Source organism: Diabrotica virgifera, chromosome 6, assembly GCF_917563875.1.
Source record: "Diabrotica virgifera virgifera chromosome 6, PGI_DIABVI_V3a".
NCBI classification, from domain to species: domain Eukaryota; kingdom Metazoa; phylum Arthropoda; class Insecta; order Coleoptera; family Chrysomelidae; genus Diabrotica; species Diabrotica virgifera.
In genome coordinates this window covers 42155735-42227823 of record NC_065448.1, presented here as the reverse complement: position 1 = coordinate 42227823, position 72089 = coordinate 42155735, and the positions used below count along the sequence as shown (strand labels likewise).

Here is a 72089-nt window from a genome sequence, read left to right as displayed (position 1 = left end):
CAATTAATTTAAATCATACATTTAATTTTTCACAAGCGTCAATCCTACAGAGGGTAAAAAATGAACAGAAAAGGTTATTTATAGAAATGACACATATACAGAAAAATAAAAAATGTATAAATAGAAAATCAGATATAGACAAATTAAGTAACATTTATTGTTACATATTAGCATATCAACAAAAAAATTAGTACATCATAATCTGATTTTCTATCATATAATCCAACATTAAAATTTATATACATGCTTTAAAAAATGACTGGACTAATTGGGTTTGATGTTATTAATTTTTTTTTTTTTTTTTTTCATAGATCAATCTAATAAAAAATAAAAAATATGTTGTTACTAGTTTTACTTTCCTCCTATATAAAGTGTATACACTTTACATATTTCATGACATATTTCAAACATGACAACATAACTGAAGTTTTTAAAAATAATTTTTCATACCTATGTGCATAATTGTCCTTTTGGTAAAGTTTTAAAAATTTTTTCAATGTAATCTCATGACTAGTAAGTAATTAAGAAAATTGTAAGTACCTACATAATTTTTATATTTGTATATTTTTGTCAACAGATGTCTTGAAAAAGAATTAAAATAAATTCGAAAGCTTGACAGTAAGTCAAAGAGTTTTCTTTGTCTTGTGGGCCAAAATAGACTGCATCCTCAAGAATCACTGCTTGATATTTGAATATACAGTCAAGAATACCATAATCTTATATATATATATATATATATATATATATATATATATATATATATATATATAAGCAAGGATTATTAAGAGCAGCAAAAATACCAATAGAAAAATATACAAAGAACGTTGTTTACACAATCAATAAAATTTTCTAATATCGCAGTAACATATCATAGCGAAGAAGGCGTGAGTATAGATTTCTATAAAAATTTTCCAATAAAATATGAAAAGCGTAACTTGTAGTGTAATGAACCCAGTTCGTTGACCCAAACAAATCAATTTTGTTTTGGCAGTCATTCGTCTTTCTACGCATAGCAGGGTTATTGTCGACAGTAGTTTGCTATTTTTATTTTTGTATTTTATAATATATTTCGAGTGTCAATGGCACTTTAAAATAATGATAATGCCAGTAGATGGATGAGTCGGCCGGCCGGCGCACATTTAGAACTATAGCAGATATAAAATGATTCGCGATGTGTTGAAGCCGGTATGTATTTGAGTTACAAACGTCTTTGGAAGTCTACAAAAATAAATTATATTAGACGACAATTAGAGGGGTCTGTTCGCATTAGATTTGTGTATTTTTCTCCCATTTATACTACTTTATCATTCTGTTGAAACTTTGAAACGCAAGAGAATGCGGCGATTACCGCACCATTAGCTTTATGTCCCAGTACCATGTGCTAAAGCTACTACTAAAATTCATCCACAGCGGAACATATCATAAACTGGACATCTTCTTCTTCTTCCTCTAGCCATTCACGTCCACATCTGAACATAAGTCTCTTCAAGTGTTCCTTTCCATTGTTTTTTGTTGTACGCTACTTGTAGCCAATTTTTCCCGGCAGTTCGTTTCAGATCATCTGTCCATCGCATAGGAGGTCTGCCTCTGGGTCTTTTGTGTTCGTATGGTCTCCAGGCTCTAGGTTAGAATTGTTCTGTGCCATTTGTTAAGATCGCTCCTAGCTACATATCCAGCGTATTCCCATTTCAATTTTAGTGATTTTTATACCACATACCACAAATTTGCTTGAAACCCTTATAAACAAATTAATGTACAATTTGTTTAAGAAAATTATAACTTCAAACGGGTATAACTTTAAAACAAATGCAGCTAAAGTAATTTAATAGACTTTGTTTTAAGCCTATTAATTAATCTTTAAATTGAAACCTAAGGCTCATTTTGATGCGTAGAAGCCGAGTACCGATCGATAAAGCTTCGAAAAATACTTATTTTGCAATTTGCAATTTGCATTGTGCACTAATTTTACAATATTTTGAGTTCTAATTGTTGGATTTAAGTTTAGTAAACGATTTTTTCTTCATTTTTTATTATGGAACAAATTTTATTTGAAACATTTTTTTTAATCTTTTAGTTTATGAACGAGATCCTTATAAACAATTAAATTGTTTATAACAATTTTTTGACCACTCAGATCGAAATCCACCCTCGAAATTCGTAATAAGCAGCCAAAAATCCATAAGAAACCGTTAAGTTTGTCCATCAGAATTAAAAAGGACACGGTGATCCCTCTGGCGCCTAGACTATAACAGAAAAAACTCACGGAGATTCTATCAACAGATAAACAACTGTAGGAATTAAAACCTATATATGCATACAAAGATAAAGTTAGTTCTCTAATAATAATTAGTGAAACGACTGAATGGCAATCATGAAGATGCTATGGAGGCTTCCATGTTTAATGAATGAAACTGATCTGCAGCCACCCCTACCGAAGAAGAAATTAGAGAACCCATTTTAAAATTGAAAAATAACAAAGCCTCCGGTTCGGATATTTCGATTATAATATGTATACCTACAGAAAATATTTAACTAGTTGTAGTCATTGCGTATAAAACTTTCGATGGAAAAAATTCTTGACAAAATAATCCGAGAAAAATAGTTAGGTAGGTACTCACCTTAAAATAGCCTTATCCCCAAAGAAGAAATTTAAGTACCTGCAACAAAGATTGAATTAAGTTAATGTTTTTTATTTACACTTATACGATAGATCTTTAACATTTATTCCATTTTTATAGAAAAAGTCCCTTGACGAAAGAGAAGTATTAAAAATCTAGAATGTTCTAGATGTCATCGAAATATTTTCTTGTGGCATCTTAATTAACTAAACGTCAAATAAACTTAATTTTAGATTAAGGGGGTAGGCGCAAAATTTCGGCTACAATGTTTTTAATGCATTCATTTTTTTTAATCATGAGAAAGCTGGTAAGTATTTTTAAAAAATTTAAACGCACAATAAAAGATTACGTTATTACTAAGGGTCGAAAGCCCCTGAAAACTTCTATAATGTTTATGTTAATAAGTTACAGGGGTGAAAAAAAAAGAGATTATTTAGTGTGATTGTTAATTTTAAATATCTGCGTCTAAATTTTTCAAAAATATTTATTAGTTTTCTCAGGATTCAAAAAAACGAATGCATTTAATAACCACTAGAGTCGAAATTTTGCGCCTACGCTCTTAAAATTGTGGCTTATTCACGATTAAAGTAGAATATCAGAAATTATATGTAGCTCAAATATATGTAAATCAAGTGGTAGTACTAATTGAGTGTTTGAATAGTTCTGTCATTCACTTAAGAGTTGATAAAAAGTATTATAATATTGTTTGCAGTTTTGAATTAAACTTGTTTAACTTGTAGAGTTGATTGAGCTGAATGCTAAAGTAAGCTGACGGTAATCTGCCCCTACTGTGTGTGTGAATGGGTTGCCCCTTTACTTGGCTTGACAGCGACACAATATATAGAAAGGTCCCCGGTTCAAACTAGGGTGTTCCCTATTATTTCTATTTTTTTTTTATTTTTAGTTTACTTTAGTTAGCAATTTCATATTTTGTTAAGTTAATATAGTAAGAATTCATATTTTATTGTTAATATAATATTAGCTATATTAAAGTATATCTTTAGAAACATGTCTATATTTCGAAACATGTTTCATTAATTTTTTACAATTTTAAACATTTTCTTTGATTTATATGAGTTTAAAATCGATTACAAAATTCTTTCATAACGTAGGGATTGAAACAACAATACGGTTGAGTTCAGGGTTCTTTACCCGTGCGTCATAATTTAAAGCATACGAAATAAGTCGGAAATTTACTAAACCCAATAGCAAGTGACAGCAAGTAGCTACTGCTCCTATCACGGGTTATATTATAAAAGTTGACGTTATCAAATAAATAGAATGTCAAATGTAATTTTTGGTTTAAAATTTTGGTGCAGAATTACAGCGACATTTGAAGTAGCTTAATAAATTCTTTTAATATCATTAGTGATTAATAAATAAATAAACAATTTATAAAAAAATCAATATATTCAACATATTTTCTTTTTGTCATTGTATTCACTTTGGCGAAAACTTAAAAACAACCATTCCATAAATTGTGTGAATGAGGTTAGCTTTGTATGTTGTAAAAATTAATGGCAAAATAAAATACACTTACCATAAAATTTCAAACTCTAATATAAAATTAGTTGTGAAAACGACTGTTTGTGTAATATAAAAAACTTCAAAATGCAAAAATTTGACAAAAAACAGTAAAAAATTCAACAGACTGACAGCCACAAAAGTAAACAAACCAGAAACGTTACAAATTGTACTTAAAATTTGAAAACATCCCTAAGGATCTTTTTTTATACCTACATATCTCTTTTCAATGTACTGAGTCTAGTACTGAGTGTAGAGCGTTCATAAAAATAACATGTGTTTTTACTTAATAACAGGCGGCAGCTGGTTTGTCATTAGTTTCATGCGTGGAAGAGAATGATGCTAGATAAAAAGTATGTATTTTATATCGACAGGTATTAATCGCACGGGTACAGAATCGTGGACTCAACTGTATAGTTAATATTGTGTTATATATAGAACACAATAATAACTATACAGTTGAGTCCACGATTCTGTGTTGAGAGGGATATACAGGGTGTCCCGGAAAGATTCGTCATAAATTATACCACACATTTTGGGGTCAAAAACAGTTCGATTGAACCTAACTTACCTTTGTACAAATGTGCCCATAAAAAAAGTTACAGCCCTTTGAAGTAACAAAATAAAAATCATTTTTTTCAATATATCGAAAACTATTAGAGATTTTTTTATTGAAAATAGACATGTATCATTGTTATGGCAGGAACATCTTAAAACAAAATTATAGTGAAATTTGTCCACCCCATAAAAATTTTATGGGGGTTTTGTTCCCTTAAACCCTCCCAAACTTTTGTGTACGTTCCAATTAATTCAATATTGTGGTACCATTAGATAAACACAACGTTTTTAAAACTTTTTTGCCTCTTAGTATTTTTTCTATAATCGAGTTTTTATCGAGATGCGGCTTCTTTTTTAATATATTTACATAAATATTTTATGGTGGTTGTGTTCCTTTAAACCCCCCAAATGTTTGTGTACGTTCCAATGAAACTATTATTGTGGTACCATTAGTTAAACACAGTGGTTTTAAAACTTTTTTGCCTCTTAGTCTTTTTTTGATAAGTCACCTTTTATCGAGATGTTGCTTCTTTTTCAAAATATACCTAAAAATGTAAATTATAAATAAATTTTCAGATTATTAACAGGTCTCTATAATCGTACTTAATATACAAAAAATATGTGGTGAATTCGACAAATATTCAAAATATCTCGATAAACGCTGGCTTATCGAAAAAGTACTAAGAGGCCAAAAAGTTTTAAAAACATTGTGTTTAACTAAAGGTGCCACAATAATAATTTAATTGGAATGTTTGGGGGGGTTTAAGGGAACAAAACCCCCATAAAATTTTTATGGGGTGCACAAATTTAACTTTAATTTTTTTTTAAAATGAAGCTGCCACAAAAATGCCACATCTCCATTTTCAATAAAAAATCTTAAGAGTTTTCGATATATGAAAAAAAATCGATTTTTATTTTGTAACTTCAAAGGGCTGTAACTTTTTTTGTGTGCACTATTGTATATAGGTAAGTGAGGTTCAATCAACCTATTTTCGGCCCCAGAATCTGTGGTATAATTTATGAGCAATCTTTTCGGGACACCCCGTATAACAAAACTGTGGTATTATAAAAGTACTTTTTTTTATAAAAGTGCAATTTTTTAATATTGTTGCACTAAACTTATGTGTCAAATATTTTTCTCCATACCTCATATCCAATATGATCTAGTGACTAGGATACCTGGCTTTCACCCAGGAGGCTCAGGTTCGATTCCCGGCATCGGAAATCGTTTTTGTTTTTAAAATTGATATTTTGATTTTAAAATAATTGTTTTTATAATAGGGGAGTGCAATTAGAACGAAAAGATACAATGTTTCGGAAAAAATCAAACAAGGTTATATTTTTCTAAAACTTTTTTTGTTAGTTTATAAATATGTTAAAGTAAAAAGTTCTACTCACAAATTTCGCCGCTAATTGTTTATTAATTGTTTAAACAATAACAATTGTTTTGTATAAATAATGTTAAGAATATGGGTGAATTCAACATTTTATTTTGATAAAAAATGTTTTTATTTTAGTTTTGATTATGCTGAACCCGAATCTGACATTACACTTTGCAAATTCAAAATGGCGGATTTTTTCCTAAAAATCCTTAAAAAGTAGTTGTAAAATCCGATTTTTTTTATAAAACGTGTTTGTTTACATATATGCGGATATTTTTGAGAGGTTGCTGAACCTGAATCAAATTTTGATAATTTAAATTATAAAATGGCGGATAACTTAAAAAATATTTGTAAAATCATAATTTCTTTACAAAATGTATTTATTTCTACATATATTTATTTTTGAGAGCTTTGATAGACCTAACTTAAATATTAACATTATAATCTATAAAATGGCGGATCCAAAATGCGGATTTTCTAAAAAGAACATAAAAAAGAACATTTTTCTAAAACGTTTATTGTCTTTATTTTTAACAGGTTGTTGAATCTGAATTAAAGATTAAAAATTTAAATTTCAAAATGGCGGATCAAAAATGGCGGATATTTAAATAGAAAACAAGTAGAATCCAATCAAACAAATATGGAATTTCATTCTTAAAAAAAAAAGATAAACAAATAATTTTCACAATAATATTAAAAATTAAAATGTATTAGAAAGAGTATTTAAAAAAAATACAAATTTTCGATTAGAAGGATATAATTACATATTGGAACATAGTTTTTAATTCCAAACAACTTTTCTTTATAAAAATTTTCGATATTGTGAAATATAAAGGTACTTTACTCTTGAGTGAAATTCATATTTTTTGACATACCTCGTACAAAATTAACAAAATTTGATATTTGATGGTTGTATCTTATGTTATATATGATGTAGAGTATTTTATAAAGAATAACTTTTTTTCGTAAAACTGATATTAAAAAAGTTATCAATAGGTTCCAAGTTACGCAGACATACTGTATAAGAGCTAAAAAAAATTTTTTTTGATGTACATTTATTATTGTTGAAGCTTATTATTAAATGTATTTTAGGTAAGTTTTACAGAAAAAAGTTTTGATCACTCTGTATATACATTTTTCAGCTGGAAATTTTCGGTTTTTGTATTACATTTTTGTTATTTTTCAAAGTTTTCTCAAAAAGAAATTATTTATTTAATTTTTAAACTAAAATAATTCAGTGTTTTTTAAAGATTACATCCCAAGTTTAAAAAAAAATAGCAAACAAATTGTAGTAGATTTGTTCAAATTTGAGTAATACCGTCTTAAAGTGGTGGGAATTCTGTAAAACTACGAAGTTTTCAAAAATTACATTTTTTGAGACATCGTATTATTTGAATTAAATTTTTGAGATTTTTTTTGAATGAAACATCGTTTAGTAAGATGATTGAGAGGTAAGTTGTGCAAATTTGATAGTTTTATAAGTAAAATTGTATTAGTTACACATGTTTAAATAATTTTTAAACAAAATTCATGTAAGGCTCAATTTTCGCCCACACTGTACTTATGTCCATATATTTTATTTCTTTTTATTACAACCATAAGATAGCTTATTTCATCTTATTTCATGTCCAATTTGTAAAATTTCTTTTGAACCATTAGTTAAAGAATTACATTAAACGAACTCAACCGTGCACTTCTTACAACGCTAGTTTCCAGTGCGCCAATGTGTGTGAGAAGGGTGACTTTAGCGGTATAAATAAAAAATTACAGAAGCTAGAGGTTTAACTGTAGAAAAATCTTTATATAAGGTTTTTTTTTGTAAAATTTTCTGAATTTTTCAATGGTCAAGTCAGTTTTTTTTCTAAAAATTATATTTTCGGAGTTATTTAAAAAAACATCTAACTTCGCTGTTCATTTGTTTAATAAAAAATGAAGCACCCACTTCTCGAGTAGAACTTTTTGATATGTTGTTTATTAAACATTTCTTAAGAGGAAACAGTAGCGATCAACAGGTAGCGAAAACGCGTTCCAAGATTGCGGCTGTAATTTTGAATATTTTTTCGAGATATTTGGCACACGTATTCGTAATATAATAAAGAATGGCGGTACAGAGCCCAATTTGAAAAATATATTAAAATGTGGAAATTACTCTGTAATTAAATACAATATCAAAAAAACGAGCCTGTACCGCCATTAAGAAGAACAAAAAAATACACTTTTTTCAAATAAACGTTTTTATCCGATGCCTAGATTTTGTGTCATTTTGGAACTACTAAAATTTTTTATTTCATTAGTAGTTCAAAAATGACACAAAATCTAGGCATCTGATAAAAAAGTTTATTTGAAGAAAGTGTATTTTTTTGTTCTTCCTAATGGCGGTACAGGCTCGTTTTTTTAATATTGTATTTAATTACAGAGTAATTTCCACATATTAATATATTTTTCAAATTGGGCTCTGTACCGCCATTCTTTATTATATTACAAATACGTGTGCCAAATATCTCGAAAAGATATTCAAAATTACAGCCGCAATCTTGGAACGCGTTTTGGCTACCTGTTGATCGCTACTGTATCACCATGAAATTACAAAAAGTTTTATCTTGTTTGATTTTTTCCGAAGTGATAATCTAAATGCACTCCCCTATAATACTTTTTTATATTGTGTCTTATAAATAAAAAAATGTGGTATTATAAAAAGTTATTTTTTATAAAAGTGTAACTATTTCATACAATTTTCAATACTTTAACCATTACATAAAGAATTTGAATTGCACTAAAATACATTCCACAAATTCTTATCCAAAAATTCATCTGTAGTTGTTTTAAAATCCACGTCTATTTTTTCTCACCATCAAAATTTCTTTCAAACATAGGTATTAAAGATGGGAAATTAATGCATGTTTTACTTTTCGAAAGTATAAACAATTCTAGTCCACTCGGTATAGGTATGCGATGCGTATGGATCTAAGAATAAGAATGTATTTTTATCATATAGTAGGTACAATAAAAGTTTTAGTGAAAATAAAAATAAAGATAAAAATGGGGTCAACGACATAAAAAATATATATGAACGGTTACAGATTACAAAATACTACTAAAAATATTCTGATTCATGTCTGTTTAGTGATAGGTTCAAAAAATATTTAGACCGGTAAATGACCGTTTTGGAGTGCAATTTTCCTCGTCACAGCGAATTTGCGTGAACATTTGAATTTAGGTTTCTTTAACCCTATACTTAACTTTTGAATTTGAATCCAGAGTTGCTTTTACTTGGGGGGTGAAAGCCGCCTTTTCTCAGGGGTGGTTTAAAATAAGTCCGGAAATGGAGAAATTAATTAATTCTAAGCAGCTTTTGTTCTATAGAGTTTTTTCACTAAGTCAACACTTTTCCAGTTATTTTCGAGTGAAAATGTTTATTTTCCAACAAAAAAAAACACATTTAACAACTCAAATAACTCAAATAGTAAGTTTTTTATTTAAAAAATATATTCTTATCAAAAATATAGCTTATAAAAAAACTAAAAAAATGGTGTATGTATGAAGTCTGTAGACCTAGCCGAAGCAGAGTTGTTTTCTCATGAAAAATAGGTTCTTATTCGTCAAATTCCAAATCGAATATTTCAACATGAAATAACTAAAAAAATTAAGCGCTTTTCTGGGAAAACTCATCAAAACTGTTTTAAATAGTTAAAAAAACTCTCTTTTTGTTTTTTAAAAAGTTTTTAGCATGAAAAGTAAACAAGTTACGCTCAAAATAAAGTTGGTTCCTTCTTTTTTTTTGATAATAAACATAGTGAAAATCTCCTCCTAATTAGCATCTCCTCTCCTCCTAATATAATGAAATTAATCATTACCGCTTTACAATTTACTTTATTGTATTGTTTATTAGATATATTATACAGAGGTTCAAAATTATGGAATAAATTAGTTTTTTCGAGAATATACCATTCTGGAGAAAAATCCCGAGACATGTTGATTTTTATTTTTAAATTATGCTTTTTTGACATATCATTTGCATAATAGTGACGTCGTCCATTTGGGCATGATGACGTAATCAATAATTTTTTAAATGGGAATATGGGTCGCGTTGTAGCTCATGTGAAAGGATATTTAATTCCGTATTCAGTAATATAAAGTTTAACATCATTATTTGTAGAGGGTGGCCAAAAAATGATTTTTTAATTAAATTATTTGATGCAAAAAGAAGAATGTATGTGATTTATTCAACTCAAAATACAGTTTACTACTGTCAGAAAATAGAAAAAAATGTTTATTTGACAGATACACATTGTTTTTTCTTTAATTAAATGTTCAAGGCGGGTGGCTGTTTGACATTTAATTTAAGCGAAAAGCAATGTTTATTTATCAAATAAACATTTTTTTTTATTTTCCGACAGCAATCAAATGATCAAATAAATAGTTAACTCAATTTTGAGTTAAATAAATTACATACATTCTTCCGTTTGCGTCAATTATTTAATTAAAAAATTTTTTCCACCATGTATAAATAATGATATTAGTGTTTATATTACAGGGAATTGAATAATCTTTCAAATGAGCTACCACACGACCCCTATTCGTATTTTAAAAAATCATCAATTACATCATCACGCCCAAATGGATAACAATGTCATATATGTCAAAAAATCATAATTTAAAAATAAAAATCGATCTGTCTCGGAATTTTTCTCCAAGGTAGCTTATTCTCAAAAAATGAATTTATTCCGTAATTTTGAACCTCATAATATGTATAATCTGTAAGTTTCACCGGTTCAAAGTGTTAATTTCTAAAAGGGTAGTAGTTGAAAGGGCTTGAACGAGCCAATAATCACGAATGTATGCAAACTTTGAACAGCCATATCTTAACAAATTTTTGTCTTACAGAAAAACAAAATCAATGTTGTCCAAAATATTTAGAAAAGCATAACGTACATTTTTTACTCTTCGAGATTTTTGGTATCAGAAATACTTTGTAAGTTATTTTGAAATAAAGTACTTTTTCATTTTTTATAAGCCACACTTTTGCTAAGAATATTTTTTTTGATAAAATACTTACTTTTTGAGTTACATATTTGCAAAATTCCGATTATGTTGGGGTGCATTATTTATGCTGCATTACTCGAGCACATCAGAAAATCACATGGGCAAAAACCGTGTACTCTGTAAATGTACCCCTACCACAGTGGTCGGCAAACTTTTTATCCAAAGAGCCAAATATGAAGATTACAATTTAAAAAAAATTGGGAGCCAAATCTGCTTGTTCAGCAAAATTTCATTACACTAAATAAAGCTAAAGGGTCTAGTCGGTTAAGATAGTGAAAAATGCTCCCAGCGATATTCCAAAAAATCCACATGTTCTACATCAAAAAGTATTCGACCAAAAAAAATTTTAACCCCTGGCCCCATCCATAACCTTCCAAAAAATTAAAACGTGTTTTTTCGTTTTTTAGCAATATCTTCGTTTCTAATCATCGTAGAAACTTCTGTTTTTTTTCGTTTTGTAAGGTTTAATTTACTGCAACCCTGTATTTTTACAACATTTTTGGCGCAAAACCCATTTTTTTTATGTTGATATGTATAGAACCGACAAGTGAAAGAACAGCAAACGTGAGCTTTTTCAGCTCATCACAAGAATCAGGAATACTATTTCAAGCGTTAAAAATGATCATGTCTTCTTTCTCCAGGTGATACAAAGCAGACCACTTGTGTTGTGAACTGTGAACATTTTTTTCTTCTCCGATATTTCCAATTCAACACAAAGACGTTCGAATTTTGTGCGCCATACCTCCTTGTTGAAGTTATACTTCTTTACCGGCGATAGAGGGTGAATTTTTATATGGTAAAACCTAGCGACCGGGCGCATGCGCATTATAACTTTGTTCTGATTGGATGTTCAAATGACATGTCAAAAATTATCCAATATGGCAGCTGTAGCATAGCTGTGGTTTGGACGGTTTTTGGTTATGTCGTTGATTGATAAATATAGAGTGGTTGTTATACTGCCTTTTTAAATAGTTTTCATATTATATTCTTGGACTTAACATGCTTGTTGCATGTCATTGTGGAAGCCCAAACTGTGTGAGTGCGATTATTACTGTCAATGATTACTGGTAAGTGTTTTAAAAATAAGTTGATAAAATTTGGTTCCTACATTTGAACATAGCCACTTTACACATTGCAAGTAATTGCGAAATTTATAGCACAAGTTCTTGCACCAAGAACTTCTGCAATCAGTTGCAACTTGCAACTAGATTTCTGCAATAAAATGATTACAGGGTACAAGTAATTGCATAAGCTGACATGAAATAGACAGAAACTTTGACCTAACCATAAATTTTAGGTTATGTTGTTTTTATAAATTAAATGTGATTTTTTAAGTATAGTTATCAGATATTAGATTAAAAAGGTTAGATTATTGAGAAAATTATAATATGTGTTATATATAACAATTGCAGAAAAAATTGCATGAACATGTTCTATTTAGCTGCAACTTCTTGCAGCAGAACTGCAGACTGTCTCCTTATATGCAATAAACCATTAGCTCATGTGATACTCCAGCTACAATTTGCTTAATCCATATTTTATAACTTTTCCTCAGCTTTTCGCTTTCATGTATCACATTGTTGTTAGCATTAATGGTTCTGATTTAAGTCGAGCTGCAATGCCACTTTTTTTGAATAGCGTAGTTAACCATATATTATCTGGTGAAGTATCCAAAAATGTTTCTTACGAACTTGGTGTCAGTGTTCTGCTAACTGCAAATTATATTCATATTTACCAGTTTTATGTGGACTCATTTAACTTTTCTCTATTGTTTGAGAATAGTCCGTCCGCTACAACTTTTCCCATGCGCTACGATTCATTTTCAATCAAATTAAGTTAAAACAGAAAGTGGAACGTATGCTGATGTGTGTAGTATATAGTATACAGTATACAAAATGTATATACACATCGACGTTCGTTTCAATTTATGTTTTGATTTAGTTTGATTGAAAATGATTCATACCGTATGGGAAAAGTTATAGCGGACGGACTATATCTGCATAAGTATGCTCTACAAACTCTACATAAATCACTCTGTTTATAATGATCAGCTATTGCCCAAAAATTATTAAATGAATTGAGTCATTCTTTTTTTATATAATTTTGATTTACATTTAATGTTACATTTATCGTTACATCGAGGTCCCAATTCTCTCATTTATGTTAATTTTACAGTTTTTCTAGTGTATTCTTGGTCAGAGTTCCTCAGTTTCTTCAAAATATTAATTTTGGAAACACTTGGATCTCTTTGTCTCTCCCTTCCAAGATTTTTCTTCTTTGGAAATTTTCCTTAGCAGACGTATCTAATAATAAAACTAATGCCTTTGATGCAGGAAGGGGTTTCCGCTGTTGATGCTTCTTGAACATGTAATCCACTGTGAACATCAGATATAACAGTGGAAGTTAGTTCACTCGTAAATTATATAGATGTTACAATGTGTTTATAAAAATATTCATCAATAATAGAAATTTATAGTATTGTAACATTGGTTACAAAGTTTTTTCCACCGAGTGATTCAAAATTTGCACTTACAATGAGGTTATTTTATTAAAAAACTTTATATTTAGGTACAGCTGGTTCCAAAAAAAACTGATACGACTCTTAAGCGTATTTTGTAGAAAATTGAGCAGTGTACTTTCTTCTTCTTCTTTTTGTTTTTGGTCTCGCTGCAAGGCAATTACCAGCACGATTTATAGGCGATCTTGATGTAGTCTGGCTCTAAGCCATATCAAAATCGCTGACTATGTTCTTGTAAAAAGCTTTTGATGAGGCGTGATATAATAAATATGAGTTTAATTATATTTAGTTTATTATATTTTGAAGGATAAATACTTATTATTTACATACTGTCATTGTCACTGCCAAATCTTAAAATGTGTCAGATAACTTCAACCTCAAAAAATGACTGTTTAATTGTTTATTTTATTATTTGTCTGTCATAATAAAAATAATATAATGTAAGATCAATCATACACTGCTCAAAATGACCAAATCTTACTAAGAGTCGTATCAGTTTTTTTAGGAACCAGCAACTAAAAACCCTTTCTAACCACAATTCGCCATGCTTAGCCGTTACGTCCAAATCGAATGTACATAAGATAGGATAAAAGTTTTTAGATCAAAATGAAAGTTGTCCTTTATAGAAATCATTTAAGCAATAGTTGAAAAACATTATAAGTGGAGTTACAATGTTATTCATATCAGGTGTAGTTGTGATCTAAAATTTAAATTGGATTAATTTTTTTTGTAGGCTATACAGATAAATCAAAAAGTAAACATAGAGGACAATGATGCATTAGAGACTGGCATATTTATCATCTCATACAGACAACACCGCAGGAGAGTTTTTTTATATTTGAACAATTCAGCTTCGCTTCAAAGAAAGTTGGACGCCTTGAAAAAAAATTTAAACTCACCGTTTGGACGGAAGATATTGAAAATGCTATAAAGTAGGGATAATATACGGGATTTGTATATACTTTTGTAAATAATATATTGTATGATATTTTAAAAGAAAATAATGAGTACCACCAGTGTTACTACAAATGGCTAGTGAATTTAGTAAGTAATTTTGCCAATTTTGTAAAGTTGGCAAGAAAATAATTACTAAATAGTTGGTAATTTTGCCAATTTTCGCAAAATTGGGCAAAAACAAAAAAAATATCTACTAAAAACACTAGCCAGTTGTGTCTGAGTTTAGCGAACCGACTATAACTCTTGTTAAATTAAGGTTGAGTTTACACTTTTGACTTGCCTACAGATTTAAAAATATTTTTGTCATAATATACAGTATGTCCCTGTAAGTTGGAACCATAATATGGAAAACTTTTTTATTATTCATTTTACGAAAAATAGTTGTTCTACATAAAAGGTTCGGCAATATCTAGAATCTCTGATTCAACCATCAGATAGTAAATTTTTATGGGTATTACACAGGGTATGTCAAAAAATATGAATTTCACTCAAGAGAAAAGTAGCTTTATTTTTACAATATTGAACATTGTTATTATGAACAGTTAATTGGAATTAGAACTATATTCTAATATGCAATTACATCCTTCTAATTGAAAAAGAAATTAAAAATTTTTCTCGGCATATATCATCAACATTATTTTCTGTTATTTCAATTATGATTACTTTTGTTATTAATTTTACGAAAGAAAAGTTATAGAATGTTCTGCATGATCTAAAACCTAAAATATAACCATCTTATATAAAATATTATCGACTTTGTATGAGGTATATAAAAAAACTGTTTTTTATGACGACAAAGAAGTATAACTTCTTACGTGCGTACACAAGTACACACACTCTTTTTCTTAAATCCGCAAATTGTATTTCAAAGCTATTAATGCCAATTTCAAAAGGAGAAAATTTCAACTCGGTTATCGTAGCATTAAGAGGATTTTTGACAAATTCCAAAGGGTGTAAGTTTGGTAAAAGCTAATTTATCAGAATAAGATGTAGAGGTACCTAATGTTTTTCCAAAGTTTTTTTTCAATAAAAATATTATTGCTCTTTCCGTGGATATTTCTGCCAGAGCCGCACCTAAGGAACCAAAGAGCCGTATGCGGCTCCGGAACCGCACTTTGCCGACCACTGCCCTATCATAACGTGGACTATTAATACAGAAGCGTGCGTTGAGGGCAGTCCGTAAAAAAATCTATCCTGAGAAAAAACTCGAGGCGCATCAGATTAAGACAAGTCAAGTTAAGTAGCTGAAGAACAGTGTATATTTCAAAAATCACCCGTGTTGAGCTGGCCCCCCCCACTTGCAAAAATTAAAAAACAAATAGCCCTGATTTATGAGCTATTTATGAGCTCTCATATTCCGCAAACTAAAAATTTTAAGCTCGTTCCACTGAGCAGGAATTTAATACCCTAGTGTACTACTTAAAAATAGGAATATTGAATCGGTTTTTGCGGCAGAATTACGAGCTATTTATGAGCTCTTGAAATTATATAGTTTCGATTTTTGAGCTCATCCCCTTCACCCCCAAACAACCCTTTAATTGATTTAACTTAAGAGAAAGATGCTGAGAAAACTTAAAATATATCGTATTGCGAATATAATTCCTATAGCTTATATACTCTAAGAATAAACTATTAAATCAAGAGCATTTCGATTATTGAGCTACAACCCCTTCGCCAGAAAACCACCCTATCTTCCCGGCTTAAGAGAAAGTTGTATTTAAAATGCGTTAAACTAATTATTTGGCGACTACATATCATTTAATAATTTATAAGCTTCCAAATTACGCGCATTTAGATCAGTAAATTGCAATTTATTTTGTATAGTGCAGTCACTGAAGGTAAAAATCAACGATTACCTTCAATTTCGGTGAACCAATTTCGGTGAAAATTGGTCAGTGGTTAGAGGATACGTCAAGAAACAAAGGTGACATGGTACCACCTTGCGCCTTTACCCTGAGGGTGGATACCGCCCCTTCTCGGGGGTGAAAATTATTTTATAAAAAATAAATGCACAAATCAATAAAAGAACAAATTAAAAGCAAAATTTATTATATAAAGTTAATAAAATAAGTCAATACTTTTTAAGTTATTAAAGATCAAAAATTTTAATTATTTGTGAAAAAAATGCATGTTTTGAAAAGGTTTTTTGTAAATCACTGAAAAACTTTAAGTTTTCACAAAAAAGTTAATAGTAGTTTAATTCGTATAGCTTATATTCTAAGAATAAACTCTTAAATCACGCATCTTTCGATTATAGAGCTACAACCCCTTCGCAAGAAAACGACCCCATATTCCCGGCTTAAGAGAGAGTTGTTCTTAAAATAATTTAAATTAATTATTTGGCGACTACATATCGTTTAATAATTTATGAGCTTGCAAAATATACGCATCTCAATTATTGAATTGCCTTTTCTTTCTATAGTGTAGTCACTGAAGGTAAAAATCAACTAGTACCTTCGATTTCGGTAAATCTCCATTCATTTTCACGAAAATTGGTGAGCGGATTTTGATACTATCAACTTTTTCTGCATCTTATTTTTCATAGGTATTTCTAAGTACTTTGACAAGTATTTAGTACCTAAGTGTTATAAAATGCATCTCTTTCCCGTTATTTAAACTTGAACCCTTAGATTTTAACAGTCGCGGAAAAAAATATACATTTAATTACCAATAACTTACTTTAAATTAACATTAAAGGGTTTTTCAAGTAAGCAATTTATTATATTTTTTATTAGCTTCAATTTTAGTGATGAAAACTTTTTTGTAAAAACTTACAGTTTTTGAGTCATTTATGAAAAATCGCTCTAAAGCATGCATTTTCTTTCCAAAAATTAAAATATTTGATCTTTAATAACTCAAAAAGTATTGATTTATTTTAATCACATTATATAACAAATTTTGCTTACAATTTGTCCCTCTCTCGATTTGTGGGGTTATTTTTAATAAAGTAATTTTCACTCCCGAGAAGGGGTGACATATACCCCAGGCTAAAACCCCAAGTTGTTATTGTCAATTCGTGAAAATAAATGGAGATTTACCGAAATCGAAGGTACTAGTTGATTTTTACCTTCAGTGACTGCATTATAGAAAGAAAATGGCAGTTCAATAATTGAGATGCGTATATTTTGCAAGCTCATAAATTATTAAACGATATGTAGTCGCCAAATAATTAATTTAAATTATTTTAAGAACAGCTCTCTCTTAAGCCGGGAATATGGGGTCGTTTTCTTGCGAAGGGGTTGTAGCTCTATTATAGAAAGACGCGTGATTTAAGAGTTTATTCTTAGAATATAAGCTATACGAATTAAACTACTATTAACTTTTTTGTAAAAACTTAAAGTTTTTCAGTGATTTACAAAAAACCTTTTCAAAACATGCATTTTTTTCACAAATAATTAAAATCTTTGATCTTTAATAACTTAAAAAGTATTGACTTATTTTATTAACTTTATATAATAAATTTTGCTTTTAATTTGTTCTTTTATTGGTTTGTGCATTTATTTTTTATAAAATAATTTTCACCCCCGAGAAGGGGCGGTATCCACCCTCAGGGTAAAGGCGCAAGGTGGTACCATGTCACCTTTGTTTCTTGACGTATCCTCTAACTACTGACCAATTTTCGTGAAAATCGATGAAGGTTCACCGAAATTGAAGGTAATCGTTGATTTTTACCTTCAGTGACTGCACTATACAAAATAAATTGCAATCTACTGATCTAAATGCGCGTAATTTGGAAGCTTATAAATTATTAAATGATATGTAGTCGCCAAATAATTAGTTTAATGCATTTTAAGTACAACTTTCTCTTAAGCCGGGAAGATAGGGTGGTTTTCTTGCGAAGGGGTTGTAGCTCAATAATCGAAATGCTCTTGATTTAATAGTTTATTCTTAGAGTATATAAGCTATATGAATTATATCCGCAATACGATATATTTTAAGTTTTCTCAGCATCTTTCTCTTAAGTTAAATCAATTAAAGGGTTGTTTGGGGGTGAAGGGGATGAGCTCAAAAATCGAAACTATATAATTTCAAGAGCTCATAAATAGCTCGTAATTCTGCCGCAAAAACCGATTCAATATTCCTATTTTTAAGTAGTGGGGGGGCTGACTCAGCCCCCCCCACTAGGGTATTAAATTCCTGCTCAGTGGAACGAGCTCAAAATTTTTAGTTTGCGGAATATGAGAGCTCATAAATAGCTCATAAATCAGGGCTATTTGTTTTTTAATTTTTGCAAGTGGGGGGGGGGGGGCAGCTCAACACGGGTTCAAAGGCAGCTCAACACGGGTTCAAAAATCTGACGATTTGAGCGGGTCCTAAGGAAATGGGCGAGTCACAAAGTTTCACAAAAAAGCGAGTATTTTGCGAAATGAACATCAGATCGAAAAACTAAAAAATATGTGTTCAATATTTTTCAAAAATCTATCGAATGACACCAAACACGACCTTTAAACTCTTAAATAGGAACTCCCATTTTTTATTGCAGATTTGGATTCCTTACTTAAAAATAAATAACATTTATTCGAGACTTTCTTTGAATTATGGATAGATGGCGCTATAATCTCAAAAAGCAATTTTTGAAAATTTGTGCCCGCTCGTAACCCCACTAAAATGGAACTTAACTTATTTTGGTTTTAGTTAGGACCTAATCTTCAAAACCCAGTAGGTCCCCATGACGTTTAGTAACTGCAAATTTAGCATCGAAGGCTTTCCTACTAATAAAAACGTGATTTTTTGTTGAAAAATGAACATTTTCACTCGTAAATAACACAAAAAGTATTGGCTTAGTGAAAAAACTCTATAGAACAACAGTTGCTTAGAATTAGTCAGATTATCCATTCACAGACTTATTTTGAACGTATGTTTTTTCACCCCCGAGAGGGGGTAGCTATCACCACCAAGTAAAAGCAACCATGGACTCAAGTCCAAAAGTGAAGTAGAGGGTAAAAGGAACCTGAATTTACATTTTCAAGTAAATCCGTCGTGACCAGGAAAATTACACTCCAAAACAGTCATTTACTGGTCTACAAGTCTGTTGTCTGTAATGATAGGTTTAAAAAATATTAGCAAATTATGAATTTTTGTAGCCGTGATATCGCTTCGCGTGGGATTAAACATTGGATATTACAAATTTTTGAGTGATTTTTACTTTATTTAAAAACATTGCGGGTCGTTGAACTGATAACGAAATTATTTAACGGTCTAAGGTACCACCTGTCTTTATTGCCGAGACATGTGTTTATAAAACGTCAGGTGTATCAAGGACGTGATAAATGTTATCTACAGAATTTTATTCAACTTTTATTATTATGATTTGCACTCAATTTTATTTGTAGTAACTAATTCTTCTTCTTCAGGTGCCATCTCCGCTACGGAGGTTGGCAATCATCATAGCTATTTTAATTTTTGAGGCAGTAGCTCTAAATAGTTGTTTTGAGCTGCATCCAAACCATTCTCTCAGGTTCTTCAGCCATGAAATTCGTCTTCTTCCGATGCTTCTTCTGCCATCTATCTTTCCTTGCATTATGAGTCGCAGGATGCCATATTTCTCGCCCCACATCACATGTCCGAGGTACTGTAGTTTTCTTTTTTAAATAGTAAGTTCAACTTCCTTCTCTTTACCTATTATTCTCATTACTTCGTTGTTCGTAACTCTATCTACCTAGGAAACCCTCATAATTAGGAATTAATGTAAATCGTTTAAATAGATCGTATAGTATGCCGTGAAAATTGTTATTTAAATCAAGTTTTCTTTTTCAAAATTAATTTTTGTCACGATTTCGAGAGGTTGGTAGGTATTTACTCCTGTATAACATTATAAACACGCAATCTTAGCAACCAATGTTACATGCTGTGGCTTGGGCTAAAAGAGCCAATGTAAATTTTTTGCTTTTTGTAACGTTTTTTTTAATTTAATATTCTCAAAACAAAACGCAAAAATTTATATTGGCCCCTCTAGCATCAAGCCACAGTATGTGGCTTGGTGCCAAAATGGCCAAAGTCAATTTTTTGCTATTTTGTACAGTTTTTTTTAACTCAATATTGACAAAACAAAACAGCAAAAAATTGACATTGGCACTTTTATCATCAAGACACATACTGTTTTTGCGTTTTGTTGCATCAATTTTTTGCGTTTTGTTTTGTCCATATTGAATTAGTAACTGCACTCTTCAAGAGTCTAGTTACTACCTATATCAGTGGGGGCTAATTGTTCCACAATAAATGACACTTCAGTCGTCTAACTATAAATCCACACTTGAGATGACAATTTTATTATTAAGGTTTCGACTAGTGGTCTCGGTCTCAGGTGTATGTAAATCTCAGGTGTATATGGTGCACTACGTGGTTGTTTGGATTGTCCCATCAAAAAGGTGGACAAGATAACCCAATACAAAACAAAAACTACAAAGACTTGGTGTCAGCGCTAATAAATAATGTAAAATATTGCTTTGCCAGGAAGTTTTACAAATTGAAAAAAGCTGGTACCTAACGACAAAGGTACTCGAATGGGTATTTTGGACTTTCCATAGAGCAAGTTCAATTCATTTCCATTTCCTTCTTTTAATCGTGATTGCTATTTTTTCTTGTTTTGTTTTTCTTTGTAGTTCTATAAATTACAGCAAAGTACAAGTTAGTATTTTTAATACTCGCCCCAAAAGAGATTAAGGAACAAAAATGGATTTATGAACTGAAATTCCACTTTAAATAGACGAAAGATATTAAAAAACATTCCCACTTCTGTACCTTGAAGTGAAAGTTGATATGACAGGAATCAGAAGTCAAGAGTTGCTGAAGGACACCGCACACATCTTATGGAAAATATAATGTCACTCAAATGAAATAAAATTTACATGAATAGATGCGTCCTGAAATTTCAATAATTTGATACCATTGCGCCAACTCTGAATTTTGCTTAATTAGGGCGTTAATTGTAATTAAAGTTTATCGAAATCGCATTTTGAAGTCCATAAAACTTGCATTCATAAATAATAGGTTTGTTCTAGCAAAACAGTCAAACTAGTCAGAAACCGTCAGCAAACCGTTGGTCAGTGAGAGAACATAATACAGTCACCAGAACAAACCTAAGGTTTGTTCTAGCATCAGTTTCAAACGGTTTGAAACCATCAGCGAATAGTGGACTAGCGCGAGTAGAGGGGATAGCACTGGTGACTGTATTATGTTCTCTCACTGACCAACTGTTTGCTGACGGTTTCTGACTAGTTTGACTGTTTGCTAGAACAAACTTAATAAGTATTAGTCTAGTCTAGTGGTTATTGAATACAGTCTATTCAACACTAGCTTAAGCCGATTAGAGGCGGTACAACTAACCAAATTCTACCTACTTTATTATCAATAATAATAGTAAAAGATAAGAGTAAGCATCTGCCTTAATCCATCAGAAAGATTTATGGAGTAAGCGGATCACAAGATCGTTTTTCTCTCTTTGACACACGTACATTCCTATTCGATTTTTGATTTATTTTTATCAATTTACGCTCTTGTTAATCAAATTACAGAGTTGGCGCAATGGTATCAAATTATTGAAATTTCAGGACGCATCTATTTATGTAAATTTTATTTCATTTGAGTGACATTATATTTTCCAGAAGATGTGTGCGGTGTCCTTTATTTGGCTTTTGTACTTAACACATTTTATTTTGTGCCACCCGTGTTATAAATTTCTGTAAAACTTTGATTACTTCTCTCGGTTGCGAAAGGATTATATCTACCTACTAATACATTTATTTTATACCTTTTTTTTTCAATAACAAGTTGTTACACTTTTATTGAACTGCAAAATGTAATATTTCTAGAATCATAATACCTTAATCGAATATTAAATAAAAGCAATTCTTAATAAAACTTAAATAATACACAAAGATAAAATTAAAATAGTTGGTAACCAAAATTATTTTGAAAATTAGATAATAGTATGTCAGGATGGCCGAGCGGTCTAAGGCGCCAGACTCAAGGTTTACCTTGCCCGTTTCAACGGGTTGCGAGCGTTCTGGTCCACTCTGTGGGCGTGGGTTCGAATCCCACTTCTGACATTACTTTTTTCATTTTGTAGTACATTATTTGAAAATAAATTAATTGATTAAAAACGAAAATTAGCGTCTTACATCATGACATCCATCGTCTTCTGGAAATCACTTTGCGAACTACCGGTTAGCTTATTTTTCTCTTAAAACGACTACTTAAAAAGCGCTTTTCTGGATACTTTAATAGGTAAATAGGGAATTAAATTTAAAAAAGTAAGCTTTTTGCATAGTTTAAGAGGTAAAAAGGGAATTAAATATAAAAAAGTAGTGTCAGAAGTGGGATTCGAACCCACGCCCACGACACTCATGTGAATTGCAGAACTCGCTATCGCTCATTCTGCAAACTTTCACATGCGTGCCTTAACCTTTAACTACCCGCGCATCAAGTCATAACATAACTACACGCGTGGCGTACTTTGTACGCCACAAGAAAATACACTTAAAAACAGCGGATTTGATTAATTTAAAAAAAAAATACACTTAGTTGTTTGTTATAAACCTTATTCGGCATCAGTGAATACTTGGAGTTCCTTTTCAGTAAGCCAATTGGGATTTATAACAGGAATCATGGAATAACTGGATTCCATGATAAATAAAATTACTAATAAAAAATTTTTTTAAATGTGATTTTTTACAGGAGAAAAAGTATTGTTTATAAAGATAAATATAAATATATTTTGTGCCATAATGACTAAAAAACAATTAAAATATGTACTTATATTACGACTTATAGTAATATAATTCTGGGGTATATTGTCCACCACCGGAAACAACAAATAATAAAATGTAAATTACGATCTTTCCGAACGCCGATGATAACGAAACTAAAACCAAATTGTAAAGCACATTCCAGTTATAGGTTAGAGAGATAAACAAGGTCAAAAATTAAATTTTTAAATATATTTCCAGTAGAATTCTTATATCTGGCGTACAAAGTACGCCAGCGCGTGTAGTTAAAGGTTAAACGTGTACTTTTAACACTTATATCATAAATAACTATTTTGGCAGTCAAAAGTATGTGAAAAGTGCCTTAAAGCTCACCATTTCAACCCTTTTTTAAAAAAATTCCTACAGACCCCCTCCCCAAAAGTTCATAGCCCCCCCAAAAATCGGTCCTGGATCCGCCCTTGAGTGCAATATTCCTATAATAAATTAATATTGAATTAAATATTAAGTAAAACCAATTCTTAGTAATTAAATAATCCACAAGTTCAATTACAACAGAATGTTGTTTAGCATAATTATTTTGAAAATAAGAAAATAGTACGTCAGGATGGCCTAGCGGTTTAAAGTGGAGGCAACAACGTCGCCAACACATCGTACAGCACCTACCCTTGCTCATATTGCCACTCTGAAGCAAAGTAAATAATTTTTGTATAACACTGTATAGTACGTAACAAAATATTTTATAAGACCTTAATCTTAAGCTTACTACGAAGTCATTTGTATTTGAATGGCGTGGTTAAGTTTTCGGCCCAGGTAGAAATTAATACATTTTAATCTATTGTATTTTAATTATTATACCTGCTATTCAGTATGTCCACCTCTTGAAATTTAACGATAATACTCAAATACAAATAACTTTGTAAAAGGAAGATACGGTTTTATAAAATATTTTGAAACGGACTATACAAGGATTGCATTAAATTCATGTGGCAACAACGACGCGACGCACCGCCCCTCCCTTCGCACATCACCGCTACGAATGCCAAGCCACTTGCATCTCCGGTCTCCGGACAACTCATTTCATTTTTGGGATCCTAACTACAAACTTTTATAGACGATACCGGTTCCTAGCTGTACGCGATACGAATGGATTATTATTAATTTATGGATATCTTAAAACATAATTTCATCTATTAAAATACATCAAAATTTTAATAAGTTTATGATAAAAAATATGTTATACAATTAGGTAAAGTTCATCCCAAGTCCCAAACTCTTCTTTCAGTGCATTATAATTTGTAGAATTCTGTCTATCGTGATTATTATACATAGACAACAGAAAAGTATTTATTCATTGACGGATAGCTGCATACTTTCACAATGTCAAGGGGTAAAATTACAATTGTCATTCTAGGTTAGTATATTTCGACATTTTATCGTTGACGCACTGAATGAAGGGTTTGGGATCAACTATATAAATATGTATTAAAAACTTGTGATTCAATACTTAGTCTAGGCGCCAGAGGGGTCACCGTGTCCTTTTCAATTCTGATGGACAAACTCAACGGTTTCTTATGGATTTTTGGTTTCTGATTACGAATTTCGAGGGTGGATTTCGATCCGAGTGGTCAAAAAATTGTTATAAACAATTTAATTGTTTATAAGGCTCTGGCTCATAAACTAAAAGAGATAAAATAAAAAAAATAAATAAAATTTGTTCCTTAATAAGAAATGAAGAAAAAACGTTTACTTAACTTAAATCCAACAATTAGAACTCACGATATTGTAAAATTAGTGCCCAATGCAAATTGCAAAATAAGTATTTTTCGAAGCTTTATCGATCGTAACCCGGCTTCTACGCATGCAAATGAGCCTTAGAAGGTCTCATTTCAAAGCTTAATTAACAGGCTTCCAAACAAAGTTTGTTAAATTACTTTATCTTCATTTATTTTAAAGTTATATCCGTTTGAAATTATAATTTTCTTAAAAAAATTGTACATTAATTTGTTTATAAGGGTTTCAAGCAAATTTGAACTACAGTAGGAAAAATGAAAGAATACCCATGAACGAACATATAAAACACGCTGTATTTTCCTGTCACCGTGTCACCCAAAAAATTGGCCAGCGCAAGTACATGTAATAATTATTATTACATGTACTTGCGCTGGGCAATTTTCTTTGTGACACGGTGACAGGAAAATACAGCGTGTTTTATATGTTCGTTCATGGGTATTCTTTCATTTTTCCGACTGTATAAACATTTATATTTAATTAACAGTAATGATAGAAGAACCCAAAAGGAACAATTTAAGCTTATGAAAATGTTGGATTTATATACAGGAGAAGCAGTAGTATAAGTACCTGTTGACAAAAACAAGAGAGATGTACAATAATGTACAAACTAAACACAAGGCTATAAAACTACTTAGTCACACCATGAAAATATGGGAGAGAGTAATTAATAGATGGATAGGTACGTGAAGAAACCGAAATATCCGATAACCAATTTGGCTTTATGCAGAGCAGATCAACAACATATATGCAATCTTCATTATAAGGCAATTGATGGAAAAATATAGAAATAAAGAAACAAACGCTCATATGGTATTCACTGATCTTGAGAAAGCATATGATAGAGCACCTTGAAAGATTCTGTGGTGGGCATTTGATAAGAAAGGAGTCCCTGGTGAATATGTAAAGATTATGAGAGATATGTATGAGGAAGTAACGACTAGTGTTAGGACAGGTGTGGGATCGACTGATAAATTTCATGTAAAAGTAGGATTGCACTAAGACTCGATGCTTAGTCCTTATTTATTCTCATTAGTTTTGCACTAGATAACAGCGAAACTACATGGTAACATTCCTGGTGCTTAATGTATGCTGATGATGTAGTGCTAATAGGAAATAGTGAAAGAGACTTAGAACAAAAGCCGAAACAGTGGAGACAAGCTCTGGAGGAAAAAGGTTTAAAACTTATTAGGACAAAAACAGAGTATTTGGAAATGTTAATTTAAAGATGGAGTTACTACAAATAAAATGGTATCTTTGGATGGTGAAATTATTGTAAAAAGCAATAGTTTTAAGTACCTAATGTGCGTCCCACCTTGACTTTACCGTACAGGTTCTTATGACCAACAGTGATGCCAAATTTTATCAGAAACATATTTTAAGCAAACATACTTTTTTCCATAGGATAACTATTAATAACTAAGGATTTAATATTATTGACATTTTGTGGCTGTCAGGGGTTCTAAAACATTTTTTTTTTCGAAAAATACCTTTATGTGAACAAAATAAAAATAATTTTGTATAAAACATTTATATAATAATGTATTTAAGCGCATAAATATGTTAAACCTTAATAAAAACGTAGGTACCTACAGAAATCATTAAAATATATTTAAACTATATATTTTAGCTTCTTTCTATAAACCCGTCTTCCTCACTTTCACTGCCACTGTCGTAGGGTGTAAACACATTAAAATGACATTAATTTCATCTTCGAAATCAGTCATAATAACAATAAACTGAAATATTTATTTAAATAACAAATTCCTGTCGCTAGGGGGGGTACAACGGCCTCCTTAATTCAGATGGACTTACCCAAGTTTTTTTTTTATATATTTTGACCCGTAGAATACGAATTTTTTGGGTAACAGTTGATTCGGATGTCGATAAGATTGTTATAGACAAAGAACTTGAGGAATTACATAACAGCGATTTCTCGCAAAACAAAACAAATTTTTGTATTTTTTGGGTCATTTTAAGCAAAAAATATTCCTACAAGTTTTTTCGTAGAATGCATAGTTTTCGAGATAAATGCGGTCGAACTTTCAAAAAATCGAAAAATTGCAATTTTTGAACCCGAATAACTTTTGATTAAAAAATAAAGTAGCAATTCTGCTTACCGCATTTGAAAGTTTAAGTCAAATTGTATCGGTTTTGATTATTTGCATTACTAAAAATTAATTTTTTTATTGTTAAACTAATCTATAGACACATAGTGTTTCCCGTGCCTAATACATGTGTTTTAACGCATGCTACGTATAAATTGCCTCGCTTGCACTCATAGCTACTCTACCTACTCGTTCGATTTTAAATGAGAAATCATTTAGTATAAGAGCTGTGAGACATTTTTGAGTAGGTATTTTAGGCAACCTGAAAATTTTTCAGGTGACTCTTCTATGATAGCCTAATACAAAAATGCCGGTCTGGCTGGAGGGTAGCGGTTATTTTCCCCAAAAATCCCCCCCAAATTTAAAAAAAGAGTAAAAATTTTTTTACAAAAAAATATCATTGATATGACTTGAAAGTAAATTTAAATATTCAAATATAAAGAAAATAAACAGACAAGGCGATTTGAGGGCGATTTTAACTCTGCAAGATACTTGCATGGGCGCCCCAGGATTATTTTCAGGGGGTGCATCTGAACTTCAGAAGATTTCATCTGAATCTGTACATACTATTAATGAGTATAAAATATACAATTATACATGCATACCTATGTACATTCCTTCCGGACAGGGAGGTGCAATTGTTATTTTGGCAGGGTATTTTTTAATTTTAAATATAAATATTCTAAAAAAGACACGTTTTTTTTTTGGTGACATTATCCAATTGCCATGTGATCAAACAAATTACGCGTGCATATAAATGAAACCACTATAGGTAAGCAGCAGTGTGAGAAAGAGCTTATACCGATAGCTGTTTGCGTCCTCTGTTGTAGCTGAGCGAGTCCGTTCGCTCGAGAAAAATCACATAACCTGGCGATATCCATGTTGTTGTTTCTCGAAACGTTAGAGTAATTATTATATATTATAGTTTTTCAAGTAACTTTTTCTTAATTAAAGAAAAATAATACGTACTATACAATAGATTTTGCAAATATGATAGAAAAAGACAAATTTATTATTATAAATATATAGGTAGAAAAGTATAAAACTATAAACTAAATTAATTCTGTGTCCGAATCTTGTACTTCTTCTTCAAATTTCTAATCGGAGCTTAAATGTTCATTCTCATCTTCTTCGTCAGACTCTCCTCGAGACTCAGATTCCTCTTCTACATGATCTGTAAATACTTGTAATATGTATTTAGAATTAATTAAAAATAATCTGTGATTAATTAATTAAGTTGCTACGTATTCTCTGTCCTTTTATACAGAGTCGAAGCCTGGACAATCACGGGCGCATCTGAAGAAAGACTTGCCATTGTTGAGATGTGGTGTTATCGAATAATGTAAAAAATATCATGCACACAACACTTAACACACAGGGAAACATTAAGAAAGATGAAAAAGGCAAAATAAGAAATACTCAACACTATGAAGGAAAGAAAAATGAGCTAAAATAAATATACATTCTCTTCTTCTTCATCAGACTCCCCTCGATACTTAGATTCTTCTACCTGATCTGTAAATAGTTGTAATATGTATTTAGAATTAATGAAAAATTAATTAGTGGTTAATTGATTGAGTTGCTACGTATTCTTACTTATATAACCAATGCTTAATACTTTTCCTTATATAACCAATCACATCACGTTTTTTATTTCTTAGTATATGACCAAAGTAGCTCATGTTTCTTTCCTTCATAGTGTTGAGTATTTCTTTTGCCTTTTTCATCTTTCTTAATGTTTCCGTGTTTGTTACGTATTCGATAACTCCACATCTCAACAACGGTAAGTCTTTCTTCAGATGAGCATGTGATTGTCCAGGCTTCGACTCCGTATAAAAGGACGGAGAATACGTAGCAACTAAACTAATTAATGATACAACTATTTACAGATCATGTAGAAGAGGAATCTGAGTCTCGAGGGGAGTCTGACGAAGAGGAAGATAATGAATATTAAGGCTCAGATGAGGAGTTTGAAGAAGAAGTACAAGACTCGGCCACAGAAATAATTTAGTTTATAGTTTTATACTTTTCTACCTATATATTTATAATAATAAATTTGTCTTTTTCTATCATATTTGAAAAGTCTATTGTAAAATACGTATTATTTTTCTTTAATTAAGAAAAAGTTACTTAAAAAACTATAATATATAATAATTACTCTAACGTTTCGAGAAACAACAACATGGATATGGCCAGGTTATGTGATTTTTCTCCTGCGAACGGACTCGCTCAGCTACAACAGAGGACGCAAACAGCTATCGGTATACGATCTTTCTCACACTGCTGCTGACCTATAGCGCTTTTCATTTATATTCACGCGTAATTTTTTTGATCACCTGACAATTGGAAAATTTCACCAAAAAAAAACCTGTCTTTTTTAGAATATTTATTTTTATTATTAAAAAATACCCTGTCAAATAACAATTGCACCTCCCTGTCCGGAAGGAATGTACATACATAGCTATGCATGTATAGTTGTATATTATATACTTCTTAATAGTATGTACAGATTCAGATGAAATCTTCTGAAGCAGATGCATCCCCTGAAAATAATCCTGGGGCGCCCATGCAAGTATCTTGCAGAGTTAAAATCGCCCTTAAATCGCATGGCCTGTTTATTTTCTTTATATTTGAATATATAAATTTACTTTAAAGTCACGTCAATGATATTTTTTGTAATAACAATTTTTACCCTTTTGTTTAAATTTGGGGGGATTTTTGGGGAAAATAACCGCTACCCTCCAGCCAGACCGGCATTTTTGTATTAGGCTATCATGGAATAGTCAGCTGAAAAATTTTCAGGTTGCCTAAAATACCTACTCAAAAATGTCTCACAGCTCTTGGACCAATTGAAAACATCACTCACATACTAGGTGTTTATACCTTTGTTTAACAATCAAATAATAAATTTTTAGCAATGCAAATAATCAAAACCGATATAATTTGACTTAAACTTTCAAATGCGGTAAGCAAGCAAGCAAGCAAGCATAGTGATTTAACCCAGCCTGAGAGACTTGCTCACCCCTAGAGAATGACATTCGGGTGATACAATTCATTGGGGCGAGGAGGATTAACTCCCGTAAGCAGGAATCACTCCACCCCGCTTCAATGCTCCAGACCATCCACTTACCCCCCGATAGCACTCTGATGCGCTATAGGGGCTCTCAATCAGCAAAGTGCTTATCATATGGAAGTCTTGGGTACACGGACTCCCATATGAAATCCTACCCCGATCAATGCAGGCCAGCGTGAGGCGCTCTATTCCCGCTATCTCTAGTGACTTATCTTCGATCTGTTTTGCTTGCTCGGGCGCCGAGTCCCCGCTCTGGGCTATGTCCAGTTCGGCGACTCGGCGCTCGAGGATGTGGGCCCCTCATGCCCTTTTTTGGGTTTTGTTACTAATATTTTTTTTTTGTGGCTTTCGCCTATTGTTAATATTTTATTGATTTTTTTAGTGGCTGAAGCCGATTTGAAGTTTTTTGTATATTTTTTTTTGAGGGATGTCTGAAAATTATAAAAATCAACATTAATAAATATAATGAGATGCCAAAGGTGAGCAAGTTGTCTTCTTTTGATAGAGCTACGATTATCTAGCCTTTATTATATATTTACTAATATTTGTTGTTTGGGTCTCCTATGTTTCCATCTATGGTACACATCATACCTTAATATCTCTTGCAAGATCCGGTTTGGGTGGTCTTCTAGCTCAGCAAATTTTGTTCTGGCTTTTTCCTCCATAATATCCAGTACTCTTATTTGTTTTAGGTCTCTAAATAAGAACCGTTCGGCGACGTATCTGGGCACGTTTGCAGCTTCTCTGAGGCAGTTGTTGTGTGCCGCTTGTATCTTCTTTTTGTTACTTTGACTTATGTGACCCCATGCAAGAGATGCGTATGTAATTATTGGCAGTATAATGCTATTTATCAGTCTTAATTTTGTTTTCATAGCTAATTTGCTTCTTCTTCCTGTGAGTCCTCTTATTGCCGATCTGGCCGCTGCTGAAATGCGGTAAGCAGAATTGCTACTTTATTTTTTAGTCAAAAGTTATTCGGGTTCAAAAATTACAATTTTTCGATTTTTTGAAAGTTCAACCGCGGTTATCTCGAAAACTATGCATTCTACGAAAAAACTTGTAGGAATATTTTTTGCTTAAAATGACCCAAAAAATACAAAAATATGTTTTGTTTTGCGAGAAATCGCTGTTATGTAATTCCTCAAGTTCTTTGTTTATAACAATCTTATAGACATCCGGATCAACTGTTACCCAAAAAATTCGTATTCTGCGGGTCAAAATATATAAAAAAAACTTGGGTAAGTTCATCTGAATTAAGGAGGCCGTTGTACCCCCCCTGGCGACAGGACTATATCACTCACAAAAAAAACAATGAAAATAATTGTTTTACTTGATTGTAACGGGTTAGTTTTAATTTAACATGTTTAGGGACCTACATTTTTAGGACCCTGGTAATGTCGGAATGAAAATTCTTTTGAAGAAAATCGGCACCGCCGCGCTAAATACTCCCATAAGGATTGTATTGCCGTATGTTCGTGTACTGTAAAGTCAAGGTGGGAGAGACATTAGGATCGGTATTACAGAGTAATAAAGAAATAGATGGAGATGAATGCAGTAGAATTAGGGCTGGATGGATGAAGTGGAAGGAAGCGAGTGGTGTGTTGTGTGACAGAAAAATTCCAATGAAGCTGAAGGGACAATTCTATAAGACCGGCTATGATGTACGGAACTAAATGTTAAGCAGTGAAAAAGAAAGAGGAACATCGAATGCATGTGGCGGAAATGAGAATGCTTAGATGGATGAGTGGAGTGACAAGAAAGGATAAAATCAGAAATGAGTATATTAGGGGAAGTCTAGGTGTGGCACCAATTGATGTCAAAATGAGAGAGCATAGGTCAAGATGGTATGGTCATGTTCAACGTCGAGACGCTAATCACCCAATACGAAGAATTGTTGAAGTTCAGATTCCTGGAAGGGGTAGGAGAGGAAGATCAAAGAAGACCTGGAGAGAGACGATTAGGCAGGACATGTTGGTAAAGGGGATTAATATTGATATGACCCAAGATAGAATTGTATGGAGAAATGCAATTAGGGAAGCCGATCCCGCATAGGGATAAGGCAAAGAGAATGATGATGATTGTATAATTTTTTCTTCTTCTTCTTCTTGTTCTTATAATAGGCCTTTTGGCCTGTTCTTACCGATTTTGAGCTTGTATTCGTAGCTGTGATGTTGACTGCCAGCTATCTCGCCACCTTTTAAAGCGCCTTCCTATTGGTCTCTTGCCTGTTGGCTTCGAATCCATGGCAGTGGAGGACGAGTATAACAATACCTATACACAAGAGAGGAAACAGCAAAGACCCTAGCAACTACCGTACCATCACCTTGCTGAGCACAACTCTTAAACTCTTAACAAAAATACTTGCCAATAAAATAAATGAAGAATACACAATTAGTGAGGAACAACAAGGTTTTCGGAAAAATATGTCCACAATAGACGCCATATTCATAGCCAGAAAAATTGCTGAGAAAGCACTGGAATATAATAAACCTACATTTATGTGCTTTATAGATCTGACTAAGACCGATTGTGTAAGATTGGAAGATTTGCTAAAGGAGAAAAATCAGCCCAACAAGATGATAAGGATAATTAAAGATATTAATACGAAGAACAAAATCAGAATAAAAGTCGAGAATGAACTAACATCGGAAGTAGAAATCAACTCGGGAATCAGACAAGGGGATAGCTTGAGCCCATTGCTTTTTAATTTAGTCATGGACAAAATCATAGAAAACATTAAAGGAACTGGAAGAGGATATAAGATGGCGGAAAAACAAATAAAAATCCTCTGTTATGCTGACGACGCAATCTTAATCTCCGATAACGAGGATAACCTACAGCGAATGGCGCAAACTTTCAATACAGTGGCGAAGAACTACAACATGAAAATATCAACAGCCAAGACAAAATCCCTGGTAGTGTCAGGGGAACCCATAAGATGCAAATTAGTAATTAACAACGAACTAATTGAACAAATCTCGGGATTCCAATATCTGGGAATCGAAATATGTAGTTATGGAGATGTTAAAGAGAGCATTCCGAAAGCAAGCAAATAAAGCCAATTACGTGTCAGGATGTCTGAGGGATGCCATCTGGAGAAACAAAGATATGAGGCTGGAAGGGAAAGTACGCATATACAAATCATGTGTAAGACCGACCATGACGTAGGTACGCGATAGAAACAAGATGTGACACAGCAGAAACCAAGAGGATACTGAGAACATCAGAAATGAGAACGCTGAGGTCAATAACTGGGAAAACACTGAGAGACAGAATACCGAACGACAGAATAAGAGATCTCTGTAACATACAAGATATAGTACGATGGGGAAGACAGAGACGACGAGAGTGGAATCAGCATGTGACGAGAATGAACAGCGAGAGAATAGTTTTTATTACGAGCTTATTAAAATTTTGATGCATTTGAGATAAAATTGTATGTTTTAAGGATACCCATAAATTAATAGGAATCCATTCGTGCCTCGTTCAGCTAGAAACTGGCACCGGCTATAAACGCTTGTAATCAGGACCCAAAAAATGAAACTAGTTGTCCGGAGATGCGAGTCTCCCTTCGCACATCGATCGGCCGATCGTGGGGTACCAACGGCTCGCCTCGCCTATTGAGGTTAGTATTTTCTGATCTTTGCACAGTGATTGTAATTCCAGAAATGGATAAACTGGATAAACACAAATTAATTAGTTGTGTGTTTATGCGCGAACCAATTTGGAACAAGGAAAACAAATTTCACACCCACAGTTTGGTTCTATCAAAACTGTGGCAAGAAGTGGCAACGGAATGTGGAACAACAGGTAAATGAAACAATAAAAATGTATAATAAATTAATTATATTTCGTATAGATTTTTTAATGACTACACAAATAAGTTTTAAAGTATTCTCCGACAACATTTTAGATTTACCGTGAAGATAGATTGATATTATAATTTTATACGATACGTGATATCCACAGAACGAAATAGTTGAGTTTGGCAGTGTTGCCATGTCCTTCTAATGTATACAATATAGTGCAAATAAAAGGGATAAATTAATTATTTGGTAACTCGGCGACTTTAAGAAAAAATCCCGAAACAGGTCGATATTTTGGCGTATATGTCATACTAGTGACGTCATCCATCTGGGCGTGATAACGTAATCGATAATTTTTTTAAATTAGAATAAGGATAGTGTGCTAACTCATTTGAAAGGCTATTCAATTCTCTATTCAGCAATATAAACATTTACATAATTATTTATACAGGGGGTCCAACAAATTTTTTAAAGTAAATTATTTGACAAAAAAAGAAGAATTTATGTAATTTATTTAATTCAAAGTACATTTTAATGCTGTCAGAAATCAGAAAAAATGTTTATTTCACAAATAAATATATGGCAAAGGAAACATCTTAATTTCTTTGTAGGTATTATATTATTGTAATAATTCGGTTCGGTTAGAATAAAAATAGAAAAAAATCTTTTATTTGTACTTTTAATATTTTATATTTCTAATAAGAGGCAGGTACTGACGCGACGGGAGCTGGCTTGAACATTGAATTTAATCAAAAAGCAATGTTTATTTGTGAAATATAAACATTTTTTTCATGTTTTCGGGCAACAGTAAAATGTATTTTGAATGAAATAAATTACATACATTATTCTTTTTTTTTGTCAAATAATTTAACTAAAATTCTTTTTTGACACCCTGTATAAATAATTGTGTACATGTTTATATTACTGAATAGAGAATCCAATAACCTTTCAAATGAGCTAGCACACGATCCCTATTCCCATTAAAAAAATCATCGATTACGTCGTCACACCCAGATGGAGAACGTCACTAGGATGATATATGCCAAAATATCATAATTTAAAAATAAAAATCGACCTGTTTCGGGATTTAAAGTCACCGTAATACGAAATAACGAATTTATTCCTTTCATTTGCACCATCATACTGTATGTTTCATGCTTCAACTGTACAGAAAAAGCTTACTTATATTAATTTAATTACTTATACTATTTTTTTTAATTTATATAAAATGTGAACGAATAAATATTTGTTGTTTGTTTTGATATTAATTGCATGTAATTATTAGAATTTTTTTTTGACAATTGACCTGATAGATTAGTGGATAGATTTGGCAATAGAGTCAGAACGTTTGAATTTGAGGTTGCCAGATTGTCAGATTTCTTTATTATTTTGGAATGAATGTACTTGAATACTGTTTTATTACTGTCAGTTAAAATTTTTAACATTAATATTTTTTTATATACAACCGTGTTAAAAAGGCAATTTTTAGCACTCCATACGAGCGTTAAAAATGATACTTTAAAGCGCTAGTGCTTTAAAATTTTTAAGGCACTGCAGTTCATATTGACCGTATAGACAATTTTGATGTAATGTCAAATAATATAAAAATGGAATGTCAGTCAAGTTCAAGTAAAAGTTTTTGTAAAAATTGTCCTGTAATTACGTTTGTAGAAAAAATATTGTGTGATATGCGTGTTAAAAAGTACATTTTTAAGGCACTCATGTGAATTGCATAACTCGCTTTCGCTCATTCTGCAAACTTTCACATGCGTGCCTTAACCCGCCAGTGGTCGCTATATGAGATTTTCTCTCACGGTTTCAGAAAATTGCGCACAACTTTTTTTCTGGGAAATTATACGCGCTGTAGTTCCTTCTAGTCTCCTATCTATCCTCCCTCGACAATCTAATAGACTCGTCCGCTAAGATAGTGACTCAGTTTACTTAGTATCACCATATTATTGAGTCAGTGCGCTTCATGTGAGAGATTCTCTCATCAAGAGACCACCGGCGTCACCAACTGTGTATAAAAATTAATTATATTTTTCCCCTTAAAACCTAAAATAATATCCTTTTATGATGTAATAAAAGGCGCCGTGGATGTGGTCGATGATATGAAAATCCTATATTCTGTTTCACGGGTTAGTTGTAGATGGTCACTTACCATATATTTTTCAATGTTAAAAATTGGCAGCCATCAATAGTCACATTTTATATAAAGATAATAATATTAAAATAGAAAAATGTCGTGTCTTTTTAAAGCAAATGGCTTTATCGTTGATGAAACCTGATCTTTTTTGTAAAATTTTGTAAACAAAGGCAAAAGTTGGATATGTGAGAGAAAATCTCACGCGCGACCACCCGCGTAACAACCTACATGGCGACCAATGCCGGGTTAAACGTGTACTTTTAACACTTATATCATAAATAACTATTTTATAAATAACTATTTTCGGTATTTTCCTATGGTATACAGGGTGTTTCATTAAGAATGTCCAATCTGCGAGTTGTAGATTCTAGACCTAAAGTTAAAAACTTCAAATATCTCGAAAGATAATGACTTTATCGTTACCAATAAACAGTATATTATTATCATAGAAAGTCTTGGAGAACCGAAAAATTGTGCTAGAATAATAATTACCCCAGTGGCGTAGAGTTTAGGAAGGGTCAACCATTCACTATCCATGTCGTACTCCTCTGGTAGTATAATAAGTATGGTAACGATAAGGATACGTCAAATAGTTTTAAAGTAGTGGGTAAAAATAGTTTATACATTTTTAAATAAAACACCCTATTACACGCGACATGCTCGACATGCTCTTTCTCGATTTATTCTAAGAACATGACAATATTGTGGCAATACTGCCAAACACTAAATTTTGTTATATTTGTGGTGATCTTCACATACCCTCAATTTAAATGTTGCCCGTTTTTTCGTATTCATTTTGCTTCATTCTTGAGCCTTCCAGGGGAACCTGTATATTTTCATTATCATTAAAGCCGGACTCAAACGACTCGTGTACTTGGCGAATAATCGTTACTTGCGTATATTTGCCATGTATTATGAGTGGATTACTCCTCCTTTCTCATAATCCTTAGTGCCCTTCAAGGCGTCGGAGTGAGTGGACTATTTTTTTATAGTACAGTTATTTGTCACTCGTTGGTTTTCTATTTGTTGTCGGTAAAAATGACCCGAATCAAAGGAATCACGATTATTCGTTCACTTGCCAAGCCAAGTACATACTTGGCAAGTGAATGACACTGAAATGAAGTGAACAAGTGAAGTGAAGTGGTGACAGCACCTAGAGACTTGCAGCTTTTTGCATTGTGTTCAGTATGATGTGAGAGTCATCAATAGAGAGGAGTGAGTCTACAATAGAAAAACGGGTGGAAATACATAATTTCATATCTAAGTGCATAAAATGCATCCAAAAGTGCCTAAACATGTCAAAGTAAGCATATTAACGGCCAGGTTTTGTTACTCTGGGGTTTTTGGAGTCGCTGAACACGACTACGCCATCATAATTGACTCCCGGAGCATCTGTGCGCAAGGTCACTGCTAAGACACGTCATCTGGAGTTTCGATGGTTATCGGTACTAAATTGATGCAAATAGATTATTGGGAGGTTTTTTGAGTCGTTGAACACTAATACGCCATCAGAATCGATCCCCAGAGCACCTGGTGCCCGGTGTCACTGCTAAGGCACGCCATCATCTGGAGCTTTGAGAGTTTTCGCATTAGATTGATGCAAATAGATTACTCGGAGGTTTTTGGGGGGTACTGAAAACGAATATGCCATCAGAACGACTTCCGGAGCACATAGTGTCTAGGATCACGTTATCTTGTGGAGTTCCGAGTGATTTCGGCATTAAATTAATGCAAACAGATTACACGGAGAATTTTTGGGGTTGCTGAACTCGAATACGCTATCAGAACCGACTCCGGAGCAGCTAGTGCCCACGGTCACTGCTAAGGAACGTTATCTTCTGAAGTTTCGAAGGATCTCAGCACCAAATGGATACAAATATATTAGTAGCCGGTTTTTGGGGTCGCTGAATACGAATACGACATCAATAGGACCTCCGGACCACCTGGTGCTTAAGGACTCTGTTAGTACATGTTATCTTCTGAAATTTGGAGTGTTTTTGGTCCCCAGGTGCACAGGGGTTCAGTTCTGATGGTGTATTCTTGTTCAGTAACCCCAAAAACCCCTGAGAAATCTGTTTGCATCAATTTAGTGCAGAAAACCCTCGAAACTTCAGATAACGTGCCTTGAGCAGTGGTCGGTTCTGATGGCGAACCGCCATCAGAATGAAAATGGAAATAAAATATTTCTTTTAACCTAGGTTCTAACTCGATTTTTCGTTGCATTTACATTGTAGTGCTTTGGTTAAGATGGCCCTGGAATTGCTCCATCCTTAATATGAACCTAAACTGACATTATAGGTAAATACACTTTTATATACGTACTCAATAGAAATCCGACTTCAATCGAAAGTCAAACAAATACTGACCTCTAAACGAATGTTATGCTTATACGGATCTGCATACGACGCCTGAAGACGTCATGCACACTATTCAGTAGTAACGGTATGACGTTCTTGGACGTCATCAGCATGCAAAGGGTTAATATATTACACTGGTCAACATGAATTTTGAGTCTTAGTTCTGTACCTCTGATTTTAATTACTCATACCTAACTAAAGAAATAGTCCAGTCGGGTTAGAAGAATAACAGGCCTAACCTTGCATTAGGAGCTGCCCCAAATTTTATTTTTTTAATCTTTAGGGGGGGGGTCAATAGCAGTGTAAATTTAAAATCTCGACTGAATTATGCCATTGCGTTAGCCGCCATCTTGATTTTAAACGAGAACCGTTTTTGCTCAATATCTCCGCCATTTTCAACTTTTCGACAAAAAGTATAATAGCTAACATTGTTGAAAATGTAATTTTCTATCATTTCTATTGTTACAATTTTTTCGTGCCATCGATATTTTCCGAGTTATAGCGGAAAATAGTGACAGATATATATAAATAGAGCATAATTATTGAATTATCTCGTTTATTGTTAGTTTTGCGACGAAAATGTTTCTCTCTATAGAAAGAATTGAATTCTACACAATTTTAGTTTGTTTCATTTTTTTTGCTAAAGTTAATATTTAAGGTAGTATGTATGCGATAATGGCGCGAGCGTAAAATAATGTTTCTGTACAATTTCTGTTTAACAATTTTTTTCACGCGGTTGATATTTTCCGAGTTAAGTGGGAAAATAGTAAAAAGTGGTGGTGGGAGCATAATTACTGAATTGAATCTTTTTTCCGAGCTGCCCCAAATGTTATAATTCTATCCTTTAGGGAAGATCAATAGTAGTGTAAATTTAAAATCTCGACTGAATTCCGCGTTTGCATTAGCCGCCATATTGATTTTAAAGGAGAACCGTTGTTGCTAAATATCTCCGCCATTTTCAACTTTTCGACAAAAACGGTAGGAACAAAAATTGTTGGAAACGCAATTTCCTACAATTTCTTTTCCACAATTTTTTGTATGCGATCAATATTCTCCGAGTTAACGAGGAAAATAGTGGAAGCGGAGGGGAAGCATAATTATTGAATTGTCTCATTTATTATTAACTTTACGACATAATTGTACATAAACAAAAATAAAGAGAATTATATTTTATAAAATTTTCTAAACTTCCAATGAAACACCAACCAAACTAAGTACATAAAAGACATAAATAATAACTTATATGCATTAAGTTCACTTAATTTTATTAACTAGCAGGTTTTATTGGTTGAATTTGTCTGTCGATAATTAAGTTTCATGTCAGCTAACATATTTTAATTCAACAATTTTTTTTTTAATTTTGGACCCCGTTGGGGGGAATTTTCCCATTCCCCCTCTTAGACCCGCCACTGGTTCTCTCGAAAAATTGTAGTAAATCGTAATTGCAGTAATTTCAGTAATTACGCTTTTTGTGGAAAAGTTGAAAATGGGGAAGATATTGAAGAAAAACAATTGCTTTAAAATCAATCGGGTTTTACGCTCGCGCCTTTACCGCATACGTACTACCTTAAGTATTGATTTTATCAAAAAAATGAAAAAAATCAAAATTATACAAAATTGAATTCTCTTCATTTTTGTATAGATTAAAATTTGTAGTAAAAGTAATAATAAACGAGATAATTCAATAAATCAATAATTATGCTTTAACTGTCACTGTTTTTCCCCATAACTCGGAAAATATGGACCGCACGAAAAAAAAATTATAATAAACGAAATTATAGAAAATTGCCTTTTCAACAATATCAGTTTGTATATTTTTTGTCGAAAAGTTGAAAATGCGGAGATATTGAGCAAAAACGGTTCTCGTTTAAAATCAAGATGGCGGCTAACGCAACGGTCAAATTCAGTCGAGATTTTAAATTTATACTACTATTGACCCCCCCCCCAAAGATTAGAAAAATAAAATTTGGGGGCCGCTCCTAATGCAAGGTCAAATGGTATCCCGACTGGACTAAAAGAAAAAATATTTTTATCTAATAAAGTTTACTTTTGTACTTACCAGAACTAAATTTCAAATTTTATGAAAAAGCTCTATTTTTTAATTTAAATTATTTTTAAAAGTAAACAAATGTTGAATTATATATTTTTATTAACTTATTAACTAATTATAAAAGGCGGCATATTTATATAAAACCCATAAATATAAAAAACAATACAAATAAAACTTTAAAACACGAACAGTTTTGGTATTTCTATTGTGTAAACAGGGACTTTCTCGTAGGAGCGTCCAAACGTAGTTACCATTATGTTCTCATTATATTCTTTCTGATACCGTTGATCGAAGTTCATTACATCTTGGTAAAGGATTTCCATCTGCTCTTGTGTATATTCACCCAAGTTGTCTTTAAACTGATCCGAGTGAGCATGTAGCATATGCACTTTTAAGAGACATCCTGCAACCCATGACTTTGAAGCTGTCAAGCATATTAGAAATAAGCTCTTTGTAATTGTCAGGCTATGATAGTTTCGGAAAAATTGTTTTATGATCTCATTTAAAGCATGATGGGGATCCACATTTGAAACTCGTTCCGATGAGGCCATCAGTGCTGCTGGTAATAAAGTACATCGGCTTTACTATCCCATAAGCAAAGGTAATATGGATATTTTTAGTGTATACCAGAAAACCAACCATGTTGAAATCCCTTATCATTGGCCAGACGTACTCTTCATATTTTAAAACTTGAAGCACCATTTTATTAACGCTCTCTTAATTTTCTTTGAGCATTACAGAATGAGCCAGAGGAAAAGATGGAAATCTATTTCCATTGTGAAGAGCTGTTTAAAGCTTCTAGTAGAGCTGTTAAACAAAATTTTTTGGCTCCCACTTTAATGAATTCGTCACAAATATAGCAAAAAGAGTCCACATCAATTTTACACTTTTTGGAAGATATTTCTGGGCCTTGCGACACATAAAATATACATAGGTCTGGATCCCGCGTATGAAAAAAAAATGATTAATTGCAAGCTGAAAATTTGTTAATAGTTTAAGGGTGTCTAGTCGGACAAACTTTGATGTATGGGAACACTGAAACAGGGGAAGTTTTAATTGTGGAACAGGTTAAAAATTTGGAACGTGAGACCACGAAAACGTCCCATGTATTTTGTCAGACAGAACTTCCAATTGACTTGTTACCCTTTCATTAAACTCTCATGCAAAAATCAGACTGCTCTCATAATTCCTGTCATTTGACATGTTCTACGTGTTCCACTCATTAAAATGCCCAGTTCGTGATAAAAAGCAGTCTGATTTTTCTAGGACAGTTTGATAAAAGGGTAACAAATTAATTGGAAGTTCTGTCCGACAAAATACATGGGACGTTTTCGTAGTCTGACGTTCCAAATTTTTAACCTGTTCCACAATTAAAACTTCCCTTGTTCCAGTGTTCCCATATATCAAAGTTTGTCCGACTAGACACCCTTAAGCTATTAAAAAATTTTCAGCTTGCTGTTAATCAACTTTTTTTCATACGCGGGATCCAGACCTAATACGGTATTCCACTGCAATGCTCACGCCTACACTACCATGTCAGTGTGAGTGTGCCACTTCTCGCTTCACACCCACAGTCCTCCCTCACCCCTTTCTGACATCTTAAATACAACGGATCCTCAAAAAATCTTCCAAAACACCGTATATTTATTTTTCATTATCTAAAGGTACAAAAGCAAACTTTATTTAATTTATTGAGTTTGTGGTTAATATTCGATGTACCTATACAAACAGAAAATATTTACTAAATAAGAGACTCAAAATTTTTTTTTTGTTGACCAGTGTTATTTGTCCATTTAAACAGGTTTTATACAAATATCTTCATTGGTACTAATCATATGAAAAAGAAATTTAGATCAAAGTAACAGAAACATACAATTCGTATTAATTCGTAACGTTTTTCCTTTGCAGTGATAATTGCTAGAAACCGATGGAAAAGGCTTAGGGAGCAGTTCCTAAGAAAGATTGAAGATGTACCAATAAATCATTTCGGAGATAGATTTGAAGAAGAACATCTAAGCTGGCAATATTTCGAATCTCTATTGTTTTTAAAGGATCAGCGCATAGTAAGAAGAGGTAAAAGAAATTTCCCAACGGAAGACGAAGCAGAAGTCGAAAATTCAACATGGTTATTGGAAGGTCGTGATGATGAGGGTGATCAAAGCATACTAAAAAGAAGTAAGGGAGATTTTCCTACACAAGAAGACGAAACCTCAACGTTGTTATCAGAAGGTCGTGATGATGAGGGTGAGGCGCCAAATACGGATGAATTTTTTTTCACTGAAACTACATCAGATGTTTTAAGAGAAGTTTCACCTGCACACACATCTTCATTCTCGTCATTTCCAAAAAAATCAAAGAAAAATACAGAAATAGACGAAGATGAAGCATTTTTTAACAGCACTTTACCGCATTTAAAAACATTGACTCCAAAACAAAAGTTGAAGTTTCGTATTAACGTAATGCAATTATTAGATAACGAAATCCCGTCAACCACAAAACCTACTGGCCCTAATAATAAAAATAATAATGGCTAATCCATACCATTGAAATGTGGATGGCTAATCCATGAGAGTTTCCGGAGGCGATATGCGAACTCATCAGCAAGCTTTGCCACCAATCCTGCATTTCAGCTTTTAAGTAATGCCAAATATTTATGATGACATGCACACATGACTTTCACAGTAATTTGTATTAAATTTTTTTCAATAAAATGTTTATATTTGAAACTTTTTTAACTTCTTTTTAACTAAGCTGAGATCATCTTAAATACGTCCCATATTATCCATACGTCCCTGAGCTGAGAGTGTGCTTGAGAATGACAACTACAAGCTATACCGGGACTACACTGTACTCACAGATCAAACAGTGGCACATAATAGACCAGATCTCATACTAGTTAATAAATTAACAAGACATTTTTTTATTTTTTTAAATGTTATTTATTTATAATTAATACAAATGACCTGGCTTCTTGAGACTAATCCAGGTCGTTTCCTGATGGGATTACAGTAGATTATACACATAATTTTTATTTTAACAATTTTCTAACTTAATTTAACTAATTAATACTGGCCCTAATCTATTACTAATTCTGAAAATGATAAATTATAAATAATTCTAATAAATAATTCGAATGAACAATTTTAACAAACAATTGTAAACAATTTTAATAAACAAAATATAATTTTTAATTATTTTTATTTTAAATTTTTTTTTTGTGAAAGTAAAATTTTTGTAGTGCTTCCAGTTCTCATTTTCAGCAGCCAGCACTATTAATCTAAAAATAGTTAGAAATAATTGTAAGTGTAGGTCTATTTGACCTGTATAATATTTACAATGGTATTTCGGTGAGCCTCAGACCCTTAGCCGAAAATATACATTGAGTTTTAAAATTTCAAGTGTTTAGCTATTTTTTTTTGTTTGATTAATAATTTTTAATTTTTATTTTTTAATTTTTTATTATATAAATATTTATTTAGTTATACCATTATTTTATTCCATATTTTATATATAATTTTAATTTTTTATTTTATAATTTCGTATTTAAATTCACATAGGTTGGATATTTACTTGATTTCTTCTTTGTCTGATATTATATAATTCTAATTGTTTCTTTGATATTATACCCGCTAAATTATTTAATGTATTATATAATTCTCCATTTTGTATTATATGTTCTATATTTATGCCAAGAAGGTCTCTTCTCATTCTTTGTAGTTCTTGTGTATTTGTTTGGCTTTCGCAATTAAATAATATGTGTTCTGGTGTGCCTATTTCTCCACATTCACAATATTCATCATCTTTTAAATTAAATCTATGCAGGTATGTAGGGTACGGACCGTGCCCTGTAAGGAAATGTATTAATCCTTTTTTGGGTTAAAATAATTTGGTATATTATTTAAATTTGGAATAAAATGATAGAGACGTCTTGCTTTAGGGGAATTATCCCATTCGTTTTGCCATTTTCTATATAATATTTCTTCTAATTTTCTTTTTGTTCTTACTTCCATTCCCATTAGTTGTATTATTTTTTCATAATTTTCTTTTCTTTGCCAATATCTACATGCACGTTATTGTGCTTCCAAATGCATGGGCATTACACCAGTCAAGACTGTTAAACCTGTTGTTGCTGTAGTTTTGAAGGCTCCTGCCATTCTAACAAGAAAACCTCTTTGTTCTTTATTTAGTTTTTCAATATTTTTATTATTTGTTAGTCTGTGTGCCCATACACTTGCACCGTACCCTACAATTGAGGCAAGTATCGTACTCAGGTATATGCGCATATGCTGGAACTGAATTCTATACTCCCTTTGTGCTAGGCTTGCAATGCAATAGTCAAAAATTAACAAGACAACAACTCTTAGAGCCCATTCTCATGAGAAACGCTTAACGCGCGTTTTGATAACGCGCGTTTTGATAACGCGCGATTACATCTACATACATTTTACTTGCGGCCGTTCACATGCCAACGCGCGTTTTAATTACTTAAAACGCGAGTTAGCATGTGAACGGCCTCAAATAAAATGCGCCTTAAGCGCCTGTCATGTGAACGGGCTCTAATTGATGCGGGGATCCCTAACAACAATAATATATTATTTACCAAATTTACTAAAAAGATCTCCTAGTACAGAGGTCTGGAAATTCAAATACGAAGACAATGGAGAATGCAATACAAAGTACCCAGACGATACCTATTATTACGTCTACTACTGCAGTCATTCCGAAGAACCTCTTCGAAAACATAAAAAAGCTTTATCTAAATGAACATCTTATAAGACCATGCAAAAAGCTGTACTACTCGCAACGGCCAGATGTGTACGAAAATTTTTGGGAGATACTCCAGCATACCAAGTCTTTAGGGCTCGATAGCACGGAGAGAGTCCCACGAGAGCTCAATCATTTGAAACCTACATTTCAGCAGATGTGTACGAAAATTTTTGGGAGATACTCCAGCATACCAAGTCTTTAGGGCTTGATAGCACCGAGAGAGTCCCACGAGAGCTCAATCATTTGAAACCTACATTTCAGCTTTTAAGTATTAGTACATTCTTTCACGGTTTTTGCTCTAAATTTTAAAGAACCGGTTGGATTGACATGAAATTTGGCCTACGTATAGCTTACATGTCAAACAAAAAAAGTGATATTGTGCCGATGTGTGCTTTTTCCCTGGGAGTTACTTTCACCCCCTTTTGGGGGTGAAAAAATATTTGTCCAAAATAAGTCTGGAAATGGGTAAATTGGCTAATTTTAAGTAACTTTTGTTCTATAGAGCTTTTTCGCCAAGTCAACACTTTTCGAGTTATTTGCGAGTGAATGTGTTCATTTTTCAACAAAATAACCACATTTTTAGACGGTTTTTCGCAAATAACTGAAAAAGTAAGTATTTTGTCGAAAAAACATTCCTAGCAAAAATATAGCCTATAAAAAAGTAAAAAAATTGGTGTACGCGTTAGGTCTCTGGATCTCATAGAACCAGAGTTATAGCCAATGAATAATAGATTCATATTCACCAAATTTCAAATAGAATATTTCGACGTGAAATATCCAAAAAATTAAGCACTTTTTGGAGAAAACCCATGATAACTTTTTTAAAATGTTTAAAAAAGCTTTATTTCTGTTTTTACAAAAAGTTTCTAGCATTAAATTTAAGCAAGTTACGCTTAAAATAAAGTTGGTCCCTTTTGTTTTTGGCAAAAAAAATTCGGGAAGGCCACCCCCTAATTAGCAACTTAAATGAAATTAATCGTTACCGCTCCACAAATTATTTTAGTTATGTTGTTTTTATATGATCTGTAAGTTTCATCGATTCAAAGTGCTTATTTTTGAAAAAATTTGGTTTAAAAGTAAATTTTTTAAAAATTTTAATTTTGAAAAATATGCTTTTTTTCAAAATAACTAAAAAATTGTTAGAGATACCAAAAATTTCGAAAAACAAAAAAAGTCAGCATTGGTTTTCTGAATATTATGTATTTTTTGTTTTTCTATTAGATAAAAATTGATTAAGATTTGGTGTTTCTAAATTTGCATACATTCGTGATCAGTGACTCGTTCAACCCTTTTTAACTACAGCCCTTTCAATAATAAGGACTTTGAACCGATGAAACTTACAGATCATATAAACAATACATACACGAGTCAAGAAACTTGTGAAGTCGTAATGATTAAGTTCATTTAAGATACTAATTAAGGGGTGATTTTCTCGATTTTTTTACCAAAACAAAAAGGGACTAACTTTATTTTGAGCGTAACTTTTTTACTTTTGATGCTAGAATTTTTTTTTAAACAAAAATGAAGCTTTTTTAAACACTTTAAATAAGTTGTAATGAGTTTTTCCCGAAATGTGCTTCATTTCTGGTTATTTCACGTTAAAATATTCCATCTGGAATTTGACGAATATGAACCTATTTTTCATTAGCTATAACTTCTGCTTTTACTAGGTATAGAGACGTGGTATATACACCATTTTTTTAAATTTCTTACAGGCTATATTTTTGCTAGGAATGTCTTTTCGACATAATACTTACTTTTTGAGTTATTTGCGAAAAACCGTCTAAAAGCGTGGTTATTTTGTTGAAAAAATGAACATATTCACTGCCAAATAACTTGAAAAGTATTGACTTAGTGAAAAAACTCTATAGAACAAAAGTTACTTAAAATTAGCCAGTTTATCCATTTCCTGACTTACTTTGGACGAATATTTTTTCACCCCCAAGAGGGGGTGAAAACCACCCCCATGGCAAAAGCACATATCGGCACAATATCACTTTTTTTCTTTGACTTGTTAGCTATGTGTATGCCAAACATGTTAATCCAAGTGGTTCTTTAAAATTTAAAGGTTTTGCAATATTTTACCGTCAAAGAACGGACTAAATATTTATTATGATGACATGTACATACCACTTTCACAGTAATTTGTATTAATTTTTTTTTCAATAATAGTTATTTCAAGAGCCTAGCGAGTTAGGCGAATAACAGACGAGTTCGATAAAGAGTCTTTACTGACGTGGTGCATACAAAATTTTATCGCCAATCATAAAAAACATTAAGACTTACTTAATTACATCCTAATGAAAAAAGAGTGTGTGTACTTGGTACGCACGTAAGACGTTATACTTCTATTATTATGATTTCAACGAAATAAATATATTTTAAACAGTTAATCGTATTTTTATTTAAATATTAAACCAATTTTAACACTTAAAATAAAATACCAGAAATTAAAAATACTGTTAATAGTTACGTTATGTTTATGAAGTGTAGCCTCCCGCAGCGCAGTTGCTTTTCCCCTGACGAATATTAGAAAATCTAAATAAATATATTTGCTAACAAATTATCATTAATATCTGTCACCGTCCTACATACATATAATCGAATTAACAAAAACACTATTTCATAATATACAATTTGTATTTGCATTAATACAAAACTTAAAAGATTTAAGAATTTTATTAATTTTAGACGAAATAAAAATTTGTGAGTATGACAGTAATGACGATGACATAAAGCTTTTGCATGATGGCCGATTTCGATGTTTAATCGATAGTTGTTATCAATAATGTATAAATACCTAATTACTAAATCTGTAAAGTTTTGATTTATGTTTTATGAATATAATTGCAATATACTACAGAAGTTCATTTTCTGACATAAATTTAATTAATAATATCGTAAATTTTGTACAATATTTTTAATAAAATTAAAGTAAATACATTTTAAGTTCACTCAAATAAATAATATAATCGATTACTGCCATCGACCACTTACATTCAATCTCAGTTTATTTTGATTAATCGCGGCAGGTAACGTAAAATTCTTCTTTCAGTACAATAAAGTGTTACTTTACTGCCGCAAATGGCGTCAAATGAGTACAATAACGAATGACTTTAGTGACGGTTAGCGATAAAAAATATTTATTTGAAACTTTTTTAACTTACTGTAAAACGTAAGTATTTCTTCAGCTGGTATGGGTTGGACATGGCAATTCTTCCAAGTGATATTTATTTATTTTTCCTTCAATTTTGTTTAAAATATATTCAAACGTACTCATTCTCATGTATTCAAAAAAACGTTGAGAATATTTTCTAAGGTCTTTATAAAGGTGGTGAAATTCGCCATAGTAACTTCGCTTCTTATTTAGAGGATGCACCGCAATTTTTGATTGTTCTTTGCATAAACACCATGTCTTAAAATTAGAATTTAAAACAATGCTTTTTCGTCGAACGAAAAGGCCTACCGGCCCACAAAATGCTCAACTAACCCTTGTTTATCATTGTGAAATAATATTACTCACTGTTGTTTTACCCATACGGAACGAGAAGGAAAAAACTTCTAAATAACATCCCGGCAGAAAAATATAAATTATTTTGTTCATTTAAACAGATTTTATACAAATATCTTCATTGACACTAATAATATCAAAACTAATTTTAGATCAAAGTAAAAGAAACATACAATCCATATTAATTCGTAATGTTTTTTATTTGCAGTGAAGACTGCTAAAATGCGATGGAAAAATCTTAGAGAGATGTTCCTAACAAAGATTGCTGATACACCATCCGGAGATGCATTTGCAGAAGAACATCGAAGCTGGCCATATTTCGAATCTCTATTATTTTTAAAGGATCAACGCATAGCAAGAAGAAGTAAGGGTGATTTTCCTAAACAAGAAGATGAAACATCAACGTTGTCATCAGAAGGTCGTGATGATGAGGGTGAGGCGCCAGATATGGGGGAACTTTTTTTCTCCCAAGATACAGCAGATTTTTCAAGAGAAATTTCACCTTTACACACATCTGAATTCCAGCCATTTCCAAAAAAATTAAAAAAAGATACAGAAATAGACGAAGATGAAGCATTTTTTAAAAGCATTTTGCCGCATGTAAAAGCATTGACTCCAAAAGAAAAGATCAAGTTTCGTATTAATGTAATGCAATTATTAGATAACGAACTTCCGTCAACCACACAACCTAATGGCTCTAGTAATAATAATAATGACTAATCCTTGAGAGTTTATGGAGGCGATATGCGAACTCATCAGCAAGCTCAGCCAGAAAACCTGCAAATATGCCAAAGATTTATGATGACATACCTACACATAAATGACTGTCACAGTAATTTGTATTAAATTTTTTTCAATAAAATATTTATATTTGAAACTTTTTTAACTTCTTTTTAACTAAGCTGGGACTTCTCCAAACGGACCATCTCAATTCGTCCCATATTATCAATACGTCTCTGAGCTGAGAGTGTGATTGAGAATAACAATTAGCTATACTGGGACCACACTGTACTCACAGGTCAAATAGTGGAACATAATAGACCAGATCTCGTACTAGTTAATATAGTCCAAGCTGTGGGTGAAAAATAGGTCGATTTCAGGATATAATTCAGGAATTTTTGAAAATCAGGTGTTGTAAAGGACGATCCCAGCAATAACTTATACTAAAATGTAACCAAAAATTTTGTGCGGTTTTTTATTTATGACGATTTTCATTTGTTAAATTTGCAATTTTTCAAGATTTTTAATTTTGCAGCTTAGGATATTCATTTTAGAGAAAGACTTTTAAATAGAAAATTGTAGTAAATTAAAAAACGTACAATTTGAGCTATGGCAAGTTTAATTTCATTAATACGTTATTGCAAAACAGCCTGCGAAAGGTCCAAAATGGCCGTTTTTTGAAATTGCCTTATTTATTGTAAAACTAACTTTTATGTATTTTTTAAGGCTTTAAAATGAAGATGTTTCAATACTAAACATAAAAAAAATTTGTAGTGCCCGATTGGTGAACTTGTTGCTTAGATAATATAATTTGTTTATCCCAAGAGGTCAAATGTCCAAGGCTATAACTTAAAAAAAATCGTACAGAGTTAATCCAAGATCCACTCTCCTTCTAAAGACCTATACTTACTTTCATATTCTGATGCAAATAAATGCGTATAGCATTTTTCAACTTCTTATTTCGGGTTTGAAAATAAGGGGGCAAATTACGTTATAAACATTTAGAACGGAAGCCGCCCCTATACATCCTGTGAGTTTTTAACTTATAGGTTATTGTTGCTAAAGACAAAATAAAGATTCAAAATAAAATAAAAATTTTCTACGACTAACTGAAGCCGAGATAACTGTTTTTGTTTTCTTAAATCGTAGTGACTTTATTTATGACAATTAAGAAATTATTTCACAGTAATTGACTAAAGAAGAATTATCTTAAAATAAAAATTATTTTAACCGAAAATTACATTTAATTATTAAAAATTATTTTTAAAGTGCAGTGGAGATTTATTTTTCGTTACGACTGTGATTTATTGCGTCGGTTGCCCTTAGCAACGGCTAGCAACTTATAATACATTGAATCACGGTTTTTGCTTTAAAATTTAAAGCACCGTTTGGATTGACATGAAATTCGGCAACACACATAGATAACATGTTAAAGAATAAAAATGATATTGGGTCTCTCTGTGCTTATGTCCTGGGGGGATAAGGGGTGAAAAAATATATGTTCAAAATAAGTTCGGAAATGGATAAAACGTATAATTCTAAGCACCATTTGTTCTATAGCATTTTTTCATCAAGTTAATACCTTTCGAGTTATTTTCGAGTAAATACCTCCATTTTTCAACAAAAAAAAAACACGTTTTTAGGCGGTCTTTGACAAATAACTCAAAAAGTAAGTATTATTAAAAAAAAGAGTTTTAACAAAAATATAGCAAATTAAAAATTGAAAAAAAAATGATGTATGCGTAAAATCTCTAGACCCAGTAGAAACAAAGTTCTAGTTAATGAAAAATAGGTTCATATCCGTCAAATTTCAAAGTGAAAGGATTAACTCTGTACGATTTTTTTTTTCAAAATGGTATAGCCTTGGATATTTGACCTCTTGGGATAAACAAATTATAATATCTAAGCAACAAGTTCATCAGTCGGGCACTACAAATTTTTTTATGTTTAGTATGGAAAGATCTTCATTTTAAAGCCTTAAAAATACATAAAAGTTATTTCTACAATAAATAAGGCAATTGCAAAAAACGGCCATTTTGGACCTTTCGCAGGCTGTTTTGCAATAACGTATTAACAAAATTAAACTTGCCATAGCTCAAATTGTAGGTTTTTAATTTACTACATTTTTCTATTTAAAAGTTTTTCTCTAAAATGAATATCCTAAGCTGCAAAATTAAAAATCTTGAAAAATTGCAAATTTTACAAATGAAAATCGTCATAAATAAAAAACCGCACAAAATTTTTGGTTACATTTTAGTATAAGTTATTCCTGGGATCGTCCTTTACAACACCTAATAGGTTTCAAAAATTCCTGAATTATATCACGTTTTTTCACCCACAGCCTGGGGTAATAAATTAACAAGTCACAGCACTCAGACCCCGTTCTCATGACACGAGATTAACGCTCGTTTTGATAACGTGCCATTATAACTACATACATTTTATTTGAGGCCGTTTATGCCAACGCGCGTTTTAATGACTAAAAACGCGCGTTAGCATGTGAACGGCCTCAAGTAAAATGTATGTAGTTGTAATCGCGCGTTATCAAAACGCGCGTTAAGCGCCTGTCATGTGAACGGGCTCTAATAATCAATTATTGATGTGGGGATACCTAACAACAATAAATATGTGTACTAAATTTATTGAAAAGATCGGCTATTACAGAGATCTGGAAATTCAAATACGAAGACAATGAAGAATGCAAAGTACAGTGGGACCTCGATAACTCGGATTAATCGGGACCGTGGCCGATCCGGGTTATCGAACATCCGGGTTAGCCGGAGAATATGGTAAAAATTAATAAAATACGGTATACTTACAGATAAACTCCGCTATAATTGAAATAATATGAAATATATATGCACCATTCACATCTAAATTACATATAGTAGTATAGAGTATAGAGTATTGTTCACTTCTTGGTAAAAACCTTATTCGTAGATAAAAAAACACGCAAACACAAACCTATCTGAAGCACGATTACAGAACGGAAGCGAAAAATACGACTGTACTACACACAATACAGTCACCATCGGAACAATGTTAAGTTATTTAAGAACAGTGGAGACTAAGACCATGGTTTAAAAAAGAATTTGTTAAATAGTCTTAGTCTTTTTTGAACAATGCTAAGACAGTTTGAAATAAATAAAGGAATACAGGTGCCTGTTGTTTCCGATAATCCGAGACAATAAACTTTGCTCTGCCGCCGTGTGATGAGTCTATACTTACATATAAACTCCGTTAGAATTGAAATAACATGAAATATATATATATATATATATATATATATATATATATATATATATATATATATATATATATATATATATATATATATATATAATTATTCACTGTACCTACACATCTAAATTACTAAAAACACTCAAACACAAACGTAAGCAAACGGAAGCGAACAATACAAGACTGTACTACACACAATACAGTCACAATCGGAACGATGTTATGTTATTTAAAAACAGTGAAAACTAAAGACCATTGTTTAAAAAAGAATTTTTTAAATAGTCTTTTAGTCTTTTCTAAACAATGCTAAGACAGTTTGAAATAAATAAAGGAATACTACAGACAGGTGCCTGTTGTTTCTGCCGGCGTGTGCCATGAGTCACTTTTACTATCGTATAGTTCAAATTACACAAATGCACATTATCACTCAAATATTAATATTATACTACATAAATTTTTATTGTTGAAATGTTTGTCTGATGAAAATCGGTCCGGGTTAGCCGGACTTCCGGGTTATCGGGGGTCGACTTATCGGGGTTCTACTGTACCCAGATGATACCTATTATTATGACTACTACTGGAGTCATTCCGAAGAATCTCCTCGAAAACATAGAAAAGATTTATCTAAATGAACATCTTATAAGACCATACATAAAGCTGTACCTACTACTCTCGAACGCCTTCGGACCCTTTCGGTCTACGAAAATTTGAGGGAGATACTCCAGCATACCAAGTCACCTAGGGCTCGATAACACGGAAAGAGTCCCACCAGAGCTCAATCCTTGTGATACCGTAGATATCTGGAATGAGTCAATTTTCCCCTTAGAGGGAGATGCTTTTTAGGTGAGATATATTTTTAGGCGATGCATAACTTTTGAAACTATGAATAATTTTGATAAATAATATCATTGTGTTAAATAAACATTCATGATTGATTACTAACTGATTGGGAAAATTTCAGATAAAATATGAAAAAAAATATTATTTTATTTTTGCAGTTGCCATTAAAAAAAGGAAGAATGTAGAATAGTAGAATTACACTATAAAATCAACAAGGTAAATCACATTTATTTACATAATATCAAATTTTTTTGTATAGGATACAAAATGTACCATATCGACACAATTATTTTGTAAATTAGATAACAATATGTCAGGATGGCCGAGCGGTCTAAGGCGCCAGACTCAAGGTAAACCTTGCCCGTTCCAACGGGTGTGCGAGCGTTCTGGTCCACTCTGTGGGCGTGGGTTCGAATCCCACTTCTGACATTATTTTTTTTAATAATTAAATTACCCATTTTACCTCTTTAAAGTACCTATGCAGAAAGAAAATCGATTTTGGAATAGTAGCTGTAAAAACATAAGTTAAGCTATAAAATAAATAATCACTTTGTGTACTATTCAAAGTGATTGCCAGAAGACGCTGGATGTCATGATATAAGACGCTAATTTTTGTTTTTAATTAATCAATTTATTTTCGAACAATGTACTAATAAAATAAAAAAAAAGTAATGTCAGAAGTGGGATTCGAACCCACGCCCACAGAGTGGACCAGAACGCTCGCACACCCGTTGAAACGGGCAAGGTAAACCTTGAGTCTGGCGCCTTAGACCGCTCGGCCATCCTGACATACGTTGGAAAAAAATTTGCTGAATTTGCTGAAATTCGCATTTTCAAGAAAAATTTGCTGAACAATAATAATTATTTTAATTATTTTATCTTGGTGCATTATTTAATTTTATTACTATTAAGAATTGATTTTACTTAATATTCGATTTAATATAACGTACGTACGTAAGAAGTTATACTTCTATTTCTACACTGCAGTGCAAAAAAATCGATCCACTAAAAATTTGGTCATTTTTGATGTTTTAAATTTCCTAAACCTGTTGTCCGATTTAAGTGATTTTTTACCACGTTATAAATTTATTCATTGACAATATCTCTGCCATAATATTGTTGCTAGCCAGTAAAACTATCATTGTATACCGGGCGAACGAATCAAACTATGTTTTTTCCTCAAAGTTCGCATCACCCTGTGGACTATTCTGGCATTTATAAAATACTGAAATTAAAACCCAACTATAGCCTCAGGTTTTCTTAACATTTTGTCTTTCGATTCATTCGCTTATGTTGGATAATAAAAAAGTTAGGTACTTTAACAACTGGCCATGTTCGTCATCAGTACAGGGTGTTTCTAAAATATTTGCACAAAACTTTAAGGGGTTTTTGTACATGAGAAAATAATGACAATTTTCTTTATAATCATATGTCCGCAAACGCTTCGTTTTCGAGATACGGGATGTTCAATTTTTTTTACAAACTGATGATTTACTTATTGCTTTAAAACCAGTTGAGATGTGCAAATCAAATTTGGTGGGTTTTAAGACGTAGTTATTGCACATTTTTTGACATACAATTAAGAATTTAATATTCACCAGTTGCGCGCAAACAGGTATTATGACCGATATTATTACCCGTACGCACGCCAATGGTGAATATAAAATTCTTAATTGTATGTCAAAAATTGTGCAATAACTACGTGTTAAAACCCAGCGAATTTGATCTGCATATCTCAACTGGTTTTAAAGCAATAAATAAATCGTCAGTTTGTAAAAAAAATTGAAAATCCCATATCTCGGAAACGAAGCGTTTGCGGACATATGATTATAAAACAAATTGTCATTATTTTCTCATGTAAAATTATCCCTTAAAGTTTGTCGCTCTTATTTAGAAACACCCTGTACTGATGACGAACATGGCCAGTTGTTAAAGTACCTAACTTTTTCATTAGGCAACATAAGCGAATGAATCGAAAGACAAAATGTTAAGAAAACCTGAGGCTATAGTTGGGTTTTAATTTCAGTATTTTATAAATGCTAGATTAGTCCACAGGGTGATGCGAACTCTGAGAAAAAAACACAGTTTGATTCGTACACCCGGTATACAATGACAGTTTAACTGTCTAGCAACAATATTATTACATCGATATAGTCAATGGATAAGGCTATAACGTGGTAAAAAATCACTTAAATCGGACAACAGGTTTAGGAAATTCAAAACATCAAAAATGACCAAATTTTTAGTGGATCGATGTGTATTATATTATTTCAACAAAATAAATATTTTTTACACTTTTGCTTGTTACAAAGAAGTATAACTTCAAAAATAATCAAATAATGAAAACTCAATTGTTAACAATTAAATAATGCACAAAAATAAAATTAAAATGATTATTTTTTATTGTGCAGGAAAATTATTTTGAAAATTAATCGAGCGTATGTCAGGATGGCCGAGCGGTCTAAGGCGCCAGACTCAAGGTTTACCTTGCCCGTTCCAACGGGTGTGCGAGCGTTCTGGTCCACTCTGTGGGCGTGGGTTCGAATCCCACTTCTGACATTCTTTTTTTTTTATTATTTAATTACTTTTTTCTACAACCGTGTTAAAAATGCAATTTTTAGCACTCCATACGAGCCTTAAAAATGCTACTTTAAGGCACTAGTGCTTTAAAATATTTTTAAGGCACTGCAGTTCGTATTAATCGTATAGGCAATTTTGATATGTCAAAAAAATATAAAAAAGGAAGTTTTTGTAGATATTGTCATGTAATTACGTTTGTAGAAAAAATATTGTATGATATGCGTGTTAAAATGTACATTTTTAAGGCACTCATGTGAGTTGCAGAATTCGCTCTCGCTCATTCTGCAAACTTTCACATGCGTGCCTTAAACGTGTACTTTTAACACTTATATCATAAATAACTATTTTGCCTCTTAAACTACGCAGAAAATTGCTTTTTGAGTAGTACATAAAGTGATTTTCAGAAGACGCTATAATTGATTTGATTGATTGAAGATTGCGTGATATAAGCGCTTATTTTTGTTTTTAATCAATCAATTTATTTTTGAATAATGTACTAATAAAATAAAAAAAAAGAATGTGTGTGTACTTTTGCACGCACGTAAGAAGTTATACTTCTATTATATGATTATATGATTATAAACGAAATTAATATACTTTTTATTTATGTTTTATTTAAATATTAAACTAATTTATACTTACTACTTCTCAAACATTTTTATTAAAACAGTGCCAAAAATTAAAATAATAAAAGAATAAAACACACACAAACACATTAAAAATGCCACAAATTATTTCTGAACATTAATTGTCGGAATTTTTTTTAACTAAATACGTATTTTCTGAAAATAAAATTATATAATAAATATACTTACAATCATAAAAATGTATAAAAAAAATAAAAAAATAAAAGTTCCTATTGGGATTCGAACCAACTTACCAGCGCTCCTGTTATTGGCGTTGTATTGGGGTTCACTCGAACCCAAGCTTCGCCACGGAGACAGTGTGTCATTATGTGCGAAGATCGACTAACTAAACGGATTAAACTTTTTGACATTTTTGAATTATGTAAATCAAATTATTTTGATTTTGAATTGAAATGATTTAGAATTGAAAAAATACAACAAAACATAGAGTAAGAAAACAATATATTAGGTGAATATTGATAGAAATTTTGATGGTAATCAAATTATGTAAATAAAAGTATTACATACTATGTATCAATATAACGACTAATAAATTTCGCAATCACTTGCATCGTGCTATGTTCAAATATCATAACAAAATTTGATCAACTATTTTTAAAACACTTACGAGTGTAAGATTCTTTAGCTTTGAATAAGCGAGATCGTAGATCGTCCCGGTTGATTGTTGTTATTCACAGTTCTCTACGCTTTCGAGCTAATAGGTTATTTATCAGTAATTTTGCGGCACTCATACTAGTCACAGTTTGATGGGCTTTCACATTGGCATGCAACAATCATCTCTTCTGTGTTAATAAGTCCAAAAATATAATATGAAAACCATTTAAAAAGGCAGTATAACCATTAACTAACTTTTTGTTTGTTGTTTCTCTTCCTACAAATTTTAAAACGCAACAACCAAACCACAGTCCCATAGCTGCCATATTGGATATTTTTTGTCATGTCATTTGAACATCCAATCAGAACAAAGTTGTAATGCGACTGCGCCGGGATCAAAGGTTTTAATCCTATTAAAATTCACCCTCATATCGCGCGTAAAGAAGTATAACTTCAAAAAAGTAATGTGGGATTCGAACCCACGCCCACAGAGTGGACCAGAACGCTCGCACACCCGTTGAAACGGACAAGGTAAACCTTGAGTCTGGCGCCTTAGACCGCTCGGCCATCCTGACATACAATTGACTAATCATTAATCAGTAGTAATTGCACGAGAGCTCTAAAATTATCGATTTGTTTCCCCAGTGACACTTTGACAGTTTTAATTTCACGACCCAAAGGGGAGTGAAGTTATGTCAAAGTGGCACGAGGACAACAAGTGGATAATAATTTTAGAGATCGAGGGTAATTCGCTGAGATTATTTCATGAATAAAACTGTCTTTTTAAATAATTTTAACTGATATTTTATTGATATCTTCACCTAAATATTTGCTAAACGTGTTTCTTGGTGTTCTCTGTGATAATTAGTAAAACATTAATTGTCATTAATGTCACTGAATGTTCATTTTTGTATAGTAACGAAGGGTATCTGACGTAATGCTTGACGAAGGAATATTATCAAAAATTATCACTTTAATTTTTATTTATGTAGCTTTCTATTGGTCAGAATCTCCTATGGATGAAATATAATTGCACAAGAGCTCTAAAATTATTGAATTTTTCCCGAGTGACACTTTGAGAGTTTTAATTTCACGAGCCGAAGGCGAGTGAAATTATGTAACAGTGTCACGAGGGCAAAAATTCTATATTAATTTTAGAGATCGAGTGCAATTTGTTGCGATTATTTCATGAATAAAACTGTTCAAAACCAAAATTTTATTGTAATTTATTTATGTAAGTACAAATTAGTACAATTAAACACACAGTTGTTATAAATATTTGACGGTTGAGAGTCATCACTTTTATAATTTTTAAAACATTAATTGTCATTAATGTCACTGAATGTATTTTTTCGTAGCAACGAAGGGCATCTGACGTAATATACTTGACGACGGGAAATTATCAAAAATTATCAGTAGTAATAACCCAAGGATATTGATAATTGTTCTAAAAATTTCGAAAGCTTGTTGCTTGGAAACAGACCGACGCCGTAGGCGGAGGTCTGTTGCCTGTAAGCAACAAGCTTGAGAAAGTTGTTAAAAAATTTTTGAGCATTTATCAATGTTCGAGGGTTATTCGGATAGAAAATTTTTTGCTGGTTATGAAAAAAAAAATACAGAGCAGAAACAATTTATTTAAATGTGCAATTAACAATTCTTCCACCGTCCGATTTCCATCTAATTCATATTTTCTATCATTGCAAAAGTCCATAAACGCTTTCCATACAAATTTTTTACTGTAAACAGTATTCTTTGGTATATTTGATTCGATAATTTCATTAATATTCTCATCAGTATTAAAACCAAATCGTGACATTTTGAAATATTGAATATTTGAAATGTCAAAATCGAAATGAAACGAAATGTAGGTATCCATAGCTACATGATTGAGTGAAAACAGCCCATGGGATCTGTTTTCAGTATAATGTTGGTTTTATTGGTTGTATTCAATCAGATGACCACAAATTAATTGATTTCATTGGATTTCTAATTGAGCAAAAAATTTTCAGTTTAATTTAGATTTCTGTAGCTTTCTATTGGTCAGAATCTCCTATGAATGAAATAATCAAAATAATTTTGCAGTAAGTGTTGTGCATTTAGTATTATTAATGCATATTACAAAGATTTGATTTCATGTAAACAAATTTTGTTGCATTCCAAAAATTGTTAATTAACTTCTAATTTAAATTAATAAACTCTTGGCTTTTAGGGATATTGTCTATCACGTTGATATAAATGAATATAAAGATCGTCTTAAAAGAATGGAATTCTGGAAAAACTCTTTCCGTATTATCCTCAAACCTTAGGTGACTTGGTCTGCTGGAGTATCTATCAAAAATTTTCGTACGTACCTGGCCTCACGTACTGGCTTACTTACGGATCTGGTATGGCTCAGTGCTACGTCCTTATTTATTTTCATTCGTATTGGATCTTCTTCTTCTTCCTTCTTGTATGTAGGCTTTAAAGCCTGTTTCTTCTTCAATATTAGCTTCCTAAATTGTTTAAGTTATCGCACCATCTTTTTCTTGGTCTGCCAATACTTCTTCGTCCCTTTGGTGACTTATCTGGTGCTATTCGTACTATCCGATCCTCTGCCATTCTACTAATGTGTTCGTTCTACTCCTGTTTCCGTTTTGTCATCCATCCATTATATGTCTTCTCTATTGCATGATCTTCTTATGTTTTCACTTCTCTCCCTATCCAACAGATTTTTCCCTGATATTCGTCGGGGTATTTTCATCTCTGTTGTTTCTAGTGGTCGTCTCGTTCTAGATGTGTCAGGTCTTGTCTAGGCCGTGCATGTCAATATAGGTCTAATTTCTGCTTTATAAATTCTTGCTTTTGTGTCTTGTCTTAGGTGTTTGTTCTTTAAGTCTTAAGGTGTGTTCTTTAAGGTATTGGATCAGATAACTGAATAATTTCAAAATTAAATTCCTTGGCGCGTGCAGTGTAAGTTTTTGGTATGATTGTAAGTAAGAAATAGTAAAAAGAAATTAAAGCATTAGAGAAACGAGCAGGGCAGTTAAAAAACATTTAGAGCTTAGGAGAACACGAATAATATCCTATCTGGAATATCTAAGGAATCCTTTATTATAAGGAGACCCTTAGACAACACCTGTTTATGAAGGGAATTGTTATAAATGTAAACAAAGACAGACTTGCGAAAAATAACATTATTAGAATGCCAATTTCGCAAAGAGATTAAGGCAGGGATAATCATGATGCAGATCAACACTATCCAATCAAGAGAAATATTTTTATATAAAGTTATACTAAACTATTAGTAATTCTGACCAAAACTTAATTATAAAAATACCTCCAAGGAAATTTTAAATTGACGTTAACTTTAAGACACTATTCTAGAATACCATACATATTTGTTGAGGGGGTAGGCGCAAAAACTTGGTCCAATGCTATTTAAATGCATTCATTGTTTTAGAATCCTGAGAAAACCAATACCTACGTATTTTTTTGAAAAATTTAAACGCAGAATGAAAGATTACATTATTACCGAAGGCCGAAAGTCCCTGAAAACTTCTATAATGTTTATTTTAATAAGTTAGATGGATGAAAAGAAGAGAAAATTAATGTGATTTTTAATTTCAAATATTTCATTCAAAAGAAACTTTTTCTTTATTCTAAGGGACTTTCGGCCCTCGGCAATAATGCAATCTTTCATCTTAAGTTTAAATTTTAAAAAAATATTTATTAGTTCTCTCAGGTTTCAAAAAAAATGAATGCATTTAAATATCACTGAACCAAGATTTTGCACCTACCCCCTTAAGATGTTTAATTTTGCCCTTCTATAATAGAGCTGTATCACAAATATTGTAGACACATAGTGTCTTTTTTTCTCAATCATGGAATGAGAGACATTTTTTAAATTCTCAAATAAAAATTTAAATATTCCAATTTTTTGTATAAAATACTCTTTTTCTTGGTAACAGTTTCTCGTGCATATAAAGATAACTAGCTTTATGAGTACATAGTTCATTGGTTCATTTCAAGCTACATTACCACTTACTCAATGGACATGTCACGGATATATGACATAAGTAAATGAGATTCGATCGCCTATTGGGAAGGGTCAGTGCTATGAGATGTAACGCTTGGGAATGCAAATAGGTCAATCCCTAAATGAAATACTGGTACACTAATTCGGTCAGTATAGTTTCTAATTACTTCCACAATCCACAAAGACTAAAAATATTGTTTGATTTGCAAATGAAACTATTTTTGCAGAAAGAGCTTAACTAAATTTGTAATTAAATAGTGTTTTGACACAAATAAATTCTAAATATGAAATTACAGCGATTAATACAAAAAGGGTAGAAATACCATTTATCTTTAGTTACTATTTGCCTGCAGTTTTACAAAATTTTATGCAGAACAGAGAAGGCTCTCAACCCCAAAAAGACAAAATGCATGGTTATAACAGCAGATCCAATAAGATGTAAATTGGCGATGGAAGGTCAGATAATAGAACAAGTGATGGAGTTTAAATACCTAGGCATCTACGGAAGGCTCCAAACAGAAGTGGAAGATTAAGTGAATAGAGCAAACAGAGCCGCAGGTTGCCTGAATGACATAATATGGAGAGAAAAAAATATCGGAAAAGAAGTGAAAGGCAGATTTTACAAAACAGTCATCAGACCAGTGATGACATATGCGGCAGAAACACGACCCGATACAGAGAGGACAAAAAGACTGCTCGAAACAGTGGAGATAAAAACCCTTCGAAAAATCGATGGTAAGACTCTATGGGACAGAGTTAGAAGTGCAGATATACGACGGAGATGCAAGGTCGATAACATTAATAACCGGGTAAGAAACAGAAGAATAGAATGGAATGACTACATAAGCCGAATGACAACAAATATAGTAGTCAGAGACGGTTCCCCAATAGGAAGACGATCAGTGGGAAGACCACGAAAACGATGGAACGACAACTTAATAGAGGCACATTGAAAAAACAGACAGAGTCATGTCTATACAAGAAGAAGAAGAAGAGAAGAAGACAGAGCCAGAAAATCAATAACTGTGGAACTATTGGTAGTAGAAGGAAAGGTATAAGGCCAAGAACTAGGAGGAATTTCTTCAACACGATGAGCAGACTAAATGAAGACTCTGGTGCAGACTCTGGTAGATAAAATGGTCCATCTGGCACAGAATCGCAGCAGTGGAGACAGCAAGCTAACAATATTGAGTGTGTCACCGCGCTCTGACAATGACTCAAGTAATGAAGGGGAAGTACAGTATAAAGGAGATACAGAGGGGAAGTTGGTTCCGGCTTCCTCACAAAACTAGCACGTGCACGGTGAAATCTGAAGCAAAGATGAAGACGCACATTTGATAAATTTTAATCTTTTAACATCGACTTATAAGTACTTGGCACATGGAATTCGGTTGGGAAGAGATAACCAGACGTGCGAGCTCCCACGTCGCATAGGATTAGCCTGGGCAGCGTTTGGTAAAATGAGCTATTAGTGGAGTCAATGAAGGTTTTCACCTCCGATTTCGTTGAACCTCCATCGATTTTCATGAAAATTGGTAAGTATGTAGAGGATACCTCAAGAAACAAAGGTGGCATGGTGCCAACTTGCGCTTTTGCCCTGGGGGGGGGGGGATGCCACCCCTTCTCGGGGGTGGAAATTATTTTATTAAAAATAATACCACTAATCGATAGAGGGACAAATTATAAGTAAAATTTGTTATATAAGGTTATTCCAATAAATCAATAGTTTTTGAGTTATTAAAGATCAAAAGTTTTGATTTTTCCTGAAAAAAATCCATGTTTTAAAGCAGTTTTTCATAAATAACTCAAAAACCATAAGTTTCTTCAAAAAAGTTGTTGTACTAAAATCGAAGATAATATAAAAATAAATAAGCTCCTTATTCGAAAAATCCTTTATTACATATACAAAGTGAGTTATATGCAATTGAATGTATATTTTTTTTCCGCGAGTACTCAAATCTTAGTATTCAAGCTTAAATAACAGGAAAACGATGCACTTTGTTAAATATAGATACTAAACATTTTAATAAAGTACTTAAAGTTAACTATCAAAAAGCTATATAAGAAGTCGATAGCATCAAAATTAAGTAAGTTATGATGGAAATAAGAGGACCCTTTCAGATTTTTTAGGGAAGAATGAAAAATGAAACTTACGTCATTTCCACAAAAATTAAAATTTATAGTAACCCATTCAATACTTTATTTATTTTAACATAAGTAATACCTTCAACAATTTTGACCGGTTTAAAATGCATATTTTTGAAAAAAAACTACGATTAAAAAAAATTAGAATTTTTCAAATTTTCGTGAATTTCATTTTCTTTTGATAATAACTCCAAAAATAGTCGATATACTTAAAAATTGGTAGAGAATAAAATTTTAGTTTTTACTTTATTTAAGCTTTTTATTTTTTTAATATTTTTTTACGACAAAAAATAACCGAGATAGAAACATTTAAAACCTAAATTTTACTGCGAGAACCATGTAACCGGGGCCCTTTCACCTTGTATTTAAAAAAAATAAAGGATTTAGAAAATTATGTTTAATACAGTGTTATAGTCCTTTTATTTAGCTTTGTAATGGTTTTTGTATAAATCTCATATTTCAAAAATTAACGGAGTTATTTAAAAAAAACCAATAACATTTTCTTTGAAAAAATTTTATAGCGGAGATTTTGTATGTATACAGGTTCTGGGAAGTCCAATTAGTTGTTTGTTGTAGGAGATACGAAAAAAGTTTATTTAGGTGAGATTGGGGCATAGATAATATCAGAATTTAAATACATTTCCAAATATACAGGGCCACCCATATTGACAGAGTGAAACAAAATTATCTTTTGTTTAATGGAACACCCTGTATATTTTTACATTTTTGGATTCTCCTCTATGTTTTATTTCTTAAAATATCAGGTTTTGTGATGTTATACGAAGTAGTTTAAAAGATAATTACGTTTTTTTTCAAATTTCATAGCAATATTCACCCCCTGTATAATTGTAGTGATTTGACATCAGAAAATCAATTTATGTTCAAGTGATTTTTAATATATTATTGTCAAAAGTTATTAATCTAGCAAAACGTTTAATTTTAGCTAATACAGGGTTGGTCGAAACTCAATGAGTGTTTTCTCAAAGTTTGAGAGTATGAGTTTTCTCAAACGGAGCAGCCTGTAATGCCTGTAATGAGCATTGTAATGAAATGCTATTGTATGGCACTTTATTATTTCCCACCCTGCCAGTGAGAACTGAATTTATTTTTGAAATCCCTAACTTTATATATTTAATTATTTTAAATATTGTAAGCGATTAAAAAACAATCAAATTAAATTGAAATTGAATAACCAGTGTATATCTTCCACATTTACTTCATATTTAACGTAGCCTGTACCATAACATTGCACAGATTATTATCCCTGTATATTAGCAACGATATACCATGAATGTGAATTCATACTTGAGAAATGTCCTATATCCAGTCTCACAAAAAAAAGGGATTCCTCAAACATAATATGAGTCGTGTCATATCAAAATTAACAATCTCAAATTTTTAATAAAATTGAGATTTTCGTTCTCCCTTGCACTCTAGCTATTTCTTTATTCGCGGTGTGCAAGTACTTGGAAAGGGAAACGAGAAACGACCGTGCGCGAGTCGCGGAGAAATATTGCATCTATCTTAAATAATTCATATTGTCAATTGAAATTGTCAAATTGACGTATATTTCATACCTTCTGTCAATGAAGCAGAAAAATTATATATTGCTCCACAATATTGATATGATATGCAATTATTATATAAAGGTAAATTTAATTAATTGTATTTTGCTTGCAGTACTGCATTTTAATAACTGATTTTATTTACTACATACAATTGTTTACGTTTGCTAAACATAACCTGCATCTTATTTTTTCTTCTTATTATTGTTTTGGACTATGGTCTTGACAATTATCCAGCAACCAGGACTAATATAATTGGCCAATATAATTAAAAGTGCGAATAAAAGTACAGAGCGTAGAAATAGAGGTCGCTTTGCCAAACTTGCACGGTCCCAATAGGATAAGTCGGAGTATTTTTGTCAAAGTAGACAAAATCCCTGACAAATTTATATAATAAAACTGGCATTTGCTGCAAAGTTAACAGTCTCCTTGGGGTATTCACAGCATAGTTGACAATATCCAATTCAACCAATGAACATCAAGATATTCATCACGTGACTTAACCACACTTCATGTTGATAATGTCATTTTAGTGTGCTTGTAAACATACAAATGGTGGTTGTTTCGTGAAAATCACAATTAGAAAATTTGGTTTATTACAAAAAGTATTCAGTTTTGAGGAGTGGTATAATGTATTTTTAATTATGGAACAATATCCTACTGAAACAAATCAAGAAAATTCCAGACAAAGACCTTCAAATTTGAAGAATTGGAAAAGAACATTGAAGAAAGAATCAAGGTATGTAGCCTACAATTTTGTTGTATATCTACACTATACAATATGTCGTTTAAGTTTAATTCCTAAATAATTTGTTTACTTTAAATAACAATAAATTATAATTTAAGTTGAATGTTAATCATTAATCCCCCATCTTCACTCATAAACGAATATTTTAAATTATCTGGTGCAGTGGTTCTCAACCTTTTCTACTCAGCGACGCACTTACGTACTCCTTACAGATTAGCGACACCCTTATATGTACAAATTTTTGCTAGTGGTAGGTAAGTACAGATGAATATATTAAAAAGATATATATTAAAAACAGTTAGAGAGGAAACAATTACGGATTGGCACTTTATTGATAGGCTATTGATTATATTCAAAATAAGATAGCTAAAAGGAACTACAACGTTAACGGGATTTTATTATTTGATATGGTCAATGGACATCTATATATGAAAAAACCGCGGAGTGCTACCATTAAAAGGGGTGCGTTTTTGAGAAACAGGTGAATTAGTCCCTGGGCACAGGTTACATTAGGGTGAGTTCTATGCACTTTTGGTACAAATACGTCTACATAAAAATTATTCCTGGTTAAATTTCCTATCTAAATATAACTTTTTAAAGTCAAAGATACTTTTTTTTACAAAAATATATTCAAAAGAAAAAGCACAAAGAAACCCAAAAGAAAGAAATTTTATTTTTTGTCCCATAACTTTTGTCCACGGGGATATAGGTATAGACATTGCTTCACAGAAAAAAAACTTACATATTTTCTCTTTAAAATGTTGTTTGGTAGAGGTCATTAGGATTTACAGTTTTTGAAATATGATTTTTCAAAGTTCGCCACTCACAGCAATGTTGGACAATTTTCCTTGTTATTTCGCAAATATTGTTCTGTAACTTTTTTCTACGTAACTTTAGGTATAGGCAATGGTACACGTAATAGGAATAGAAATCAATTATCTTTAAAATGGTCTACTGTATAACGTTGTACGACTTTTTTTTAAAGAGATTATGGTTTTTCAAGCTTTTATACTTTTAACGATTTTTTTATAATATAACATAAAATAAAATAAAATTATTATATAATATATTATATATTATATAATACCTAATATAAAAAATATATTATTTTTTACATTTTTTTACGATTATTTTTGAAATTTCTCATTATAACTTTTTTTTTCTTGTACATGAATATACTATCTATATATTGCGCAACAAAGAGGGCTTACTTTCTCTTCTTTAAAATGGTGTATCATCTATATTTAAATACCTAATGGAAACCGAGTGATTCTTTGATATTTTTTTAACAGTATTATTTAAAATTATTTCTTTTCCAAAAATTTCATAAACATTAGTCTTAAAAAACATCACTTTAGTTAAAATTAATTAAACGTTGACATTTAAAAAATTTTACAAATCAAAGTCCATCTCTTCGTTAGCATTAGCTTCAATATCTTCCTCTGACACCTCAGTTATCTTAGAGTTCCCACAAATTAGTACCCATGCACATGCACCCTTTGCAGAATATTGAACAACTTATTCCTATCTTTCTACAACCGCAGTTTTTTGTACATCCTTTGGTACATTTACATGCTATTTTTTCAAGCAAAGGTTGTGGTGCAGGAGCTTTGACAGTAAATATTGGAATTAATCCATATTTTGAAGTTTGCCCCGCCGAGTCAAGTGAATCCAAAGTATTACCTATAAAAAATAAGATTCAATCATAACACACAATCACATAAAAAAGTCATAATGAGGAATTTAAAAAATAATCCTAAAATCAAAAATCGTTGCAAGTACTTATTACAATTTGAAAAAGCATATCTTATTCAAAAATAACCCTAGAATTTTTTATAATACACCATTTTAAAGTAAACAGAATAAGCTTTCTTTTTTATTATATAATATATACCATATAGAAAAAAAGTTATAATGGGAAATTTAAAAATAATCGTAAAAAATATAAAAACTCGTTAAAAGTATAAAGTCTTGAAAAAGATAACCTCTTTAAAAGAAGTCGTACAACATTATACAGTAGACTATTTTAAAGGTAATTGATTTCTATTCCTCTTACATGTACCATTGCATATACCTAAAGTTACGTAGAAAAAAGTTACAGAACAATATTTGCGAAATAACAAGGAAAATTGTCCAACATTGCTGTGAGTGGCGAACTTTGAAAAATCATATTTCAAAAACTGTAAATCCTAATGACCTCTACCAAACAACATTTTAAAGAGAAAATATGTAAGTTTTTTTTCTGTGAAGCAATGTCTATACCTATATCCCCGTGGACAAAAGTTATGGGACAAAAAATAAAATTTCTTTCTTTTGGGTTTCTTTGTGCTTTTTCTTTTGAATATATTTTTGTAAAAAAAAGTATCTTTGACTTTAAAAAGTTATATTTAGATAGGAAATTTAACCAGGAACAATTTTTATGTAGACGTATTTGCACCAAAAGTGCATAGAACTCACCCTAATGTAACCTGTGCCCAGGGACTAATTCACCCGTTTCTCAAAAACGCACCCCTTTAAATGGTAGCACTCCGCGGTTTTTTCATATATAGAGATTCATTGACCATATGAAATAATAAAACCCCGTTAACGTTGTAGTTCCTTTCTATAGTACATAATCAATAGCCTATGATTGGTATAACGTGGTATATACTTAAGTAATAGTTAAAAAAAATGGTTGAATGCATGATTGGTATATTATAACAAGTAAAAAATATAAATAAAAATATCGTATTCGTAAATTTCGCGACACACCTGATAGGTTCTTCCGGCACACCAGTGTGTCGCGACACGGTGGTTGAGAACCGCTGAATCTGGTGCATAGTCAACAATCTCCATATGCTATCACAACAAAATAAACAATCTCCAACGGTTCTTATCAAAGTCAGCAATATCCATTATATTAATGCGATTTTCTTTTATATTAATGAGACTATAAGTTACTTACTCTTTTTATTATAGTTATGAATGTGACAACTTTGTACCTGTAGAAATAAATGTTTTAAAATTTCAGATTTTTATGTCTAAATCGTTTTTATAAATTTGCTCAGATTGGTCTAGGTGGGAGATTGTCACTTTTGATATGATACGCCTCATATATACGTATGCAGACAAAATCAGCCAAAATGATTTGCGATATCTAATGAAAGGTATGTTCCGTTTGTTTGTAGAATTATATTTAATTAGATTTGCTTTAATTACTAAAATAAATAAATTTTCAATTATATTTTATGTATTTGTGGAAAAGGAAACCTAGCATTAGCGGCCACATTTCTATAACGGCCAATTATTTTCTATTTTTAGTGGCCGTTATTGACAGGTTTTACTGTACCAATATTATTTTATTAAATTATGAAACATTATTTAAATAAAAAATTTATAAACTTGATAAAAGAAAGTTTGCTTAGAATTTACTCCTCTATCTAATTATGGGGTTATTTTTCATAAAATAGTGTTCACCCATGAGAAGGGGTAACATCCACCCCCAGGATAAAAGCGCAAGTTGGTACCACATCATTTTTGTTTCTTGAGGTATCCTCTAACTACTTATCAATTTTCATGAAAATTGATGGAGGTTCAACGAAATTAGGGGTGAAAACCTTCAGTGACTGCCTTTTTGGAAATATAAAAGAATAATTTTTTTCGTGATTGTCGATTTGCTAATTTTCTGATTTTTGGTTGGTTTGAAAAATTAATAAAAATTATAAATCATGCACATAAATGTAAAAAAATATTTATTTTCCTTAATTAAACGAGATTGCTTGAGCAAGAATGCTGAAATCTGCATTTTTATCATTAAAAAAAAAGGTGGATTTCACCCCTAAAATGCAGAAAGCGCAACTTGGTGCCATATCACTTTTGTTTTTTAAGGTATCCTCTAACTACTCAACAATTTTCATGAAAATCGATGAAGGTTCAAAGAAATCGTGGGTGAAAACATTCAGTGACTACACTTTCAGAAATATAGAAGAATAAGGTTTTCGTGATTTTATTAAAAAATTATTTTCGTGAAATTAAAAAAAAATGTAATTCATGCACATAAATATAAAAAAATATTTATTTTTCTTAATTAAACGAGATTACTTGCGCCATAATGCGGAAATCTGCATTTTTTACAATTTAAAAAGTAGGGGTGTATTGCACCCCTAAAATGCAAAAGCGCAAGTTGATGCTATATAACTTTTATTGCGTGAGGTATTCTCTAACTACTTACCGATTTTCATGAAAATCGATGAAGGTTCAACGAAATAGGAAGTGAAAACTTACAGTGACTGCACTTTCAGAAATCTAAAAAATAATTTAAAAAAAGGGGTGTATTTCACCCCTAAAATGCAAAAAGCGCAAGTTGGCACTATGTCACCTTTGTTCCTTGAGGTATCCTTTAACCACTCACCAATTTTTATGAAAATCGATGGAAGTTCAACGAAATCTGAGGTAATAACTCATATCCACCTTCATTGACTCCACTAGATGTATTTAAATTGGACTTACCCATATGCCTGAAAAGGAAAATCTTTGACCAGTGTGTATTGCCTGTACTCACTTATGGAGCGGAAACATTAACACTCACAAAAAAGGTAGTGAACAAGATTCGCATAGAGGGCTATGGAGCGCCAGATGCTGGGTGTCTCCTTGAGGGACCGAATCCCAAACGAAGAAATACGTCGTAGAACAAAAACCACGGACGCCGTCGAAAGAATCGCGTCGCTCAAGTGGAATTGGGCAGGACACGTCGCCAGATTGTCAGACAACTGATGGACAAAATGTATTAAACGTAACGTAAAGCACTACGGTACGGAGGAGAGGACGACCACCAACCAGATGGGCTGACGATCTGAAGCGTATTGTAAGCAACTGGATGCAAGCCGCACAAAACAGAGAAATATGGAAAGAGCTGAGGGAGACTTACGTCCAGCAGTGGACGAGTACGGGTTGATGATGATGAACATCGACTTATCGCATCAGATTAAGCAAATATGACTTAAAATTTGTTATTCCAAGGCCATGTGACCAATTTCTGTGGCTAGTTTCAACTACAACGATCTAGATTTTAAGCTGATGATGGTCTGCTAGTCTGCTAAGACCGAAAACATTCGTTAATCTGTGATGTAAAATTTTTGTCCAACTTGAATCTTGTTAAGAAATTTTTTTATTAAAATTTATACATCAAAATAATCTAGGGGACACCTATAAGGGTGGGGGGGGTATGGTTTGAAATCAACATATCAAGCACATTTTTGTGAATTTTTTTCGAAGCGATGGTAGAAGTATTTTATTTTTAAATTAAATAAACATATTAAGTACGATTCAAAGAATATTTTGAAAAAAATTCAATCCAAAATATTGAAAAGTAAGCCATTGGTGACAAATTTTGACAGGCAGCTCACAAAAAAATGGAATTTGCGGTGGACATCAGAACTCGTCATTAGATCATACTAAACAAAAAATTGAAAAAAATTTAATTAGCTTATGAGTTTCCCCAGGTCACAACGTCGAGTTTTTTTATTTTTAATGATTTTTGAATTTTTGGTATCACTCAGAAATAAAAAAAATAAAATTTTTGGTAAAAATTTTGTGAAAATCAACAGATTTATTATTGTTGAACAAAAAATAAGCAAAAAGAGAAAAATATCTCGACGATTAATACAATAAAGTTTTTAATTTTTTGCCGATTCCTACTACTTTTCATGTTTGTACATCAAATGTTTTATACATATTTTAAGAAACATAACGATATATTTTAATGTTTGAAAAGTGTAAGACTAAAAAGTAAAAAATAAAAGAATATAAAAAAAAATTTAAGACACGCTTTTCTTTAGTTACGAGTGACTAAAATTAAAAATATTATAAAAAATCAACTAAAAAGCAAAAAATAAAAAAGATTGAAAAAATCTAAGCGTGGGGCGAAAACCGTTTATTCGATGAAGACGCTTTTCTTTGACGAATGAGTTAGATTTTTTCAATTTTTTTATTTTTTGCTTTTTGGTTGATTTTTTTATAATATTTTTAATTTTAGTCACTCATAACTAAAGAAAAGCGTTTCTTAAAATTTTTTTTATTTTTTTTATTTACTTCTACAGTATT

At 31.8% G+C, this 72089-nt stretch overlaps 1 protein-coding gene and 4 non-coding genes across 6 annotated transcripts; 4 read left to right on the top strand and 1 right to left on the bottom strand.

Moving 5' to 3' along the window:
- The first annotated feature begins 22532 nt into the window (after positions 1 to 22532).
- On the top strand, positions 22533 to 22648 carry Trnal-caa (transfer RNA leucine (anticodon CAA)). Its single transcript has 2 exons — positions 22533 to 22570; positions 22604 to 22648. It is a non-coding gene; the product is annotated as a tRNA-Leu (tRNA).
- Positions 22649 to 33859: 11211 nt separating this feature from the next.
- LOC114324524 (uncharacterized) lies at positions 33860 to 49770 on the top strand. 2 transcript variants are annotated; one of them, XM_028272384.2, is made up of 2 exons: positions 33860 to 34087; positions 49123 to 49770. In XM_028272384.2, the coding sequence occupies exons 1-2, from the start codon at positions 33946 to 33948 to the stop codon at positions 49632 to 49634; spliced, it is 654 nt and encodes a 217-aa protein (XP_028128185.1). In that variant the 5' UTR covers positions 33860 to 33945; the 3' UTR covers positions 49635 to 49770. The 2 variants fall into 2 exon arrangements, with proteins under 2 accessions (XP_028128185.1, XP_028128184.2); XM_028272383.2 differs by lacking the exon at positions 49123 to 49770 and adding an exon at positions 42545 to 43362.
- A 4256-nt stretch (positions 49771 to 54026) lies between these two features.
- Positions 54027 to 54143, top strand: Trnal-caa (transfer RNA leucine (anticodon CAA)). The gene is made up of 2 exons: positions 54027 to 54064; positions 54099 to 54143. It is a non-coding gene; the product is annotated as a tRNA-Leu (tRNA).
- Positions 54144 to 54386: 243 nt separating this feature from the next.
- Positions 54387 to 54503, bottom strand: Trnal-caa (transfer RNA leucine (anticodon CAA)). Its single transcript has 2 exons — positions 54466 to 54503; positions 54387 to 54431 (listed from the first exon to the last, which is right to left on the bottom strand). It is a non-coding gene; the product is annotated as a tRNA-Leu (tRNA).
- A 1653-nt stretch (positions 54504 to 56156) lies between these two features.
- Trnal-caa (transfer RNA leucine (anticodon CAA)) lies at positions 56157 to 56273 on the top strand. The gene is made up of 2 exons: positions 56157 to 56194; positions 56229 to 56273. It is a non-coding gene; the product is annotated as a tRNA-Leu (tRNA).
- Positions 56274 to 72089: the final 15816 nt, after the last annotated feature.

Coding starts and splice junctions, on each gene's coding strand:
- LOC114324524 (XM_028272383.2), top strand. CDS start 33,946: ATGGATAAACTGGATAAACACAAATTAATTAGTTGTGTGTTTATGCGC. Junction 34,088..42,544: donor AACGGAATGTGGAACAACAG/GTAAATGAAACA, acceptor TTTCCTTTGCAG/TGATAATTGCTAGAAACCGA.